The sequence below is a fragment of the Canis lupus genome, chromosome 10, assembly GCF_048164855.1.
Source record: "Canis lupus baileyi chromosome 10, mCanLup2.hap1, whole genome shotgun sequence".
Classification (NCBI taxonomy): domain Eukaryota; kingdom Metazoa; phylum Chordata; class Mammalia; order Carnivora; family Canidae; genus Canis; species Canis lupus.
The window spans coordinates 7452149-7524237 of record NC_132847.1 but is presented as its reverse complement, the minus strand read 5'-3'; positions in this window follow the sequence as shown (position 1 = coordinate 7524237).

The following is a 72089-nucleotide window of genomic DNA, read 5'->3' as shown; positions in this document are numbered from 1 at the left end:
AAGTTGATAAATCACGAGGCCCGCTGCTGAGAGACGGTGGTGACTCGGTGCTGGCTCGGAAAGGACTGTCGCCAGGGATGGCAGAGCTTGAGGATGGGGAGCTGCCTGGCATCCGGGGACCATGGAAGAGGAAGCGCTAGGGGGTTATGATTTGATTCGAACTATCCGGGACCCAGAGAAGCCCAATACTTTAGGAGACCTGGAAGTGGTAACAGAAAGTAATGTGAAGATTCAGGAAATAAATGAAGACTATCTGGTTATTATCAGGTTCAGGCCAACAGTACCTCACTGCTCTTTGGCAACCCTTATTGGGCTGTGTTTATGAGAAAAACTTCACTGGTGTTTACCATTAAAACATAAGTTGGAAATCTACATTCCTGAAGGAACCCACTCAAAGGGGAAGACATCAACAAGCAGATAAATGACAAAGAGCGAGTGGCAGCTGCAATGGAAAACCCCAACCAACCTAAGGGAAATTGTGGAACAGTGTGTCCTTGAACCTGACTAATGGCTGTTTTAAGAGCCACTTAATTTTAATTGTTTGATATATTTGTTTAAATTCTTTGTAGAAAGTAAAAGACTCATTTGTAATACGTAGGTGACTTGTACCTCAAAGCATTTTTTAACGGATGATTTGTAAGCAAGATTTAATTATAAGTAGCACCTAGTTTGTTCAGTGTATAACATTCTCAGGATTTGTAACGCTTAAGTGAGGAGACAGAAAAATATTTTCTAGTTATTATGTGTCAGATGGGTTGCTATTTTTCTGACGCCTCTTCTGATGCAACTACTTCTCATGTCAAATATTTACTGTGCCCAAATGTATTCAATTTAAACATTACTCTGTAGAATAAATAAAACAGAGATGATTCTTTAAAAAAAAAAAAGGTATTCTACAAAGCTAGAGTAATCAAAACAATACAGTACAGGCATAAAAATAGACAAAAAGAGCAAAAGAATAAAATCAAAATGCCAAGGTAGACCTAAGCAGATAAAGTCAACTATTATCTGACAAGAAAGTCAAGAATATTTTATGGAGAAAAAAACAGTATTTAATAATTGGTGCTGAAAATATTGAGTAGTCACATGTAAAAAGAACAAACTAGACACCTTATACCAAAATCACAAAAATTAACCCAAAATCTAAGACCTAAAACCAAGAAACTCCTTGAAAAAACATAGGGATATACTGACACAGCTCTTGGCAATGATTTTTTTTTGGATATGATACCTAAAGCACAAACACTGCAATAAAAAAATAAATAAATGGGACTCCATCAAAGTAAAAAGCTTCTGCACAGCAAAGCAATCAACCAGTGGAAAGACAACCTATGGAATGGGAAAATAGATTTTCAAATCTTAAGTCTGATAAGGAGTTTATATTGAAATAGATAAAGAACCTCAACATCTCACTAGTAAACACACACGCAAAAAAAACCCCACAAATAACCCTATTATAAAAATAGGCAAAATGCCTGAATAGCATCTTTTTTCCCAAGAAAATATATGAAAGGCAAACAGGTATGTGACAAGATGCTCAACTAGCCATTAGCAACAAGAAAATGCTAATGAAATGGGATTCATTTGCCCAGGCAAGAACAATGAGACCAAAAATAAACAACTACATCAAACTAAAATGCTTTTGCTCATTGAGGACAATTGTCAATGAAATGAAAAGGCAACTTATTAAATGGGAGAAGGTGTTTGTAAATAATTCATCTGATAAGAGGTTTATATCCAAAGCTGTAAGAACTCTACAACTCAACACCAAAAAAACAAAAACAAAAACAAAACAAAACAAAAAAAACTATCCAATCCAAAAATCAAACCAAACCAAACAAAGCAAAAAACAAAAACAGGCAGAGGATATGAATAGACATTTTCTAAAGAAGATATACATATGGCCAAAAGACACATGAAAAGGTGTTCAGTATCACTCATCAGTGAAATGCAAATCATAGCCATGGTGAGATATCACCTAATGCTTGTTTGAATGATTGTCATCAAAAAGACAAGAGGTAATAAGTCCTGGTGAGGATGTCAAGAAGAGGGAGACTTTGTGTACTGTTGGTAAGATTGTAAACCAGTTCTGCCACTATAGGATATGGAGTATGGAGGATCCTCAGAAAACTAGAAATTAAACTACCACATGACCCAGCAATTCCACTCCTAGGAACACATCCAAAACAAACAAAACCACACACTTGAAAAATTATCTTCACTCCCATATTCATAGCAACATTATTTAAAAGAGCCAAAACATGGATACATTCTATGCATCCATCAACAGATGCATGGATAAAGAAGGTACAATACCTAAGTATATATCTCATATATATATACATACCTGAGAGCATATTATTTGGCCATAAAAACAATAAAAAATAAAACAAGGAAACCCTACCACTTTCATCAACATGAATGGATCTTAAAGGCATTATACTCACTGAGATAAGAAGTCAGAGAAAGGGAGATATTGTACACTCTCATTTACATGTATTATCAAAAACTAACAAACTGGGGCACCTGGGTGATTCAGTCAGTGAAGCATCCCACTTGATTTCAGCTCAGGTCATGATCTCACCCTCCTGGGATAGAGCCCCACTGCAGGTTCCCTGCTCAGCATGGAGTCTGCACAACTCTCTCCCTCTCAAATAAATAAATAAAATCTTTAAAAAAAAAAAAAAAGACACACAAAAACTAACAAACCAACAGAAAAACCTCAAAAAAATAGATCAATAGGTGGTTCCAGAGGTGAGAGCTAGGGCAAGAGGAAATTGGAATAAAGTGAGCAAAACAGACATACTCCTAGTTACCGGGTAGTAAGTACTAGGGATGTAATGTACATCATAACAACTAAGGTTAACAATGCTGTGTGATAAACAGGCAAGTTCCTCAAAGAGTTAATCCCAACAGTTCTCATCACAAGGAAAAAAAATTTTCTTTCTTTTTGGCATTCTCTTTTTATTTTTATCTCTAGGAGATGGTGGATTTAACTATATTACAGCAGTTATTCCATAATATATGTAAGTCAACCATTATGCTTTCTGCTTTGTACTCTTAAAGCGATGCCTATCAATTATATCTCAATACAACTGGAAAATTATAAAAGCACCTGTTTTAAAGGTATTTATGAAAATGTGACACAGGATACACTAAGGAAAGTGTTTGTTCAAGTAATGTAAGAGACAGCTCTTCTATACTCCCTTGAAAGAAGTATAAAAAGGAAAGCACATGCAAAAAAAGATGCACATGTGAAATGATGTGGAGGTGGGTGAGGTGATGGGGTAACTGGGTGATGGGCATTAAGGAGGGCATTTGATGGAATGAGCACTGGGTGTTATATGCAACATATGAATCACAAAATTCTACCTCTGATAAAACACTCTATGTTAACTAAATTGGATTTAAATAACTTTTTTAAAAAGACACTTACGAGTGTAAAACACATAAAGTATTACCCTATAGAATGTAATTTTAATACTGGTTAACTCAAGAAATGGAGGAGGAATGTTAGAAAAGTTGAGTGAGGAAGTGAAGGCTTCAGGAAAGGGACAGCAAGAGGAGAATGATAACGTAATGGGACAAAGGTGACGCGAGTATCAGGACAAGTTGGAGCCAAGTTCAAAACCTGTGGAGTCTACTTCAAGACCTATCAACTGAGAAGACGAAACATCCTAATGAAAGGTCCACAGTGTCCTGAGAAGAACATGACATAAATATATGCATACATCCAATATACATAAACACCATGATGGAAGAAAAATTAGAACATGGAGGCTGTATGGTGTCTTGCCACAGGAAACCAATCAATTTGTGGGCTTGACATTTTTCTATCTATGTCATCAATTATTAAAGAGAATTATTAAATCAGTTCACCAAATTCAGCCTTTCGGTTTCATTGGGTTGCTAGGTGGGAGGGGAAGGATGACTGCCTTCCCTTTTTATTTTAGCCCATTTTGTCTGTAGATTCCTATCCCTTGGGATTTGAGTATTTACATGAGTGAAGATACACAGAGCAGAAGTACATGGATCCACATATAGAACCACATAAGAACGGCCAACATATACTTCAGGAGAATGAGCAGATCTCTCAAAGCTTCCAGAGTAAGGACAGAAAGCTTCTGAGACAAACTCTGAAAGTATTGGTAGGATTGAATACTAAGTGTAAACGGACATGCAGAGAGAGATGTGCCATTGAGACAATCATTTCATAATCCTATCTGCTTCACTGACTAGAGCAGAAGGCCCAAGTAGAATAATAATGTGAACATGATAGTACACATCTGTTGTTTGTGACTGTCCAGAACTCCCTTTTTCTTTTTTCTAATAGCATTATGATTTTCCTATGGACAAACAACCCTCCCGCCCCCCACCTTCTACTTCTAGTTGATATGGTCTGGGTGAAGTTAAGACTCCAATTGTGAGCACAGGCCTTGGTCCTGGCCAGTAAGAACAACATGACACCATAATCCCAGAGATTGAGTTAGGGATGAGAATGTAACTGAAACCAGCCAATCAGAATAATGCAAGAACTATTAACAAAGTTTAGGGAGAGATACTCTTTTTTCATCTGGTTTTACTAAGCTGATACAACATAAACCTAGAGCTTGGGGTGGTAACCTTTCTGCCACCACATGGGAACAGACTGCTTGGAGAAAGTTGCCAATACAAGAAAGAGTAATGGCCATATGTACAAAGAGACAGATTTCCGATAACCCTGAACATCCTAGATCCAGGTAGGCCTGAATTCCAATAGTCCTGAGCACTTTCAATTATGTGAGCCAATCAACTGCCTTTTCTGCTAAGGCCAAATTCAGTTGAGTTTCTGTTACTAGTAACCTAAAGAATCTTGACAGATCCAATGAAATACATGAGATAGGGAAAAGACAGAAGACAGTAAGCTCTAATCTGAGCCACTGGGCCATGAAACCTAGGAATGTAGGTATAGCTACATTCTTGTTGATAGAAAGAGGATCCAGAGTTCAGGGAGAGCAGAATTTTGCCCAATTTTTCATTCAAAGCAGGTAGTTTAACTAGCAATAAAACCTGGGGCAATTAATTCATGCTTTTGGGGCCTTAATATTCTCATCTGTAAATAGGGCTAACAGGAACTACCCTAGAGGATATTTGTCACTATAAAGCATGATAATACTTATACAAAATATGGAAGGTGCTCAGTAGAAACTACATCCCTTCCCAATCCTGACTGGAACTACCATGGCCAGTATCCTTACACAGCCTCCACCAACTCAAGTTATTATATGCAAGTCCCAGTGTAGCCCATCTTTCCATGCTCATGCTCAAGCTCAGAAGCTATATTTTTCCCATTACGATCCGTCCTACCTCTTCTCATGTCAGTTTTATTCATGACAAGATTTTGTATCAATCACACAAGTTTGTATTTTCAGAGGGTCACATAAAATGGAAACATGTAAGAATGACTTCCTCAAGTGACATTTTTAAGTACGTGAGGGCAAGTTTGTTGAGACAGGGGATTAAGTTCCACCTAGATTTTAAGATGGCATGTTTAAAAAAAGAATAGCTCACAATTTAAATCACATACACCTAATAGCTTCAGGTTTAGAGAAAATTGACTAGCAGGAAGCAATCCAGCTGCATGAAATAATTAAAGCTGCAGGTCTCAGAATTATAGAATAAAGTATGCTTTACATTTAGACTTGAAAAGAATATCAATGAAGTGGAAGCATGCTCCAACACTGAGGTCAGTACTGAAAACAACTAAATCATTTAGAAAGTGCTTCTCCATCTCTCTTTTCCCCCTCACACTTTCAACCCAAGACCAACCTCCCATAGTGGACATAACTCTCTGTTGCACACACTCTGGAAAAAGTACCAAGGGTCTCTTAATGCCCAGTGGAACAGACTCTACTGATCTACCTTGCACGGACTCTCCTGAACCTTTACACCATTTGCTGTTGACATCTTGTATCTCTCTTCATCCTCATTTCCCTGTTTCACTCTTACCTGGTTTTCTCCCCTGCTCTGGATTTTTTGTCACTTGATCTCCTTTACTATCTTCACTTCCCTACAGGAGCTAATTGAGCTCATGCATTCAGTTGCTACCTAAATGCTGTTAAGTGTCAATTTTTTTATGTCCAAATCCTTGACTGAAATCAAGGGCATCTCCACTTGGATTTCCCAATGATGTTTCATACAGAGACTCTTCTAGCCCTGCTATTTCCACTAATTTCCTTCATTTGCTAATAGCATCTCCATTTACCCTGTTCCCCAGCCAGATATTTAGGAGTCATTCTAAATTTCCTTCTCTTTCTCAGACTGTTCATCATCCATGAACAAGTCTCATAAATGCAATCTTCTCCACCTTTTTCATATCTGACCTCACATTCTCGTGCATGTTTTATCTTCAATATAGGTCATTGTCTCTTACCAAGAAATAGATCATAATATGATCTGTGGCCTCTCATCTCCTGTTCCTCCAATTTATTCTCTATAATAACAGCCATGGTATTTTGTTTTTCTAAAATCAAAAGCTGTTCATGTCTCCTATGTCCATCTGCTTTATGTCACCATGGCTTCTCTCCCCCTATCTCAAATACCCCACCACACTGCGACCCTGGGATGAGTCTCATTTATTTCCAAGTCTCATTTTATGTCATCTACACTATTAATCTTTTGGAAACTACTCTTCTTCCCTTTCGGTGCCAACCCGCCCTGCCAAGACTATATATATATTTCACTTATATTGTATAATATATATTATACTGTATATATTTATATACATAAATATATTCCATTTATACAAATGTATACGTGATACAGAGGAAGAAAGTGTAGAGAAACTTAAGAACAGTCCAACAACAGAGTTAACAATCAGTGCTGATTGATGCTGTAGCCATAATACAATTGGGTGACATAGGTGGCATTTTGTGAGAGGGCAGGGTATAAATTTCACTCCAAAAAGGCAACATGTCACATACTATGGCAGGTAGTATCTTCCAAAAATGTCATTAGAGTATCTCTCATCCCACATGGTCTTCCACATGGATCATGCTACTCCTCCATTAAGCATTATAGGCTTCACCTTTTTAAACCCTGGGCAGACTTGGTCATACACAGCTCTGACCAAAACAAGATGGCACACATAATACTGTTCCAGTTCTGGGAATAGCCCTTAACTGGCCTAGCAATTTTTGTCTCCCACTTCTTAGAAGCTAGCTAACACGCATGAAGCATGACCACCAGGCCACCATTCTTTAAGAAGTCTAATACCCATGAAGAGAAAATGAATAGTGTGAGATCAATTAGCACTGAGGCACCTGACATGTGAATGAAGACTTCAGCTTACCCAGAAACCCAGTGGAGCCTTCAGATGACTGCAGTCCCACACACCATCTGCCTACACAGCCTGACAGTCCCAAGTTAGAACCACCCACAGCACCTAGACCACCCACAGATCTAGAGAAAGAAGCAAGTTGTTTTCCAGCTCTAAACTTTGGGGTGATGTGTTACACCACAACAGATAACTGGAACACATCATCAGGTTTTCCATTTTCTCTAACACTGTTAGAATTTCTAAATTGATTAGTAACAGTACAGGCTACCTTTCAATCTCTAAGTCATCTATCAACTTCATAAATAAAAATCAAGAATGCAGGGGCACTTGGGTGATGCAGTCAGTCGATTAAGTAACCAACTCTGGGTTTTGGCTCAGGGAGTGATCTCAGGATCATGAGATCGAGCTCCATCATGGGCTCATGGCCCTACCTTTCCCTACATTAGGGTCTAAGGTCAGTGTGGAGTCTGCTTGAGATTGTCTCTCCCTCTCCCTCTGTCCCTCCCAACCATGCTCACTCTCTCTCCCTCTCTCTCAAATCAATCAATCTTTAAGGAAAAAAATGCAAAGGCAATAGCAGTACAATAAAGTAATACCTGAAAATCTTTTTAATTCAAAACATGGTCTCTAAACAACAAAGACATAGGATAAAAATTAAATACCCACTTATGCTGAACTAGTAGAAATAATTATGTCCCCCAATGGAACATCATACACTATAAAAGGACTACTTTAGCCCTGTATAAATTGTTACCATGTCATGTCAGTGTAGTAAGTTAAGTTACATAAGAGTATGTACATAATATGGATCTCATTTTTTAAGGGAATATGTACTTTTAAATTTAGAGGAAAATAATACTGAAATATATACCTAAAAGGACATAATTACCTCTGAGAAATTGATCAAAGAGGAGGATTTAGCTTTATTATATTTGTGTCATAATGAATACTTTTATAAAGAATATGGGCCACAACTTATTTAAGAGAAATGCAAATCCTTAAGAAAAAAATACATGTTTATCAAATATCTGATCGTCTCTCTCTCCTCACTCTCCCCTTATTCTGGCCTCATCTAGCTTTATCTTTAGAATTTATATATACTTTTGTTCATCTTTAGTTTAACAATACCACAGAATTTCAGAGCAGAGGACATGTTATTCTTATGAGGAGTCAAGTTATTTGACAAATTCAGATCCAAACTCCTTCACCTTAGAGTATGAGGCATCCACAATTTTTCTCTCAACTATCAACACATTTTTCTCCCCATTTTTATACGCATGGTTCCCAAACTACATCTGTTCCTCAAACTCTAGCCTGGTTTTGGTTTTTTTTGCTTTGTTTTCCCTGCATCTGGATAGTTTGTGCTGTTCTCTTTATGAAATCCACATGTTCAGTGTCACCCCCATGTCCACACACACCGCCCATACTTTGAGGCTAATGCTGCCGCCATATTTTCCTCCAGTAGGAGTCATCTAACACTTTATCTCCTTTATCTTTGCCTTTGTCACTTTTTACCTATTATCTTTCTGAAACTATTATTACTGGGTATTTTGAATAGATAATTAAAACAGCTCACAGTTCAAATGTATTTAAAAACACAGTGAATGATCCCTCTCTCCAGTCACCCTTTTCCTCATCCTTCTGTTAACCACCCATTTATTTTCTTATGATCCTTTTCAGGGATGTTTGAACATATGTAAAAGCACATGTGTGCCTATTACTTTCCTTGTCTTTCACATAAATCATGGAGTACTATACAAACTGCTTTGGACTTTGCACTTCATACATCTAGCCATTCAACCACAAAGATTTATAGAGCTACTATATTCGGGGTACTCTTCTAGGCAGTGAAGAGACAAGAATAAACAAAAAAAGTCCCACCCTCATGGAGCTAACATTTGTAGAGAAAAGAGAAAGGAGCAAAAAAATCACTACAGTATATAGTATGTCAGACAATAAGAACTATAAAATAATAGTAACGATAAAGAAGGACAGGAAAATATTATGGAGGTTAACATTTTAGATGGGGTAAGCTATAAAGTCCTCACTGAAAAGATGCTTTTAAAATAAATGCTGAAGACAACTAAGGTATTAACCATGCAGTTCTCAGGGTAATAGCATTTCAGACAGAGGGAGCAAATGCAAAGGCCTAAGTGGGATTCTATCTGGTGGGTTCTAAAGATAGCAAATAGCAAAATGTCTGCTGTGGTTGTAGCAGAGTAAACAAGTAACCTACTAGTATTTTAAATATTTGCATTCATCTCTTGCTTATGTAAGACTAAAAGATCCAGAACTTAGTAAGATTAGTATGCATGGTTAACCTTAGTTTCTTCTAGTACTTAACTCAAAGCTTTATGAATAGGGGCGCCTGGGTGGCTCAGGTCATGATCTTGGGGTCCTGAGATCACTGAGCACTGTGGCAGGCCCCCTGCTCAGCAGGGAGTCTGCTTCTCCATCTCCCTCAGTGCCCCCTCCCTGCTCATATTCTGTCTCTCAAATAAATAAAATGTTAAAAAAAAAAGCTTTATGAATAATAAGTGCTCAAGAGTTGCTAAATGATAAACAGATCCATAAATGAATAAACAAACAAACAAATGGTTCATCATCTAAGGTCAATTGTATTTACTGATTTGGAGCCTTTCATGGGCCACTTCCTTGGTGGAGGACACTGTTCTCATGCATACCCATGCTACCAGAGCCCCCAGTTCTTCCATCCTACGTCACTGCTCAGTGGGGCCTCTGACTGTCTAATTGATTAATCCAACAACAAAAGTTAGCAAAGAAAGAACTGCAAGGCTGATTAGTGACTCTCCTTCTGTTTCTGAGCCAGAGAACCTTGGTATTGCTGCTCTTTTCCTATTGCGGATCTGGAGAAAGAAGGTACAGGTGAAAACTGACAGGGTTCAAATTCCCATCCTTCCACTCCAAAGGTCATGTAGATGTGTTTCATCAGTTATTGGCAACTATAGAATATTTATTAGGTGGTGGGTTTCTCTCTGTAATATACTGACAGGCATGATCCAATTTTCTCGAATACAGACCTGTCATCTCAGGACAAATAAATGGGCTTGGAGGTATTTCTCAGCATGGCTGAAGGAGACATATACATTCAAACTTTCCATTTTGTCTCTTACTTGCCACATGCACACGTTTCCAGCCCCTCTAATGAGCCTTGTACCTATTAAACAGAGTTAAGCTCAGTCTCTTCCCTAGAAAAATTTGCAGAAGAAGGAACAATTACTCTATTTAAAAACCAAAAAGGTGAGAGGTAAAGAATATAAAAGTCTTAATAAAACCTTAATCCCAACATCCCTGTGCTAGATCTCCTCCAAAAGCAAAGTCAGCTCTCATGTGCTGAATCGTTGCCAAATTGGACTCTGTTTTTATCTTATTGAAATGGATGCTTCATGAAACAAAGATCTACATTCTAAAAATTGTCTTCCATGCAAAGTGCATTTTTTAAAAGATTTTATTTATTTATTCATGAGAGACACGGGGAGAGAGAGAGGCAGAGAGAGAAGTAGTTCCCTGCAGGGAGCCTGATGCAGGACTTGATCCCAGGACCCTGGGATCATGACCTGAGCCAAAGGAAGACACTCAACCACTGAGCCACCCAGGTGCCCCGATGCAACGTGTATTAAAGAAACTTCTTCCATAAGTACATCTAGTTCCATCCCAGTGCCCTGTGAGGAAAATCTACACACTACCTCAATGCCCCAACATAAAAACTTGCAGGAAGATTTTTGCTTCACTGAACACATTCAAGGACAGCTCAGGTCACTATTTCCAAACTCTTTAAGCCATCAGGTTATCCCAGCCTGCATATTCTATTGTTCTTGTTGTCTCTCATCAAGGCATAGACGGGTTCTGAAAACTCCCATTTCTTCAAGATGTCTCGAGCACAGCGCATTTTTCAACCGATGCTACAAAGGCATTCATTGACTTCCTAGGCATTTAGTATCCAGAAGAAAGCCCAACCTGTGCCCATCGTCATCATCATACATTTTTAAATCACTAGTTTACATGGCTGTTTACTGGCTCCTCCATTTTACTGCCCTAAAAATTTTCTATCTCAATTGTAAAACCATGTACAAGGAAAATTATGGACGCAAATTTGAGGTGAAGGTCCTGTATATGCTAAATACTGTACCCTGCTTCAACCCTTCTGAGATCTATTTTGTGACTTCAAGTTATTTCTAGTGTCCTCTGTGTTTACATGGAAGAGAGATACATAGCATGTGCTAACAATACACATCTTTTTAAATTTTTTTTTCTTTTTAAAATTTTTATTCATTGCAAGTACTTAGATCTCAAAGACTGAAGTGAATCTTGTACATGTGCAAGAAATGTGCGCATCTACAGGAGTACAAGTTATTTGCAACAAGAAAATAGTTTCATGTGGAAAGAACATTGAAATGATCACACAGAAGGAAATGAAATCTGTGACTTTAATATTTTTTATTTATTCATGTATTTGATAAAGAGAGTGAGAGAGAGAGAGAGTGCACAAACAGGGGGAAGGGAGAAGCAGGCTCCCCAATGTGGGGCTCAATCCCAGGACCCCAGGATCATGATGTGAGTCAAAGGCAGATCCTTATCCAACTGAGCTACCCAGGTGCCCCAAAATCTGACTTTATGGAGAGGTAAATTAGAAGTTCTAAGGAACTTTAGATTCAGTGGGTACATAAGTAAAATGTGTAATAGCAGGAAACATTTCAAGTTTTAAAATTTCGTCTACATTTTCAGCGTTTTCAATATTTCTACATCTTCTCTTACTATTCTTTCAACTCTAAAAGTTTCAGAAACAAAATTAATTGTGTCCAATATTAATTATGCAACTGACAAATATTCACTCAGAAGGCCGAAATAGTCATTAAATCAAGTGGAAGTCTTCCTAAAGGTTCAAATACATCCAATTACAGATATAGTTTTCAGATTACTTATTTTCATAAAGTTGTCATTAAAATGTGAATTATTACATGAAATAAAACTAGGTAAATGAAGGATAAATGTTCTAGGTTCAATTTCTTTAAAATAAGGTAAGCACATTTTCCCAATAGCCTATATACCAAGGTATCTAATAATCTCACAAAAATTCAGAGTTCCATAATGCAAACCTACTTTAGGTGAGCTGCCCATAGCACATCAGCCAATATCATTTGTTAGGGACCCAGCAAATTCCTTACATCTTCGTCCATTTTACTACTAACCTGGAAGCACCTTTCAGTGCCAGTCACCAGGCTAGCTCTGGGAGTAGAGCAATGAACAAGAGTGAGACAGTCATAGCTTTCAAGGAGTTCACATTCTAGTCCATAAGGGAGACAGTGAACAAGTATAGGAATAAGACAACAAGGTAATTTCAGGGAGTAACAAAAGCCATGAAGAAAATCTAACAGGGCACTTAACTACAGACATAATAAAGAGGCTTGTGGTACTTCGATCCAAAGATCAGAGAAGGCGACATATGAGCAAACTCCCGAGTAAGAAGGAGCCAGCCAAGGAAAAATACAGAGACCAGGACATCCTAGAATTAATAAGTATTAGTGAAAAGGACTTGATGCAAATTTAGCATATTCAAAGAAAATAATTTAGCAATCTCCAATGTTTACTATAATGGTATAATGAGAATCAGACTCAAAACTCGCCTTTGTAGTTAAGTTGAAAAGTGGGTGATACTGTAGTTAAGTCTGAAAAGTGTCTGGGTGACTCTTGATTTGGCTCAGGTCATGATTGCAGGGTAGTGTGATCAGGCCCCACATCGGGCTCTATGCTGGGCATGGAGCCTGCCTGGACTTCTCCAACCCCCTCTCTCCCTCTCTTTCTCCCAAAAAGAAAAATAGTAATAAGAAAAATAAAACATGAATGACACTGTAATGGTTTTCACAGTAATTGCACAATGGGTAGCACCTGTCTGGGATCCCGGAGAGCTGAAGCCATGAGCACTGTGCTCCATATTCATTGGGAGGCATGCTCCAGATCCTCACTCCAAGGAGCATTCCTTCTCCAACAGGTAAGAATGATCTGGCTAGGCAGAGAACATACAGTCAAGGTCCAAGACTACTGAAAAGATTGGAATTTGTGAAACAGGAAACTGAAGAGAAAGAAATCACACAGAAATGCACACAAAGGCCACCACCACCACCCAAAGTCTCAGGCTAAATACTAAGCTATGCATACACATGCAGGAAATACTCCATATGGCATGGCACAAAACAGCTATGGGGGTAGAGGAGCTTTAAAGAGATTCTGGACAGTTCATAGTGCTGTAAGATGTGGAAGTACTGATCAGCCACAGTGGAAAAACCTTACTCAACACACCCCACATTTCATTGAGATCTTGGTAAGGATGTAGCTTGTGAGAAGAGCTTCTCTCAACCTAGAATAAGACCCAACCACGATTAAGTCAAGAAAACACAATCAAGATTTTCAATAATGTAGTACCCACAACAGCGTATGGTAAGAATGAAATTATGAGACAAAGAGGCAGAAATGTGATCTCAAACTGGAAGGAAAATATCCGTCCATGAAGACACCTGTAAAGATGACACAGATGTTGAAATGAGTAGGTAAAGGCATTTTTAAAAATGAAGCATCTTCAGGGGGTTGCCTGAAGGTTTCCACTCAGGTCATGATCTCAGAGTCATGAGATCATGCTCAGTGGGGAGTCTGCTTGGGATTCTTTCCCTCTTCCTGTCCTACCCTCCTGTCCCTCCCTCCTTTGCCGTCCCCTCCATGTGCTCCCTCTCTCAAATAAGAAAAGAAAAAAAAAAAGGAAAACTAATTATGTTCAAGGAGTTAAAGAAAAAAATGGACACACTAAGGGAACAGCTAAAGGATCTCAAAGATGAACCAGAACTTATCTTTAAAAATTAACACAAATGCAAATTCTAAATCTGAAGATTAAGAGAACTTTCCCTCTAGGTATTTTATTTTATTTTTTGTGGTTTTTTAAAGATTTTTTTATTTACTCATGAGAGACACAGAGAGATTGAAAGAGAGAGGCAGAGACACAGGCAGAAGGAGACACAGGCAGAAGGCAGAGACTCCAGGATCAGGCCCTGGGCTGAAGGTGGCACTAAACCGCTGAGCCACCTGGGCTGCCCAACCCTCTAGGTATTTTAAATGTGAATGAAAAACACCAGAAAAAAACATCAGTGAATCTGGAGGCAGATCAGCAAAAACTCTCTAAACCTAACTGCAGAATGTTAAAACTTTCTGGGGGAAAAAAAAATCAACAGAGCTTTAGTCACATGAAGCGTCATTTCCAATTGTCGAACATACGCACAATGGGAATACAGCAGGAGAGAAACAAGAAGGAAGAAAAAAAATGGAAAAATTCTCAAATGCAATTTTTAAAAATATCAATACAGAGGTACTAGAAGCCCAATAATCCAGAAGCCAAGTAACTCCAAAGAAGACCACATGGAAATCCTCCATTGGATGCTGCACAGCTTCCATCCTGTGGTTTTGGCTGATTTTATTGTATCACTTTGAACAGTGTTAGAATTTTTCTGGCATGCAAATAAGTTACTTAAAGCATTGGCTCCTTGGTAAGCCTTTTATTCTTTAAGAGGGTCTGGAGCAGCCTTTAGTCTAGAGCTAATATATTCCTACTTCTTAGAATTAGTCTCTGGCAGATGTTTAACTAACACATGGTAACTGTTATTATATCATTACTTGTTCTTTTGCAATCGCATGTGCTCCAACATTCCCTATTCAAATTTAAATAAAGTTCGTTATCAGCCTCTCACACAGTAACAGATAATAAACTACATAGTTACCTCTATTTTGGAGATGACAAAGATGTAAGTCCTAAAGAGAATGTACAAAGACCTTGAAAGCACATTCTGATTATGGCTGAAATTTTTAAACCTGGCTTCAGATCATATTGTCCTTCTAGTATTTTGCTTGTGCTTTGTAAAGTACTGGCAATTTATAATATGAACCCCCCCCCATTAATTCCAAAATGCAAAGCTCATTATGCCCAAATGCACAATAAACAGCACAGCCAGAGCAAAAGGTTTATGAATAGAACTAAAATCTGTAGACTTTTATAAAAGTGACTGAAGACACATTGTCATAGTTTTAGTTTATTTTTTGGTAATTAGAAAATAAATTATAATTGCATTGAATGTAACATATATGCTGACTGCATTTGGAAAAATCAAAACAGAATTTAGCCATCTATCCTAGTGTTCTTCTATCTCTCCTCCTCTTCCTCCTTCATTCTCTCTCTTCTACTATGTATCTGCTTTCAAAAATTGGGTTATGCTGCACAGAATTTTTCTTTTTTTAAATTCAGCAACCCCACACAGAATAAAGCTTCAAAAACAAAACTCTGCCATAAGCAGATGAATTATTTTGTGCATATGGACGCATACACACACACACACACACACACACGATTTACCTATAAAAAGGAATAAAGTACATGCTACAACTTGGATGAACCTCTATAGCATTAGACTGAGTGAAGTAAGCCAAATACAAAGATCCCACACTGTATGATTCTTTTTATATGAAATATCCACAAAGGGCAAATTCATAGACACAGAAGGTGCCTTGCCTAGATATGGGACAATAGGATGTGGGGATTGATTACTGAAAGGGCACCAGGTGTTCTTCTGGGTGACAGAAAAGTTTTGAAATTAGAGAGGGTGTTACACAGTCCTGAGAATGTCCTACATGCCACTGAGTATTACACTTTAAAATAGTTAATTGCAATTAATGTGAATTTCACTTCCATTTCAAAAGTCAGTATCACAGTGGTTCCTGTTATCTTTGCCACTACATCCCCCAACAGTGAGTAAAGATACGTATCTAAGTATTGTATTTATTTGAGAGAGGGAGCATTCAAGCAAGGGGAGAAGAGGGAGGGGGAGAGTGAGAGAGAGAGACTCAAGCAGACTCCCCGCTGAGCACGGAGTCAGAAGTGGCCTGATCCCACAACCCTGAGATCATGACCTGAGCAGATATCAAGAATCAGACGCTCAACCAACTGAGCCACCCAGGCACCCCAAGCAAAGATACATCTGTAAAAAGTCATAAGAGGGCTCTGCACTCTGGTCACTGAGGATAAAAATGCATAACCCTAAGTCATCTCACTAGACACTGGCTGTTCTGCTGACCAAGAAATATCCCATATCACCTAGAGCAGCTTCTTACAAACTAAAATAGTACCAAATGGAATGCTATTCCTCAAGAGCATTGGTCTCCAGACCAGTTTGAAATTTGTAATGTGACATAAGCAAATGTCTCAAACATTTACCACAAAATGTTTACTCTTAATGATGGAGCTTGTTTTTATTGTCAAGATATTTTTGAAAAAAATTACTTTTGATATGTGGATTTTGGTGTACTGCTGTTTGACCCTTGAGAAACTTTAATTCAATCCCATAGTGTCACATCTTTTTTGCCTCATTAAGATTCTGGTGCCAGACCTTCCAAAGCTGGCAGATTGCAGTCACATACCTGTGAATCTTAATACTCCTCACCCTCTGTAATAGGAGTTCAGTGGGAATGTTGGTTTGTTCAATCTGAAACAAATACTCATGCTAGGCTTGTCCATGAAATCACTTTGTATTTTTGGTTTCCCTCTTGCATAGTTCTCCAATATTCTGACTTATTCTCAGGGATTTTCAAAGTACGGGATGAGCCTCTCTATTTCTAAGAGCCTTGGACAGTGCTGAGCTCTTAACTCTTTCTCAATAAAAATAATAATTATTATTGGCAGAATAACTTCAACTGCAACAAAAATGGAGTTCCTGTTACAATCAAATATCCAGTTTCTTCAAATTCCTAAGTGCGATTCCACAGGGATTTCTCAGAGAAAACATCCACAGATGCATCAAAACATGCTATGATAATAAACCATAAAAACAGCCATCTTAGGGATCCCTGGGTGGCGCAGCGGTTTAGCGCCTGCCTTTGGCCCAGGGTGCGATCCTGGAGACCCGGGATCGAATCCCGCATCGGGCTCCCTGCATGGAGCCTGCTTCTCCCTCTGCCTGTGTCTCTGCCTCTCTCTCTCTCTCTCTCTCTCTGTGACTATCATGAATAAATAAAATCTTTAAAAAAAAAAAAAAACAGCCTTCTTGGATTTAACCTATTTGGGGTATTTTTTTATCTAGATGTAAAATTAGATCACAATCCCAAAAAGAGTAAGGTAAATTTCCAAGAGAAATCTTTGGCTTGTGCCAGAGTTAAAACATGGAAAAAATCCATTTCACTTTCTACTAGATACAGGCATCTGCAAGAAGTCACTTCTAGAAGCATGGCTGGGATTTTTTTGTCTTTTGTTTTTTTAAGGAAAAATTCAAAGAACTTTAGCAAGACCACTATCTCCACCTTCCATTTTAGCAGCATTATGTGTATGACACGTAGTTGGACTCCATTTCCCAGCCTCTTCTTCAGGGACACAGGTCACGTGACCCAGTTTTCTCCAGAGGAATTCCTGTTTAAACAGTGTGCACCATTTCTGGGTGGGGGCTTTTAGGAGTGATTGTACTTCTCAGCTAGTTGCAAATTCTAAGCAAGCTCTAGCAGGTGGCAGTGACACAAGTTAGAAGGAACTCAAGATTCCTAAACTACTATGGTGACAAAAACCACCTAACTGTCAACACCATCCTTGGACATGAGCAAGAATTAAACTCTTGTGCAGAATTAAGCTTCTATTCATTTTGAAATTTGTTATAGCAGTTTAGCCTGTAAGAATTTTTTAAGAGCTAAGAAAGAGTAACGTAGGAATGAGAGAATTAGAACAATCACACCTCAGCACATGGGTCAAAATATAAGCCATTACAAAATAACATCCAAAAATAAATATTACAACACTATGGTTTAACTCGAGGACTAACAATGAACAATTCAGAAACATAGATTCATCATTCTATTGGCAACAATGTGGAAGACCTGATTTCCAGAGAGCTGAGTGATTTATTTATTTATTTATTTATTTATTTATTTATTTATTATGTTTTTCTATGTTTGTTTTCTACACAAGTTACAGGTCTTTTAGTTGTACTTTGGGGATAGGATAGGGAAAATACATTTACTCAGTCATCCCAGAATTCAAAGTCCCTTATCCATTTCTAACACATGGATGGGTTCAACTTTCTAGGAGATTCTTGGGTAATTCACTTGCTTCCTTCAAGATGCCAATTAACAAACATTCATTGAGTTTCAGACCTGTATCAGGTACTAGGCTCAGTGAGAGGATCTAAGAGTAAATGAGATGCAAGTCAGGGGTCCTGGAGCTCCCAGTCTAGAGAGAGAACATGAAACACTCAAACAAAACAAAATGTATGAACTGTAGTAATAGTAGAGCGACCAGGCATTCTTCTGAGTGAGCTGTCCTTTCAAAATCTCTACACTTTCCCTCTACACGTGCTATGTCCACGCAGTCCTGTGACAATCAAGTACACAGAGCCGACAAGATCTATTGAATATAAAAATAACATGTAGTTTTAAGTCAGGTGATGGCCTATGGAAGCTAAAAATGCCCCTTTCTGGAAATGTTCCAATCTCTGAAACAAGCTTCAGGTCACTCAGGGTAGCTAACAAGTGCTTCTGTGGTAACTTCCTCCCACTTTCTATTTAACACAATTTTCCTGGATTTGCTGTCATCCCCGAATGGCAGATGTGGGCATCATTACTGGGCCCCCATGATCCTCAAGGATATACTCAGGCTGTGGACTCTATATTCTAGATGACTCTGAAAAGGAATGCTTAGATATTCTTACAAGGTGTGAAACCAATAATAAACTTTGAAATGTTTATGGTCGCTACACTGGCTTTTTCTCTGAAGATAGTCCCTGAAGGATTTTAACCCCACCCTCTCCTTCAAGACTTTCCCTCAAACTAAGATAGTTTCCTGGTGACAACGACTCTTCCTCTAGTTAGCCAGCTCTTTCCTCTCTACTAATATGTGTTTCCTATTCTTAACACTGCACATTCTCCTTTTGGGGTTTCTACAAATCGGTACCTACCCCAGAAGAGGCTGATTTTTTTAAGTCCATGTTTTCTTCTTAATTCCAGGGTCTCCAACACTATTTCCTTTCTTTAAATTCTGAAAAAAATTATTTATTTATTTTTTTACAACTTGAGAACTCTTTTTCCTTCATGGAAACAGGAGTTCTGCCTCCCAGAGTTCATTAGGGAGCCAGGAAGTTAGAGCTGGGAGCAGGTTAATGGGTTTCCTGCTCATTATTCTACCATCCGTCCCCTCCCCACTGCTTTGGTCCATATTCAACAGTCTTGACAACTGGCATAGAATAGTATAGAAACAATGCTTTCTCTCTGCCTTTCTCCTGTTTTGGCACGTTATAGTTTTAGTGTCTTTATGCTTATACTCTGGAGGATTTATGAGGGCTGAGTATTTTTCTCTCTCCTAGTACTTAACATTTGCACCCAATTAAGTGCTCAACAAGCAAACACAAGAAGCAGGGAGAAAGGAGAATGCGAGAGCTACAAGGAGAGACAAGAGAGAGAAAAGGGCAAAAAATGAAATTCTGGTGCATAAATGGATATGGAACATCGCTTCACTAAAGTGGCACCACTTGAAAGGAAGCTTCGGCTACTCAGAAGGGTCTTCCTAGAATTTTCTCTTTTCGTGAAGATCACTTCAGATAAACGTAGATTTCATCAGAACAAATAACTGTCTCTGGATGAGCACTTGCTGAAAACCAATTTGTTTTGCAGATCTCCCATTAGATGAACCTAAAATAACTTTAGGTGTTTTTGCAGAGTGTTTTGGAAAGAGAAGTATTTAAGATAACCAGAACAACATGCTGTCTATTTTACAATGTTCATTTAGTCAAGGTCATAAATACTGTGGCTCAGTTGGTTAAGTGTCTGCTTTTGGCTCAGGTCATGATCCCAGGGTCCTGGGATCCAGCCCCAGGTCATAGATCCCTGCTCAGCAGGGAGTCTGTTTCTCTCTGCCTCTGACACTCCCTCCTGCTTGTTTTCACTCTCTCAAAAAAATAAACTTTAAGAAAAAATTTATTAAAAATTTATTGAAAAAAATACTGGAAGTAGAGAGAAGATAGATGATATAGAAACCTCAGGAATCCAAGGAAAATTATAGTGGAAATGTCTAGATTTTTCTCTTTGAGAGTCTCATTTATTCTAGACTTGTTGCTGAAGAAACCTAGTACCTAGTAACCTCAACATGTACAGATGAAGTCCCAAGAAAATTCACTCTTTCCAACCAAAGGACCAGGAAGGGTCAGCCTAGAAATACAGAAGCTTCTGGACATTAACTGTTCTACTATAGTCAAACACCACAGAACACTCTGTCCCAATCTATACCCATGCCAGAAAAGGCCACATAGGACTGAGATTCCACCCTCACCAGACTCTAACAGAGCACACTACTCTCCCCACTAGGGTGGTATATGAGAAGGTTGAGTAGAGAGCTTGGACTTCCACCCCGCCCAAAAGAAATGAGATAGATCTTTCCTTCCGCTTGGGTGGTATTGAGAAAGTCTCTTGAGGAATAAGGACTTTCATCACTGCTTGGTGGCAAGGAGGTCACCCCACCCCCATGCCTGTTGTAGTCAGTGGAGGCCATAAAGGAAACAGTAACAAGGCACTCCTATCCCAACCTGCAAGGGATTTATCAGTGGAGAATCTGCACTCCTAACCCCACCCAGAAGTAAAGAGGAAGTGGATCACTCATGTATTCCTCATGAGACTGTTAAATAACACAACCGTTATGGACAGAAGTTTGAGTTTTTTCAACAGCTGAACACGCTACAACCATAAGATGAAGCCACTGAATTCCTGCTCATGAAGCCCATTAAAGTGAAAACTTCTGTTCATGCAAAAACACACACATCAATGTTTTAGGTGCTTTATATACAGTGGCCAAACAACTTCAAATAATCCCAACACCATTCAACAGAAGATTCAAACTTTTTGGTTTACATAGCATTTAATTTCATGCCATTGAACACTATTCAATAACAAAAGACAATGAACTACTGATACACAAAACCACCCGAGCGCATTTCCAAAAAAACATATGCCCAATTTAAAAAGTCTATACCAGAAGTTACATACCATGTGATTCCATTTACATCTCATTCTTGAAATGACAGCATTAAAGAAATGAGATGAGTTTAGTGATTTCCAGTGGTTAAGGAAGGGGCAAGGTCAAGGGGGAAACTGTTTCATGTATAAAAGGGCAATATGGGGGATCCTGGTGATGGAAATGTTTATCTTCAATTACTAAAGTCAGCATCTGGTAATGACACTGTGCTATAGGTTTACAAGATGCTACGTGTGCAAAACTCGGAACACAGTATGTAGGGTTTCTCTGTATTATTCCTTAGGCCTATGAGTCACGATCTCAATATGAAAATTTAATGATAAAATTGTGTTTTCTTACATAGTAGAACGGATCCATGAGGCCACCTTAACTAGAACTGTCACGGTCAATCGTGCATGGAGCCACATATTCTTTCACATTCAGTGTGCCTTTCACAAACCTGGGTATTTCTTTCAATATCTTTTTGTCCTTCACCACACAGGTTCTGTGTTATTACTTGAGATATTTTTGCTTTACAAAAACTTTACATGTACCAAGTCTGTATTAACTGGAAATGGAGCTATAATTGAGATTTACAGCCAAGTCTATACAGAAGAGTGACAAACGGGATATAAAATGCCAAGATTCTTTTGCTGGGAGCATTAAAATCTACTGTAAATCAATTTTTCAATACAAGATACAACAGTTTTCAACTATTAAAATCTCTAGTCTCTATCTCTGTTAAATGGTTTTCTGAATGAGAACTAGAGTTTCTATTGAATTCTCTCATTGAGTTCATAGGGTCATATGAATTTTTTGACAGCTGGAGTCCCAGTTTGGGAAATAAAAGTTTTTGAACTTTTTACTCCAAGATCTGACACAAACTTGATGAGTAACTTTGAATAAGATGAAGGGTATCTTTCAGATTCGCATTTCCTGTCAGATATTTAAGAATTAAATAGGACGAGTTTTCTCATTTTCTCTTTTTGCCATTTTAATCCTCTCCTTGGCCAAGCTTGGAAAGAAACAATGGGAAAACCCAGGCAGAGCCATGGCCTTGGCTAACGAACACAACACAACACCCATCTATTGGGAGAATCCAACCACAGTCATCATTCAAATGATAGACATGAGCTTCCTGCCTGTACAATCAATTTCATTTTCTGTCCTCTTCTCTGCCTTCAGCTTCCCTCGTTTGACATAAGCTCCTTAAAAATGCAAGGTCCCACAGAATCTGCAAAAAGTGGGGAACACTCTGCAGCTCATTTCCTCCGGGGCTTTGGAGGGACACACAAGATTGATTCCTAGACTTTTTATCCATTCACTATTTTTTTCTACAGGGTAAAAACAGAAAGAGGTAGGGGAAGAATGGGTCTGTAAAATGTTTTATTCTTTTTAACCTACTGTTAGCACTCTGAGAACATCTTTGAATCAGCCAAACACGAGTGGCCTCCTCAGTGAAGACACACTTTGCTTGACAAATACCCTAAGAGAAGTCTCAGATGACTGCCTAACTAGGACTGGTGAGGAACAGTTTAGCAGATCCCTGGAGTCTACGTATGGGTATTTAGGACCTTTGATGTTCACACCACATCTGGCTGAAGGAAGGGCCAAAGTATTGCCAGCTGTGAATGACCCAAGGCTCCTGCTCTTGGGCCCCTGCTCTGCTTTCCTTGGGCAGAGCAAGTAAGCACAACTTTGCAAACCTAATATCTCTAGGTATTAAGGGAGGTCTATAAAGAGGAGTCCTTTCTAGAAGGACTTAGAATCATTATTTCACAGAATACAACTAGATTCACTGAAAAATAAAGCTTGTGATGAAATATATCCTATCCACTATCTACCAGTGTTACTATCTATTCCCGAAGGTAACTTATGCATCAATGTATCAGTAATAGGAGTAATTCTACCTCATTTGATCTATTCTAGTGATGGAGACCAAGGGAACATTACCAAAGCTATAAAGATAGCTAACCTTCTTTCCTGATTTGATCCTCAATAAGTAATTAAATATACTTATGGGACACCTGGATGGTTCAGGGGTTGAGTGTCTGCCTTCAGCTTGGGGTGACAGGATCGAGTCCCACATCAGGCTCCCTGCATGTATCTCCTCCCTCTGCCTGTGTCTATACCTCTCTCTCTCTGTGTCTCTCATGAATAAATAAGTAAACTCTTTAAAAAAATAAACTTATGTATATGCATGTCTATATGTATACATGTGTATACGTGTATGTGTTTGTTTACACACACATATATATACGGATATATCTGTGTGTATATGTCTGTAAGTGTTTCCACCATATTTAGTCAGAAAAATTCTAGCACAAAATTATCCTAGGTCAATGTTCCCAAGTAAAAGTCTAGGAGTCATCTAATCAGAATCACCTGGGGCACTAATTAACATTTCAAGCCTTCAAGTTACTGGGCCCTAGTTCAGACCTACAAAGTCAAAGCCTATATTTGAAAGTAAATATAGTCTTTAGCTTCCAGAGCGACAGATCTCTTGATTGATCTTCTCCTACTAATACGGATCTCCAGAATATATACATTAGGTAGAACCATATGAAAATGTATTAAATTATGGCTTTCACTCTCCCATTTCCCAAAATCCTCTATCATCTATGAGTTTCCATAAAAATCTAGCAGGAAGTTCCACTTTTGAATGAGACATTTGTCTATAAACATTTTTTCAAGAAACTTTTGCTTTTCCTTAGTCTTAGCTGTGGGCACTATCCTAATTGAGTTGTCTAGTTCAAGTTGAAAAGTGATATACCGATTGTCTTCCTCGAGTCACAGGATTTCTCTAACAACCTATGCATAGCTAACCAAAAATCTTCTAAAATAGGATGAGATTTATTTGCATCAGGATGTATTTCTTTTGAGGACCCAGGTTTGGAAAAATATATATATCAGTTGTTTTGTGCATTTCAGGCTATTTTTTCCCCAGTTCATAGTCAGACAGGTAAGAATGCCTTATAAACACAATTTGTCTCTAAATAAAGGGGATTTCAAATTAAAAAACAGACCATGTGGCTGTCACTGATGATCATGTGTCTTAAACCAGCAGTAGTTTAAGTCATTTTGTATTTATACCTTACATTGCAGTGGCACAACAAAATGGAAATTTTAAAAATTCAGTCTGAATTATTTAACTTCAGTGTGTCTTTGGGGACCGAAGAGGGACTCTGGAATATTTCTCACCAGTGATCAAGGTTTAGGAGAGACCACACTCCCTTAACTTATATGAGAAAAATTCCCAAGAAATAAATCATCCGTGCAATTTTGAGAATTTGCATCCAAAAGGATTTGAACCCAGGTGATTGTAGCTTTGAGGATTTTCTCATCTCAAGTGTGAGCAAGGGTATAGTAGGTTCTGGTAAAGGAAAATATGTAATTCCACAATAAACATACACAATCAACAAGCCTAGGTGGGAAAATAGTTAAGATGTACTTTGTCACATGAAGATTCTTTCTCTGCCTCCGGAATGTAAAGGCACACAGGCACTAGTCACCTTTTGGATAAATTATGCACAAGTAAAATCTTCTCCTGAACAACCTGTTTGTCATAAAAAGTAAACAGCTATGAGTATTGAAAACAAGTGAAGTTCTAGCCCAGCCAAGTTTGTCCCTAGGAGTTTGAGAAGGTTCAAGTTCAAGAAATTAGTAATACCCTAAAATAGAGCTTCTCAAAGCTCTAGGCTGCCTTTTTGAGGAGTGATGCTGCAAATGCATTTGTTATCTTCGTATGAGATGGTTGGACTGACCCATGTATTACTTTACAAAGGCATTTTGTAGATTTTTTTTTTTCCTTTTGGCTTCATCAATTGGGAACAGAGCAACAGAAGCTCAGTTACTTAGTCCTGAATAAATGAGAATTTCTCCCATGGATACTAAAAATTCTTTCAGTAATTATAGTCAGACAAGAAAAGACATGAACTTCAACATCACAAATAGAAATTATTAACCACATCTAATAAAATGCAAGAAATTATATGGAAGGATTGGCAGCTCTATCTCATCACTTAAAATGGAGACTAGAGGATGGTATTGTTTTTATAAACAAATGATACCAAGGGAAGGATCCTTGTCACTCCTGGGTCCTAGGTAGCAATCAAGCCTTCCATGGACGAGCGTTTTCCAGCTGGCCACAGGCTGAGTCCAGTCTGACCCACTTACTACTGGGGTAATTTCCATGTTTCTGTACAACACTTACTAAGAAAGCAATTGTAATACTTTCAGTAGCCAAGTGCACTGCACCATCAGGTCTTAACTTTGAGCATTTGTTAGTTTTTCCAATATGCCACAACTTACTCTCATTGGTTTCTGATTTCACTTCTCCCTGGGGGGACAGAAAAGCTTCTAAGATGAGCAATATTTATGCAGAAGAATTCAGGAGTGAAGCTTTCAGGGAATGAAATATGTATGTTGGCCAGTGAAAAGGAAACTGTTCATCTTCCCAAGACTCATGAATAATCCTTGTTTACCCTGTAATAGCTATGAATTTGTCTAATGCATGTACGTGCACACACGTATACACACACACACAAACACGCAGTATTTGTAGGGATCATGATTGAGGAACCCAGTGCTACATCTTGCTAGAAAAATTAACTAATATGATTTGTGTTTCCAAACACTGTTTGATAGCCTAGAATTATCAAAATTAAGGATGGTAATAATCTGGTAATTAACAGCAATTTCTTTTATCACCACAGAAATGGCATGATACAAACAGCAGTGACCTATAATTTCCTGTACATAGATTTGCATATATTATCACTGTGTTTGTGATTACCCCTGCCATCAACCAAAATATCACTTATCATTTGCTCTTAAGATGTCAGGGATATTAAAGTAGGCTTGATCGCCTTATTTTCCAGAGCCACTGAACAAAAGGTCACTGCCAAAGGGAAAGCTAAACATGATGTGACAAGAAGAGCAAAAAAGGTAATTAGTGCCATTATCTCTTTCCAGCCAACTCTTTGGTCACAGAAAACTGTGTGTGTGAATGTCTAATTTTTTAAAACCGAATTTATTTCACTTTTTGTTATTTCCACTGTAATTAAAACTATTATTAAGTAGTAAAGGTTTAAGAAGTTAAAATCAACAGTTACTGACTTTTAATGGTGTTTGCCTCCTCCCTGGATCTGTGCCTGGATCTTCTGTCAGTGGAGAGGTGATCTGTGAATGAACCCCTCACTGCTGGAATTTTATATGTGAGCCTCCAGAAGTCAGATTTCTAAGTTCTCTGAAGACTCTACAATTCCCTGGTTTTTATTAGGTACCCGGTTCCATCTCTCTTTCTATGGAGTAACAGAATACAGGACTACCAGATTTTGAGACACAACTCACAGCCTAATTTTTAATCATCTGCACACATCTCTAGAACCCCACCCTACTGCCATTAGAAGAGGATCAGTAGTACCTCCTCCTTATGTTGAAATAGAACATCAGTTTGTAAAGCCCCTTCATGTAGGTTTCTATCCCATTTAACAAATAGGGCACATGCATCCAGCAAGGCAGTGGAGGTATTACCTGACTGCATCAGAGGCGAGGAAGCCGAAACAACCTGATTTGCCTATGGTCACAGAGCGCGCAAGGTGGGGGAGGGTGGGGGGGTGCCTTGGATGCCAAGAAACACTCAGCCTCTGTCTGAACAGCTACTCATACCATTTCATGGTTATTTGTTCATGTTATTTATCAGATAATGAACTTTAAAGGAAAAACTCTGAATAAGATTTTGTCATGATGAAGATAATGACAATAAAAACATAGTTAACTATCACCATTTATGGAAAGTTTATCAAAGGCAAGATTTCAAAACCTGACGTGCAATTACCTTAATTTTGTTTGTTCATATGCCTCCAGTAATAAACACAGAATACAATGTGTTTGATGGACTCTTTGGTCCACTGTTTTAAAAGCAAATATTTCACACGCCAAAAAAAAAAAAAAAAAAAAAAAAAAGCAAACAGTATTTAAAGCAAAACAAAGTACGTCTCTTCTATCTTCATTCCACTCACATCAGAGTAATGCCTGGTTACCCATGACCTATATATTCCCACAGAGTAAGGCTACACACACACACACACACACACACAAACACACACACACCACTGCCTGCATGCATGGAGGGCATAATTCTATTTTAAACAAAAGGCAGCACACTACATACTGTTTTCTTCAACTTGCTTTTTTTCCCCCACCAAGCAATATAACCTTGATATTTTTCATTTAAGTACATATACACGCTTCATTCTCCTAAGCTCTGCAACATTTCCATCTTAGGGCTATATTAGGTTTTATTTCACCTGTGCTCAACAAAGAACACCTGTGGTATTTCTGTCATTGAATTACTGCAAATAATGCATCAGTAAATACCTTAAAACATAGACCTCTTTGTATATGTATATAGGTACCTGGGAATTACCCTGCTAAATTAGATATTTAAAAAATCAGTGTTAATAAAGATATAAATCCAAGGAACTTTGATCTTGAAAAGTTCATTTATTGAGACTCCTTGAAATTGACAGAAAATAAAGTGTTTTTTTTTTTAAGTCATGTTCATAAAAACAAGAGAGTTGAATAGTGTTACCAGGGCCTGGAGTTGGGGGCAAAATGTTAGATGTTGATCCAAGGGCATAAGTTTGCAATTCTAAGAGGATATTTCAGGAATTGAATGTACGGCATGGCAACTCTAGGTAACAATCCTGTATTATACATCTGAAATTTGCTGAGAACAGGGGTGCCTGGCTGGTTCAGTTGGTAGAGCATGCAACTCCTGATTTGGGGGTTGTGGGTTTGAACCCCATGTTGGGTATAGAGATTATTTAAAAATAAAAAATATTAAAAAAAACAAACACTCTGACTGAAATTTGCTGAGAACAGAGCTTATGCATTGTCACCACGCACACCAAAAAATGTTAACCCTGTGTGATGGTGAGTATGTTAATTAACATGACCATGGTCATCATTTCCCCATGTTTATGTGCGGATTAGCATGATGTACACTCTAACTATGTGTAAGATTCTATCAATGTCATCTAATTAAAGCTGGAAAAGAAACAAAAAATATTCAGGGAGACATGAGATTCAGGATTGGGAGGCTGAATCCATCTACAGGCAACTTGTCAGTTTCTAATTTGACCTCTTTCTGTTTCTCTTTCATATTTGAAAAATAATGTGGGGGGAAAAAGTTTATATTGGTTGTTTCATATGAATACATAGGAAAGTTGTGTTTGTTAAATAAGAAATACAAAACAAATCAATAAAAGTTACCACATAAACTTCAGTGTGACATAAAAAAATTAGTTCAAGTATATAATTAGTAAAGTCAATTTAAAAGAAGGAAAATTGGTGTGCCTGGGTGGCTCAGGGGTTGAGCGTCTGCCTTTCGCTCAGGTTATGATCCAGGGGTCCTGGGATGGAGTACTGCATCGGGCTTCTCACAGGGAGCCTGCTTCTCTTTCTGCCTCTCTCTGTGTGTCTCTCATGAATAAATAAAATCTTTTAAATAAAGGAAGGAAGGAAGGAAGGAAGGAAGGAAGGAAGGAAGGAAGGAAGGAAGGAAGGAAGGAAGGAAGGAAGGAAGGAAAAATCTCCATTGCCCACAGAAACATCCCTTATGACCTTCTCCAAAATAATCACCACTACTAAGATTCTTTTAATTCTAAGTAAAAGGGTAGGAAAATATACAGAGATAAGTAATTCACCTATAGATGTAAATATATTCACACATAATCAAAATAATATTCCTAGTTTTCTGTACCTTGGGTTTCCATGTAATAATGTCATTGTAAGATATTTATATACCAGCATATACAGATCTACTTCCTTAACATTTTTAAAAGAACTCTGTGGTACACCTATACATGAATAGTAAAGCATATTTCATTCATCCAATTCTCTCTGAGGGACACTTTATCACTTTTGTTGAAACCATGGACAATTTTTCAATGAGCACTGGTCACTGGGGTATTTCTTACAAATATGTCCACAGAGTAAATTCCTAACAGTTATATCAATACACACATTTTCATTTCTTGTAAAAAACAAGCAAGCAAAAAAAAGTGTTTAAGATTTTATTTATTTATTCATGAGAGACAGAGAGGCAGGCAGAGACATAGGCAGTTGAAGAAGCAGGCTCTCTGTGGGTAGCCCAATGGGGAACTCCATGCCAGGATCATGCCCTGAGCCAAAGGCAGACACTCAACCACTGAGCCATTGAAGTGCTTCAAAAATAAATATGTTTTTACCAATGTATACACCTTACATTGATAAGTGAATGTATACATTTCTAAAAATACTCACTAGTACTTGGTATCAAATTTTCCTTTTAAAAAAAAAAGAAAGTATTTTATTCTTTTTTATTTGCAATTAATTACGAATGAGTTTGAGGTTGGTCATTTTAGGTATTTGTTTTCCAATTTGCCAGTTGAAACCTCTGGCCATTTTCTCTTATGTAGTTTGTTTTTCTTTATGAATTTGGTGTCCTGTTTACAAAGTACTTGGTCCTCCGAAGATTAAACCTGTTCCATCTCCCTTCTAGAAATTCCTTTCTTTTCTATTTTTCCCCCATTTGCAATTTTGGCTGGTACAGGAGGAAGGAATTTTGCTTGCTCGTCCTCCAGCACTTCATGCTTTCCCACCAAAACCATTGAGCAATATCCCTTTTCCCTATAGATTTGAATGGCACCTGTATTGTAAACTACATTCCCACATATATTTGGAAGTAGGCCTCACACCCCTACCATAGACTTTCCTACTATCTCCTAGATGCATAGAAATCAGAGCTTCTCAGCCTCCTTGTGAGGCAAAGCCATGTCTGACCTATGTGCTCCATTTCCAGGACAAGAGAGGGGGAGTAACTATGTCTTTCCCCCACACTCTTTCACCCTGCTGCTAGGACCTATGGGAGCCAAGCCAGGACTGGATCCCTGACAGACTACCTAGCATTCCACTGACCCAAAATAAACACTGAGCATGAGCCACAAAGAAAAGTCTTTGTGTTAATTCCTTAGGATTTCAGGGTCCTTTGTTATTCCCAACTCTATCCCAGTTCCCAGTTCTTACATTCTCTATTTTATTTCTTTGAGCTTTTTACTTCTTCCATATTGTCAAATATAGTCATCATCATTACTCTCTAAAATATCTTTTAGGGCTTTTCTCCTGTATTTTTTCTCAGAATTTCTCTAACTGGTGTTGCCCATTTTTCTTTTCAAGATTAATTTTAGCTTTTTTTTTTTTTCCAGGTTCTTGGGGGAAAATAACTACCTATTTTTATAGGGACTAGATGAACCTATAAATTCATTTAAACCAAAATAATCCCCTAAGTTTAAAGCAGGTTTTTCATAGCTCGTCATAAGTTTTGTCAAGTTTACATCCAAGTATTTCACCTTTTTGGTGCTTTTAGAAATAAGACCTTTCCTTCTTATCTTCTAACTAATTATTGTTTGTATAGATGACATCTATTGATTTTTATAGATTGATTTTTAGAACCTGCTAATTTACTAAATCCTCCTGATCCTGTACATAGTTTCCCAGTCAATTATTTGGAGTGTTCTTACGAATATTATGCATATTAGTCAATTTTTTCCCCTCATTTCAACTATTTCTACACCTTCTCCCTTTCTCTTATCAAACAGTAGTAGCTCCTCTTTTCTTTAACAGTAGGGAGAAAACGATAGTAATGGAAACCAGCTCTATGGGAAGACCTAGGAAATTGGCAAACAGGAAAAGACACAAATGAAATCCACATATGAAACCAAAAATATGGGACACCTGGGTGGCTCAGTGGTTGAGCGCCTGTCTTCGGCCCAGGATATGATCCTGAGTCCCAAGATTGAGTCCTACATCAGGCTCCCTGGATGAAGCCTGCTTCTCTCTCTGCCTATGCTCTGCCTCTCTCTGTGTTTGTCATGAATAAATAAATAAAATCTTAAAAAAGTAATAAACCAAAAATATTAGCACAGCAAACTGTAGAAGAGGACTTGATTTAAAGTTGAAGAAAACAGCCTTCAAAATCATGAATTCTTCAGAAATACATTTTTTAATTGATATACACTGAGAAAGAGATAAAGAGGCACGATTACCTCAAATCTATGCAAAACAGAAGACAAAAACCAGAGCCATTACTGTTAAAACATCTCTAAGAAAACCCATTTTAAAAAAATTCTGTTCAACTCATGTTATGCCAATTATTTAATAATGTCTCTAACTTCTTTCTTCCCTATCTCCTTAATCTCCTGCTGTGTCTGTCCCCTGTTCTCAGTCCAACCCCCTTGCTTTTCGTTTTCTCTATGAATTTTAATGCTATTTCTACTTGCTTGCAATTAGCTGCCTTTTCCGTAACATTATGCCTTTTGGGGGCAAGAAGAGTCCTTGCTTTTATTTTATTATTATTTCTAATGCTTCCATTTTGAAACTTCCAAAATTGTGGTTTAAGGCAGACTCTACTCCGAGATATGCAGTTGCGTCCTGATAGAGAGCATTTCAGCCCTAGCCAGTGGTGTGCCCATGGTAACTAGGAGTCATTGTATCCTAGGAAACTATGGCAACCAACAGAGACAAACTAAAAACAGGCCCATTGTCATCATTTATAACAAGTAAAAGATGTGAGTATCCTCTACAATGACTCCAACTGCCATTTGCCAAAGAGAATATGCAATTCAGGTTGGCTTCAATAATTAGAATAAGTAAGTATTTGAAAGCATCCATATAGGATCCATTTTATCCCTATGACTTTTTAACAATGAACTCTTATTAAGTTGGTTCCTAAAATAACTAAGAAAATTAACAGACATAATCAGCTGTTAGGAGCAACTTCTTACACAGTATTATTATGTATGTTGCACCCTCTAATGTTCTAGTAAGTTCTCCATGTACACAGATAAGTGGTTGTTATCATAGCACAAAGAGGCCCAAAGATAATTGATTTCTTCTGTACCTCTAGACATCTGAAATTATTTGAATAAATTTAGATTCTTAACACTCACTTTTGCTTTCTCCACAGGCATACAACATTTAGCCCCCAATTTTATTTACAATCTTCTTCAGTCTACAAAACAGTTTAGCTGTCTAATCAAACCAAGTTAATGACAGACCATATAGGTCATCTGTGCAGACACACCATCTATTATTTTGACAAATGAGTTTACAGCATGAAGGCAGAACTCCCACTGCATTGCACCTTGAGTTCCTTCATTTTCTGTGACACATAAAGTTTGCCTCCCTAACTTCTCTCCTCAAGAAAACCTGGGTCATACCTTTCATTTTTCCTTACAAAGTGATAGCTGGGAAAAATGATGCTAAGAAGTCTTCCTGCATATGTGTGTTTCTATAAGCAAGAACATGTGTGTGTTTATCATCTTAACCTACACTTTTTTTCTTTACACTATGTCATGTGACTTTTATTAAGCTCTCCCAACTCCCAGAAAATGCAAGGTAAAGAACACAGTGGCTTATCAGTGGTGGGGCTTTGCAATCTTAAGGTTAAACACACTAACAAAATGCTATACAAGGGAAAAGACAAAGAGCTTCTTAGTAGAAGTCAATGACTGCCAACAGCTACTATGTGCAGAAGCTCATGCATTTGGTAAAATCTGGTCTATTCTTGGTTAAAGCAGAAAAGCGAAGCATTTATTATCACATTTTAACTTAAATATAAAGAAGTATTTTGCAAATATTTTGATACAGTACATAAAGGCCTTTCCTTTGGCAGTAAACCCATTGACTAGAGTTCACTCTCAGAATAATTGCATTAACTATAATCTCAAGTTTTAGTTTTTTAAGGAATATTTTAAAACTCAATGTTCTCATAAAAATAATGTAAGAGTAAAATCTTGATAGAGTTTTACATGTTACCATCTTTCACAGTTTTCTTGTTGAAATCTATTTGGCAGTATTATTCATTAGCAATTTACCTTTCCAAACATCCATCTCATAGGAAATGTTCTTTATTTCTTGACATATTTATCACTTTATAGGCTATCAATTAGATTACATGATTTTAATCAGAGAATTGGAAAAAGTTTTGAAGTAAGCACTACTTATTAAATACTAAGCAAAATCAGCAGGTGGGAGAATTATGTAGGCCAGCTCAAGAGTAGCCTATTATCCATTAACACTTAAAGCAGCATGAGCAATAGTGTGTATATTTAACAGAGGAAATCAAAAGTTGGAGGTGGTTATAATGACACTGGTTGAAAAAAATTTCTTCTCTATGCTCTGAGTGTTTAGGAGGGAGACAGAAGGCTGTACAGCATACCTCATTGTACACAGGCTCCCATATGAAATAGGCACTGAATCAGAAGTTGTGGCCATCAACCTGTCTTCTAGCAGTATGCTTTGCTAGTTTAGAACATCGCAACCAAGAATTTCATTGGCCAGACACCAAAATCTGCATTTTGTTCAACCATAGATAAAGGACAGAAGAAAGCATCAGGCCCCTTTAAATATAGTACAAACCAAAAAAGAAGAAATAATGGCAAGATTGAGATGAGAAAAGTGCTTTGACAAATAGTCTGCAGCTTGGAGATGAAAATTTCAACAAATTGGCATGCTCCCAATAATGTTAAGAAAAAGTAATAAAGCTGAGGAGAAAATTTTTTAACAGATTTAACAAATTAATGAAAAACAATGATTTCCTAAATAACTCTTGTCTTTAAAATATCAAGATTCATTTTGGAATCTACAAATAGAGAAACATTACGTGAAAAATCAAATCCAAGACCTATAGGAAACATTCCAAGTTGATTTCCCAAAATGCTTAAAAATAATGACAGAAGTTCACAGATATGAAGACAGAAAAATAAAATTGGACATATGGATAATATGGGTTCCTGAAGAGAATAAAGCAAGTGCAACAAAACAATATTCACAGATACAATAGAAGAAAATTTCCTAAGGTGATTGAAAGACCTGACTTGTAAAGTAAAAAGCTCACTACACCTTTAAAAAAAAATATTTTGAAATTATTTTTGCCTCCTCTATGTTATCCTAATCGATTTATAAATCTAGGCTTAGTTCCATGGATTTTCTTTTTAACTATTATTGCATACCCTACTTCAGCCAGAATTATTTTTTCAGCTATCAGCATTTGAAATCTTTTCCTTAGCTTTAGAGAAGAAATTAATCATTAGGTTTAATTAATGGTGTTTATCAGTATATCTTATACTTGGTATCATTCAAACAGAGAATCGCAACTTTTTCCAACTATTTTAAGAAATAAGTAAAAAAAAAAAACTCACAAAATAAAATCTCAACCAATCCCTCATGGTATAAATAGAATAGTCTATATCCCTTACTAAAAAAATGTAATAAATAGAATAGTCTATATCCCTTAATTAAAAATGTAGTACAGGGGCACATGGGTGGCTCAGCGGTTGAGCGTCTGTCTTTGGCTCAGATGGACTTTGGATCCTAGGACCTCGAGATCAAGTCCTGCATCAGGCTCTCCACAGAGAGCCTGCTTCTCCCTCTGCCTATGTCTCTGCCTCTCTGTGTCTCTCATGAATAAAATCTTTTTTAAAAATGTAGTACAATTAGAAATAACTCAAAAAAATCCTACTAACTGAATTGGAAATTAAAACAAAACACCAGTCTTTCAAGTGTTATTTTAAGTAATTATTAAGCCAAAAATGAAATTCAAGCTTTGGTTACAGACTGTTCATAAACCTTAATGTCAACTCTCAAAAATAAACTTGTAGCGTATGGGTGAATGCAAACACATAGAAAAAGCAAATAGCCTTTAATTAGCATAAGCCTTAAAAAAGCCATAATATTGGGACACCTGGATGGCTCAGGTCATGATTTCAGGGTCCCAGGCTCAGGCTCCCTGCTCAGTGGAGAGTCTGCTTCACCCTCTGCCTCTGCCTCTGCCTCTGCCTCTGCCTCTCTCTCTCTCTCTCCCTCCCTCAAATAAGTTAAATCCTTAAAAAAAAAAAAAAAAAAAAAAAAGTTATATCATTAACCTAAAGAGGAATAGAGCAATTAATTTGTTTAAAACAAGACCCAGTAATAATGGCTGGGTTTTTTTTAAGAGCTAATCCCACAACCACTACTGTGCAAAACAGTATTTACAGTCTCATCAAAGCCTTACGACAGTACTGAGGGCCAATACTATTACCTTCTGCCTATGTCTAAGAAAGTCTTAAGTTACAACAGTAGAATACATTAATAAAGCTCAGAGTCACATATTTGAAAATATGTATTTAAAAAAGACAAAGTAGCAAGATTTATCTAGGTAAAATAAGAAAGAGAAATGAAATGTAACCAGAGAAGTATGGATTTTGTATTCTCTAGAGAATATTACATAAAATGGAAAATTATACATCAATATACTTGAAAACTTTAATAGGATACTCTAGGAAGTACAAATTATCATATCTAGTCCAAGACGAATTATAGTATCTGAATGTACCTCTCTACTGATTAAATTAAAAATGCTGACCAAGAGATATACCTCCAATGGACTCCTGGTCTTCAGTTGTTTTGTTTGTTTATTTGTTTTGGTTTGGTTTTTGACAGATAATTCCTACATTAATTAATTGGTTCTCAAATCTAATAAATTGTGTACACCTTCTCAATGTATTAAAAAATGCAGAAAAATTCTGGTATTAAACCTATCAAATTAGCACCAAAAAATGCAACAATGAAATTCACTTATGAAAATTGAGTGGAAAACAAAACTCAGAATAATTATCGAATCTAGTTATTTTTTTTAATTACTGATAATCAAATGGAATTCCGGTAGAAATTCCACAGTTTTTACATCATAGGAAATATAGTAAAACATCATAAAAACAGTAAGTCACAAAAGAGAAAATTTGACTATCTAACACACAGGATAAGCAATTAAAGACCCATTCTTGATTTACTAAAAATCATGAAGAATAAAGAAACTAATATTTTAATATCTTCTTAGGGGTGCCTGGGTGGCTCAGTTAGGCATTCCCCTCTGGATGTAAGTTCAGATCTTAATTTCAGTGTGTTTAGATCAAGTCCTGTGTCAAGCTCCATGCTCAGCTGGGAGTGTGCTTGAGGATTCTCTCCCTCCCCACCACTCATTCACACTTTCTCTCTAAAATAAAAAGATCTGCGTCTAGGCTCAGATCATGATCCTGGGGTCCTGAGATCATCAAGCCCCACATCAGGGAGAGAGAGTCTGCTTCATCCTCTCCCCCTCTCTCTCCCCATGCTCGCTTGCACTCAAAATCTTGTAAAAAAATAAATCTTTAAAAAAACTATTTTAAACAAATATAAAATAAACTCCACTTAAGATCTATAGCTAATATCAGACCTGATGGTGAGCATCTAAGGACATTGAAAATAAATAAAAAGAAAATGAGAATGCTATTACCACCATGATTTCACATAATGCTTCAACTATAACAAATGAAAATAGAGATAAAAAGACATGTAACATTTATAATAAGGATATAAAATTAGTATTTTCAGATATGACTGCCCTCAAAAAGCTCAGAAAATTACTCAGAAAACCTTATAACCAGAGACTGACTGCTTTTTCAACTCCTAATTCTGACATATACTTGTATGTAACATCACAGTTTACTTGTTCCTCAGTTTAGTTTCTTTCTATGAATAGACCTAAATTCATACCGAATTCAGAAGAACATTGCCAGAATTAAATGACAGCATCCAAAATTCCTTGCCCTAGAACTTGGTGTGTAAGTATCATTAAATATGTTAGCTCTTATTCATATTAAAAATTTCTTATATACCAGTAGTAGTCAGAAAATATGAGAGGAATCTCATTCAGTAAGAAGAAATTATAGCAAGATAAATATTAACAAAATTTTGTTGGAAGACCTACAGGTTGAATTAAAAGCACTATACATTCCTGAAGAGAAATAAGTTCTTTTAAATGTGTCATGTCCTCAATAAACTGCTATGATATTTAACCGGATCACCATCAAAATTCCAAGAGGAACTTCTAAAAAACTTCAAAGACAATGACAGAGGGTGAAAAGAAAAGGCAAAAATCAACCCTATCTTTTTTCCTTTAAAGATGAGTAATGATAGTAGAATTATCCCATCAGTTAAAACACATTATAAAGCTACAATAGTTAAAACTTAGTGGCACTGTGGAAAAAAAAAAAAAAAAAAAACAGAAGACAGGTCGATCCATCACAACAGAAAATGCATAAATAGAAAAAAATATTAAGTATGTTATAAAGGTACTATTTCAAGTAAAAAGGGTGGATTATTTAATAAATTGTGTTTAAAAACTCTTCTTTTAGAGGACAAAGATGATTATCTACTTTAAATTTCACCCTAGAGTAAATTCCACATTGATTAAAGATCTAAATACAAAAAGCAGTAAAATAAGTTTAAAACATCGAGATGAATATTCATATAGTTTTTGGGGAGTAAAGTTTTTTCATTCCTAAAAATGTAACCATAAGCAGAACCCATAAAAGGAAAAAAAGATGGATTCATTTGCCTGTGCACAAACTAAAAATATAGAGACTGTTCCGTCTACACTTGCAATACAGAAATCTGTAAGTGAACAACCTAACAGTAAGAAAAAGATTATCTACAAAATCCTAACTTTACTGGAGCTGAGCATGCTAGGCAACCACGAGAACAGGATTGCCAAGAGCCACAAGCCCTTCCAAGCAGGGATGAGAAGTATTAACTCTTTCGCTCTGGACAGAACTTGGCAGGAAGAAGTAGCCACCAAACCAGCATGTAAGAAGCAATCAGCTCATGTTCTAAGAAATTCATAAAGGCCAAGTATGGGCTACAGTGGGCTACACTCATGCGAAGCATGCAGTCCCTGACAAGACCCTTTCCCACAAGCAAGCCTGGAGAAAGAGCAGGAGACCCCACAACTCCCACCACCACCATGGGGAGGCTGGCCTGCAGAAGCCTATCAGCAGCTGCTGGGGGAGAGACACAAAACATCCCTCCTCCCCTTCCCCAGACTCCTCTCACAACGAAAACAAATAGCAGCAGAGGACACAAATCCACCTACCCTACCTGGGGACCAGGTGTTCATCTCTGGCTCTCGAGGAGAAGAAGTGAAACATGGCTGTTCTGGAGAAGGGGTAGGAAGCCCCCTTGCCACAGCATACAGGCAAGGATCCACTGCTTCTCAACAAGGGAGACAAATGAGAATACTCTGCCCTGAGGGAGGCACAAGAAACTCAAACCTCTCTCTACCACTCTCACATATACTCACCCCCACCCTCCTGTTACACACAGCAAGCTGATCTCACCTTAGCGTGTTTTTATTGATCTTGTGTTCACAGAACATAAAATTAACATAATAAAATGTCAACGTATACAATTCAGTAACTGAGTACATTTACAATGTTCTGTGTCATCCTTATCCAGCTCCACAATACTTCTATCACCCCCGGATAAAGCTCAGGACCCATGAAACAGTCACTCCAACCCCCTGGCCCCTGACAATCACTCATGTGCTTCCTGTCACCATGGATTTATCTGTTCTAGCTTATTTCCTATAAATGTTACCGCACAGGATGTCGCCTTTGCTGTATGGCTTCTTTCACTTAGCCAAATATTTTCAAGGTTCATCCGTGGTATAGCATGTACTGGCACCTCTTGCTTCTTAAATGAGTGAGCAGCACTTCATAGTATGGGATATCACCCCATGTGCTTATCCATCCACCAGCTGACAGACACTTGGGTGGTTGCCACCTTCTGGCTATTGTGAAGAGAGCCACCCTGAACCTTGACCTTAGCACTTTTGTACCAGCAGCTCACTCCAGGATGGCTTCAAGGCTTCCTCCTGGCCACTCAGGTCTTAGCACCAATGTTAACTCTTTAAACTGGTCTTTCATGACCCTTTTCCAATACAGCTTGTCAGACACTTGATTCGTCAGTCTCAGCATAAAATTTCTGTCTAGAATTATTCTGCCTATCAGTCCCCCCTTTTAACCTTTAACTCCTCAGATAAGGACACTTCAGTCTTGATTTTTCTCTGTGCCTCCCACACCTTGAACAGTTCCTGACACATAGTAGGTATAACTATCTCCTCAATGAATAAACCCATTTAAATAAATAGGAAGACAGGACACCATGTGTTGTACCTGACACCTTAACAAAGATTTAAAAGAAGTCCATTCATCACAGTAACTCCAGTGAGATACAAAGACAAGAGCAGCTCCACACAGTGCTGGATGGAAGATAAAATGACACCAACTTTCTTCAGGGCTCTTTAGCAATAAGAATCTAAAAGCCAACAATGCTGTGTTCTTTGTCCAGCTATCTAGTTCTATATATTTATACCAAGGAACACTCAAAGATGTAGGCTGAAGGATATTTTTGCAGCTTCTTAAAAATAGCAAAAAGACGAGTCCCTACAGTATGTAATCCCAGGAGATCAAGTAAAGAACTCTATGTCCATTAGAAGGGAGGATATAGATACCTATTTCTTGGGATGACAATATGTTCATGGACTTGTCAGTAAAAAGAAGCTAGTTACAAAAAGGGTGTGAACAAGGATACAATTTTGGTAAAACTGATTTATAGGGTGTTATATAGGGAACACAAGAGTGAAATGATCAAAATTACTCTTGGGTGATGTTATTACAGGTCAGCTTTTTTCACTTTTTGCTCAGAGCTTTTGTTCCAAAGTTTTCTGAAACATACATTTTTATGATAATATAAAAACAAATGTGAATAGAAATAATCTCAGGTGCATCATACAATTCTTTTCAAAACATGAAGCAGACAGAAGTCAGGCATTTATCTGGGTCATGTATGTCATTTCAGCAAATACCAAATTTATGGGCATTTTCTGAATTTCAGAAGAGAATCTATTAACTCGGTCTGGCCAATAACTTTTTTTTTCTCTAAAAATTTCCAGGGCTATTAATAGCTTATTTTCCCATATTTTCCCTATTCCCAATTGTCAAAGACTTTTAGCTCTTATAAAGCATGCTAATATTTTCACAACTGGGGGATTCTTTTGGATTCAGTCACCAAATTCTAGAAACAGCACATGTCCATGGTGCTCTGACTATGCTATGTCCAGGCCAAACAGATTTTGAGACTTTCTTTTGCAGACCACAGTCTGCTAAATACTGCACAGGTGGAAAGCAGATAAATCCCCCCGGAAAAACAAAACTCTAGAAGCCTCAGAGAGTAAGGTAGCTTGTGAAGACACCCGTCTGCAGATCACAACATATTCTCAAAGGAACCAGAGCAGCTTTAGTCATGGTGTCCCGCTGGCCAGGATAAGGCGGGTCCTGGTGTTTACAGGTTAAGTATGGAGGGGCGGGGGGGGGGGGGGGGGGGGGGCGGGGGGGAGGGGGCGTACAGCATCCAGGTAAGGTAAGTAAGGAGCATGGGGACTCCAGAGCCAGCAGGTGATTCATTAAGACATTAGGAAAGCAGTCACAACAGAAGCCCGGGTACAAAGTAGGAATCAACACCACAGGACAGGCTAAGTCCTTGACCTGGAAACAACTATCTGGCTGCGTCTCCTCCCGGGCACACCACACGTACCTGACTTAGGACAGTCTAACTTGCAGCCCTAACTCAGGCAGTCCTGAGGCAGCTGCCCCGATCTAGACTAGCCAGGCAAGAGAATGGGCTAATGTTTGGTCAGCGCGGGGAGGGTGGCTAGTCTTTTCTCCTGGGAGGGGCCAAGGCAGGCAATGATCCCGTCCAGGATGTAAGGGTAGATAAAGCAGTTACCTGGCAGTAAGGTGATCAGGATCTTCCCTGGGAAACAGAAACAAACATGGCAGAAATAAAGAGCCTCTCATGTGGTCAACAGGGTGAGATGGATTTTGATTTAGGGAGCAAGATTAGCTGGGGTCGAATTCTAGAGGCCTGAATACAGTGTACAGACTTTATTCTTTAGACCCAGGGAAGCCCATTGCAGGTTTTGTTTTGTTTTGTTTTGTTTTTCTGTTGCAGTTTTTGATCAAGGGAGTGACTCTGTAATTGGAATGTTTCAGATCAACGGATCTCGCGGTAGCAGACTGGGAAACAGGTTCTCTCCAAGATAGGTTTTTCAAGTCTAATTTCTCTTCACCTCTTTGGGGGTCTTTCTCTCTTTCCTTGGTGTCCTCTTAGAGATTCCAGAAGCCCCCATCACATGCACATGCATTGTAGCATCCCAGGGCCATAATGTTCCAGAAAGGAATACAAGCACCAATGACAGCCATATGAGGGTAGCGGTTACAGTCTTCTGTAGCTAAGAACAGCTGTGCTCAAAAACAAACCTCAAATCCCCTCAATTTCAATTACCTTATTTAGGGATTTTGCTAGAGGTATACAGCAATTCTGGAGGCCAACTGTCATTCTTCACACCGTAATTTCTAAGTTCAGATATCCTACCTGTTAATGAGTCAATGCCCAAAAGTAACTTTAAAATCTTGTTGCTATTTTGTTTTTTGCTCCAAGAATAAGTAAAGAGAACCACAAGAAATACTCAGGTTATCTTCACAGCATAGAATGAGTCAACCACCTCTAATTAGGATAATTCTTTAAAGAATTCAGAATAGACTCATGAAATGTAACATCAGGGCCACACTGTCTCCCAGCTGACTCTGAGAATTCTTTGACATTTGCAACATCTAAAAACTCATCTCTGAACAGCACATCACATCTGATGATCACCTGTAAGAATACTACTATCCGGACCCCAAATTCTTTCTCTCCCTTTGGGATTATGTCCATCCTCCCCTTTATTTGAATTATCTTGCAGATTCCTGGTCTCCCTGGTCTCAAGTGTCCTGCCCTAAGCCCAGGACCCTTGAGAGTCTCCGTGTTCTCAGAAGCCTAATAGTATCATCAGGATGACAAGAGAAACAGTCATCGGTAATGACAACATTCTATACACATTCTATCAGTAGATCACTAATGGCCACATGCCCACAAAGCTCTGGGGGCTTCAAGGAGAAAAGAGATGATGAGGTCATCGAGAGAATTACTCAGTCTCCCTAATTGCTAGCATATAGTTCTAAAGTTTCCAATAGAAACCCTTATTTTCAGGATTTTATAACTTGGCACTTGCAATCCACTGTCAACTTAAACTTGACATGAAAGGCCCCAGGCGTAGAAACATAATCAGCTCATTCTGAGTTATATTTAAAAAAAAAAAAAAAAAAAAAGGACAACAAACAAACTCCAATCATTCACCAACGACTCTGCTTAAAAATGACATTTTACAAGCAACCATTCCTCAGGTGACCATTCTGCCATCAATGCCATTGGCCATCACCATCCATCAACCACAGAGAATTCTAGAAGGCAGAAGCCACACATACCATCGAATAACCTCCTGAGCTCCTGCAGGGGGTGGGGTAGGGGGGCATTGAGGGGGAGAAATGTGTTGTTTTAAGCCAGATTTCCACATCCATGGTTTCCAGCACGTGAAAATGCTCTGCCTATTAAGGATTTTATCACCAGTTAATTTTTTTCAGGGCATATTTATACCAAAAAACGTGATTTAAGATGCATTTTGTAGTGGTTTCAGCTCTTTTCTTTCCTCATCAGCACTGGTCTCCTGGTGATGACTGGAGGCCACAATTAACCAAGCAGCTGCCCTTGGCTAGCCTCTGCTTGGGGTGTTCAAAGCCCATCAGACAATTCTCACCATGTCATTATTATTGCTAAGCAACAACTGGCTAGCACTGACCCTGAGTGAGTGAAGCAAATGCTGTTTCAGAAACTCGACAGTTTTAAAAGGATCACTGTACAAAGACCTAGCTGACCACCTGGGGAAAGCAAACGGGAATAATAAAACAACACTGATGAAAATTATAAGGACAGAGCAGCTTAGGATATTCTTATGAATAAGAATGTCTCCAACTCCCCACTACCATGTGCCGGGCAGGCTGACATAGGCAGATTTTCTTTGCTCTATGTATTTATCAGTTGTTTTACACATATTGGGAGTTACTCAAAGTCAGGAATCAATTCCCATCTAGAGAGGTGTATATTCTGGTCCTATGGATACTAAAATACATCAAGTAATCAAGGGAAAGATCAACACTGTCTTAAAAGTGAGTTATGTGAGGGGGCACTTGGCTGGCTCAGTAGTTGAGCATCTACCTTCAGCTCAGGTCATGATCCCAGGGTCCTCGGATCCAGTCCCACATCAAGCTCCCCACAGGAGCCTGCTTCTCCCTCTGCCTATGTCTCTGCCTCTCTCTGTGTGTCCCTCAAGAATGAATGAATGAAGAAATAAATAAATAAATAATCTTTAAAAAATAATTAAAAAGAAAAGTGAATTTTCTGAGAGGGGAATGAGAAGAAAATGAAGGAGTCTGGTGGGGAGGTGGCCTGCAAACAGTGAGACTGTGATTCATGTTGATGAGAAGCAACATGCTCCAAATGACAGCCTGCATGTTACTGCATGTTACCAAAGGGAAGCCACTGAACACGTATGAGGTGCATGTCAGTCTTCAAGTCTGCACGGCACCTAAGAGAAGCACCTAGAAGTCACTGCCACATAGATAAAGGGCTGTTGAATTCTGACATGAGAGCTGGCTAGAAATGCAGACTTTCAGGCCCCAAACCTACCCACTTAGATTCTGCATTTCCACAAAATTCTCAGGGGGGCTGACATAGATCGAAGTCTGAGAAGCCCCACTATAGTCAATGGAGGTAAAGGGCAGTGGGGGTGGGAAGGCAGTGGGGTGGGAATGGACCTGGGATAAGAGAGCCAAGTTCACCGCACACTCTGGTTACCTCTTGGCAGGAACAACTTGACCAATCATTTAATTTTATAGCGCCTCATTTTCCTTTTCTATAGAGGAGGAATTGAAACATTTCACAAAATTCTGCAATAGTACATGGTTTTTTGTCTCTTAAACTCTCACAGGAAACCTGAACGTGTAAGCCAAATACAAGCACAGTGCCCCAGTGAGAGAGAGCCATGTGTGATGCTGATAAACACCATTCTTATTTCTGAAGGGTGATCTTAGCATTCTTCTGTTAACTAATGCGAAGCAGATAGAGAATACACTGTGGGGGTAAATGCCAGGCAGCATCCCACTGGGTTGGGGTCCCTCCAGCCCCAGTTTCCACCTACAAGTGGGCACTGATCTTATTATCCACTTTAGATCAACAAGTAGGTGTTGAGTTTTCCTTTGGCCAAGAGCATAACCCATGCCCCAGGACGGGTTAATTTAATTACGTGTTCCACATGAGTTTGAATGCATGGGCCCACTTATATGCAGATCTTCTTCAATACAGTACAGTGAATGCATTTTCTCTTCTTGTGGATATTCCCAACATTTGGGGGGCTTACCTTATCGTCCAAATTTAGTATATAATACGTATAATTTACGAAATACACGTTGATCAACTGTTACTGTTTATGTTACTGATAAAGCTGCCAGTACGTAGTAAGTTATGAGTCGTTGAGTTCTGGGGAAGTCCAAAATTCTGCTTTCAGATTTTTTACTTCAATGGGGGAAAGGGATGGCATCCCGAACTGCCACTTTGTCCAAGGGTCAACACATGTGTTATACATATGCAGATATACATATCTACACACACACACATCTATCTATACACACATACACACAAGTACACACAAATGTTTTAGAATATGGCTGACCTCAACAGAATGACAGGGGAGAGGGGATTGGGAAAACCCACATTCACTGAGCACATACTAAGTGGCAGGTTTGGTGCCTAACACTTTGCATAAATGATCTCAATTTTTTATCCGTGACCCTACAGGGAGGTGCTATTATCCCTTGTAAAGTAGGACACCGAAATAGCGAAGTTAAATCCTTTCCCCAAAGTCACACAGATCACTAAGTGATGGGCATAGCTTTGGATCCCAGTTTCTTTTTCTCTGGAAGCTTTCTACCTTGCTCCAAATTCATGCTGATGTCAACAAACCTAACCATCAAAAGGCAGTGTTACACATCACCCCACCAACAGAGCATCATGATTGCCTCCAAGAATTCTTTCTAAACCAATGATTCTGCAACTTGTTTGTACATTAGAGCCACTTGGGGAATCTTTTAATATCCAGATGGCTAGGCTAAACCCCAGACCAATTAAATGGGATGCTCTCCTGCCTCTCCTGTTTGAAGAGATTCCAGGTTTAGTCCAAGTTCTAGTTGAAATTCCATAGAGGCTGAGATCTCTAAGATTAATTTACTTTCTCACTAGGTAAATTTTTCCAGGAAAAGGTCTACCAGGATCAGCGGCTACAGAGACCGTTACATATGCCTCAGGGATCAGGCATGCTGGGAAACCTCCCTTTTAAATCTAGGTCTTCAGATTAGAATATTAGTTTCTCAACATTTTCTAAGACTTCCTAATTCAAGTACAACATTTTTGTATTTTTAACTAAGCCAGGACCACCACAATGAACAGGTCCATGAGCTGTGTGGCTAAGCCTCATTTGAAAAGCAATTTCAAAATGAACTCTACTTACTCCAGCTGTTGCCACATCTGCTCTGTCCTGTTCATTCCCCTGCCAGCTGCCACCAATACACATGCTCAGGGTCTGAGATCAAGAGGGACCCACTGGATTCTGAAAGGCCAAGAGGAGGAATGAGAGAAGGATGGAGAGCAGAGGTTAAATACTTTCAAACCTGAGCAGTTACAAAGGATGAGCTCTTTTTATCCATTAATGCCAAGTGAGGCTTTAATTGGGACAAAGCAAATCTCAGACTGGAATTGTGGGAAATCCTGAAAAGGAGGCATTTATCCCATTACTTTACCTTCTGTTAGGAGCATGGATTCCACCTCCACCGCAGTTAGGCACAGGGTTGTCCATTTGGCCTGTGGTTTCTCCTGGCCTGTTCTGATCACTACTACATCAGCAGCCCCCTCTCTTTTCCCCCTTTTATAAGTTTTGTTTGTTTGTTTCTTTTTAATTTGGAGTTCTAGATCAAGTTTCTGTTTTGTTTTGTTTTTTATCACTTGGATCTACTTTTTCAACAAGAGTTCCAAGATGTCTCATTTAATTCTGTGATTATATTTAGAGACTTCAACTACTGTAAATTATACACTGGTTTCAATAACTACCTCCAGGCTTTTAAAACATGAGGTTGTGTTCTTGGGTTTTTCTTTTCATCAGCAAGATCCACTCTCAAGTACTATTGCTGGGAAGGACACATGATATTACATCCTTCATCTTTGCCTCACCTGAGTCTTGACACAGGCATACCATCCATCCTGATTTTAAGCAGCCTACTCTGTATGTTCATCCAGCCCCACTTAGATTTATTCAAGTATCACCAACAGTGACTACAAGTAGAGTTCCCAAGTGTCCCCAAGAGCCCCCAAAGAGTAAGATTAAAATGCATCTAAGGTCACCTAGCAGTGTGGCATTGCCAAATTCAAAGAGAATGAATTTTCTATCTATGTCTCAAATAAGAAAACGAGCAAGTAGATCTCACTCTGATGGGCATTTCACCCTATGAGTCACAGATTCCTTCCTCCAGAAACCCACCAGTTCAAGCCCTGGCCCCAACACTTAGCAGTTATGCAGTACCTCCAAGTTTCCATTTCTGAACCCATTGTCTCATTTTAAAACGGAGTCGTAGTAGTTTCTACATCATGCAGTTGCTATGGGACAATGCTTACAACAGGGCCTGGCATATAGTGTGTGTGTGTGTGTGTGTGTGTGTGTGTGTGTGTATCCCCTCCATAAAGGATAACTTCTATTATTTCTAAGAATGCTCCAAACAATTCATCTCTCTGGGGTGTGGTCTAGGTCAGTATCAGAAAGTACTGGTGGTCTACTTATTCCCAGTTGTCCTTGGAAGCCAATGAGGCAATGATTCCCATAAGAAACAAGAACTACTCTGAATATGCCTCTTGCTGGGTTTCCCAGATGGCTCAGTGGTTGCACATCTGCTTTCAGCTCAGGGTATGATCCCGGGGTTCTGGGATCAAGTCCCACATCAGGATCCCCGCAGGGAGCCTGCTTCTCCCTCTGCCTGTGTCTCTGCCTCTCTCTCAGTGTCTCTCATGAATAAATAAAATCCTAAAAAAAAAAAAAAAAAAGAACAAAAAAAGAATATCCCTCTTGCACAGGTATATGTTCTGCCTTCGCCTTCCACACTCCTCACTGCAAGCTGCACCTTTTGGCCAAATCCATGGCCATCTTCAAACAAGAGCATCGAGGTTAAAAACATGGCATAGATATGCTTTCAACCAGCAGTATTCATGCATTTGAGCCTCCTTGCTTAACCAAATAGTTACTTTTTCACAAATGTTTGATGAAGCAATGAACATACATGCTGGGTCAAATATTGGGTTACTGGCCCCCAGTGGTGAACAAAATAGAATCAGGACTTTGTTGTATTAAAGTATTCATTGCAATAATTAAAACAACAGCAACAACAACAACTTAGTCCTACATTCAAGTATGAGACAGGAATGGTGTAAAACAGCTGAACAATAGACTGACGGATGTTTTGACCAGGTAATATCGGTATTGTTTTTCAAGAGTTTCCGCAGGTGATATACAAAGAAAGCAAAAGGATGTCACCAAACTGTCATTTAAAAGTAACCTTTTTGTGAAACACTTCCAAATCAAAGTCATAGCTTGTTAATGAGAGGCACTGTGTACTGGTTAGAAATGGTGACCTGAAGATCCCACCTCTGCCATTTATCCCTGTGTGACTTTAGGCAATGTCATGACTCCTCTAAAGCTTCTCTCAAAAATGGGGACAATACTAGTATTACCACATTAGCTGTTTTAAAAGTTAATAAATTTAAAGCACTTAAACTGGTGCTTAGCACATGATTCATGCTATTTAAGTACTCACTTTTACTGTTACTAACATTTCATAAAATACCCAACAGCATCTTTTTTGAAAGCAAGTATTACTATGGTATCAGATTGGGATTGTGGTCGTAGTTCCTTTGCAAGATGTCAACAGACACACAACTACATAAAGAATTCCCTCTTGTGTCGGGGTCCATGTTCATATGTTCTTGTGTCAACTCTTGGAACCTTTCAAAGGTTTATTTATCTATCTAACGTTCACTGCTTGTGTATGTCTTTACTTCAACATTTAGATATAAGCGACACTCCCAACTTCAAAGAAGCTTTTTGGTATTGTAATTACCTTAACGTCTAGCACCTAATAAGTGCTCAGTAAGTCTCTGGATAACTAAATGTATGAGTCAGCCATATTCACTGCTAATTAATGTATTTATTATCAATATGAATGAGCCCATGGGTTTACTAGTACCCAATTAATTAATGATCTAAGACTGTTAGCTTCCTGAGAGCAGTTAGGACAAATACGAGGACACAGGTCCTTGACAGGTACATAGGAGTCTCCATCACTAATCAACTTACTATCCTTGTTTTAATCTTACTAAAACTGGAGTACTGGGTGGCTCAGTTGGTTAAGTAACTGCCTTTGGCTCAGGTCATGATCTCAGGGTCCTGGGATCAAGCCCTGTGTCAGGCTTCCAGCTCAGTGGGGAGCCTGCTGCTCCCTCATCTTCCCACTTCTCTCTCTCTCTCTCTCAAATAGATGAATATTTAAATAAAAACATCTTACTAAAACTAAATTACTTCTATTTTTCCAAACATCAGACTGCATACACCTCTGTACTTTTGCTCCCATCGTTTCCTTTGACTTTCTTACATGGAAAATTGAAAGTCAATCTCTAGCTCAAAGTAAGCGACCTCCTTATAAATAAGTATTAGTAACATTTTTGTAACTCTAAAAAACCTTCTAAGAAAACTCAAATAGGTGGTACGGTTACCAGTTTCAGCCTAACAAACCCCCTGAAAAACTTAGTGGTTTAAAACGAGATTGTTTCGCTATTTCTCATGGGTCTGTAGGTTGACTGGTCGAGTTGTTTAGTTCACATGTGGGGTGTCCCATAAGGTTGCAGTGAGAGGCCATCTGGAACAGCACTCACACAAGGCTTGGCTAGAATGGACACCCAAAATAACACCCAAAATAACACCCAAAATAACTCCTTCTCATGGCTCACAGCTGATGCTGGCTGTCTGCTGGGAATTCAGCTGGGGCTATTGATGCATCTACAGAGGGCCACACCAGGTTATCTGAGAAATTCTCATGTCAGAAGATGAGTTAATGAGAGGGACCATTGCAAATGTTAGCATTAGCAAGGACAGGAAATGGAAGCTGCCAGTAACTTAGTCACAGAGCCAAACCAAAACAAAGGGCCCAGAACACAGACCCCATCTTGATGCAAGAAGCATCACAGAATTTCAAACTGTCTTTTATCTATTACAATGATTATTTGTTCCTTTAGCAATTCAAATATACTCATTTTAAAAATTACGTTGCAGGGATCCCTGGGTGGCGCAGCGGTTTGGCGCCTGCCTTTGGCCCAGGGCGCGATCCTGGAGACCCGGGATCGAATCCCACGTCGGGCTCCTGGTGCATGGAGCCTGCTTCTCCCTCTGCCTGTGTCTCTGCCTCTCTCTCTCTCTCTCTCTATCATAAATAAATAAAAATTAAAAAAAATAAAAAATAAAAAAAAATAAAAAAATAAAAATTACGTTGCAGTTAGAAAACTTAGAGTATAATGCATATGAGCTTATACTGAAAGTCTAGCCCTGAGCTGGACACAAATTAGATAGCAAGTCCATGTAAATTGGAACCCAACTAACAAGCCTGGAAGCCACAATGATTTTGGAAGAGAGATACAGGATTCAAAAATTTTCAGAGATTATTATGGACCAAAACCCATTTTAGTGTCTAATTCTATAAAATTGTGTGCAGTTCTCACAACAATAAATAGTTTAACCTCTGAAGACATGTAGTGGACAAACTCAGTAATAATCAATAAAATAATTCAATTTATGTTCATCTCTCATGGGAAATACATTGAACTCAACCTACCCCCTCAGATACTACATTTATTGTATTCAGTATGTTCCCCCTGACTTCTCTCAAGTACACCATTTCCATGTGTGCCTAACCAGACTTCCCACAGCCAAACCCTGCATCCCTAAGGAAGGTGTGTATGCGAGGGCTGCCAGGAGAAGTCTTCAGCCACTGAATGAAAGCTATGGGGACAGAGATACCTCAGATCCTTTGCTCCTTGGCAGGTAATTCTACGGCCTCTGTTTTGAATTAACCTTCCAGTCATTTTGTGTGCAGATCAACTATCCCACTATGGGAGGCGATTTAAGAGGGCACACTCATGGGCAGCCCAGTGGCTCATCGGTTTAGCGCCGCCTTCAGCCCAGGGCGTAATCCTGGAGACCCAGAATCGAGTCCCACGTCAGGCTTCCTGCATGGAGCCTGCTTCTCCCTCTGCCTGTTTCTCTGCCTCTGTGTGTGTGTGTCTCTCATGAATAAATAAATTTAAAAAAATAATAATGAAAATGAGGGACACTCACTTGCTGTCTCTCCTCCATCAGCTAGCTCACTTTCCTACACTGGTGCTCCCTGACCTCTTAGTAACTTCCTGGCCTCACAACATTGACTTAGGTAGGTTTCTGGGAGAATCCAAGTGAAGATAACCAATTACAGTCTTGAGAAAGCAACGTGAATTATCTGTGACTAAAACTTAAGATATAGGTCCAACCTGATCCCAGTCTGTCCCTGTGACAAACTTAAAAAGAATATTCCATAAATAGGTCACAACCCATTAGTCACCTATGACTGTCAGTATTTGCAAGTAACAAACAGGATTTTTATCTGGTTGCTGAATGCTTACAGGTTCATAGGCTGGAGTAATCCCTGAAAAATCAACATAAATGCAACTAGAAAGGGTTTTTTTTTTAATAATAATATAAAATAAAGTATAGAAAATGCTCCCTTAGGAGCTCCAAGCTTTCTTATTATGGTCTCTAGTAAAACAGCTCCATGGTGAGCATGTGCTTAAGTGAGATGGTCAGAAAGTATCTAAAGACAGATTGTGAGGAGTTGTGTTTAACATAATTGGCTATGTGCACCTAATAGTCAGATCTTCCGGTCTGTAAGGGGATCAGGAACAAACAAAATGGAATAGTCAGTATGTCAGACACAAGCCCTGTCTTTAATCAGCTCAAAGAGACAGCCATATAAATAAATATACATAGTTTTCTTCACCTACTCTTTAGGGGAAAAAGCCTGTTATGTTCTAAAGTTTTGGAGAGGCAGGATCAAGAGGATCAGGATGGGGACTTTTACACCTATTAGCTTCCACTGCATTAAAAGCCTGGGCAGCCAGGCCACTGAGCCTCTTCAAAGAACAGTCCTCCCCCTGATGCTTTACCTCCTATATTCAGGATGCTCCTTGGTAAAGATGTGGAGCTATGCCAACAGTCAAAGAAACCCATCCTATCTGGGTTTTCTCAGCCCGTGGCACCAAGTGATCTGGATAGCAATGTCCCCTCTACCATCACCACCACTAACTCCAGCTCTCACCTACACTCAGCCTATCAGCCTAAGAACAACTGATCCTTAGATTCCAAGAGCCACCATTCTTGTTGTCAAGCTCTTGTTCTATAAGGGCTATATGTGCTAGTTCAGAGAGCTGTATCAAGAGGCAGTTTAGCTCAAGGGCCAAAGGATTTAGTGTGCCATCTCCTTGCCTCCTTGCTCCTGGCAATCACCTTGGTCAGATCACTTAATCACTTTAAGCCTCAAGTTCTTATGAATTTTATCAATAATTGAGTTCATACTTAGCCCAATGCCAAGCATTGAAGAACCATTTGATAAATGATCAAAATTACCTTCTTCTAAAATGCTGAATAAGCTTTCTCAAGACTCAGCTAGATGTGTCTTCAATCCTCCTGGGATTGAATCCTCCTGGGCCCCAGGTAATTTTGGTAGAAAGGGCCCTACCTCTCCTTCACTAATACTTTAGACAATATTGATGCCCAGATATCATCCCCTATCAGCTAAAACTTAGTATCTGCAAATTAAACAAAATCCTTCAAAGTTTCCTAGGTGCTTCAAATCCATCAGTAGGGCTAAAGACCACATGATTCACAGGGATTCTATCTAGCTAAAACTAAGCAGTACATTAGAGACAACAGAAACGGAGGGTGAGGGGGGCTTGTCATTTAGTCTGCTCAAATCCTGAAAATATTTGTCCTATGAGACATGGTTGGAGGAAACAAATAGCTTGAACCCTGGAGGGGAGGCTAAGGGTGAGACTTCTTTGAAGACGAAACTTTATTCCAATTTTTTAAGAGGCCAGGAATAACCTGTATTTTGTATGAAATAATTACTCATCTCTCTGTATCACTCTGGCTTGTAGAAATTACAGGTGTGCAGATTTAATCTCAAGACTAGAAAGAACTTCCAGTAATTTCCCCAAAGAGACAGACCCTCTAAAACATAATGACTTTCTCATCACTGCAAATGTGCAAGTGAGGCCAAATGATTATCTTGAGGAAGAGATTGAACTAGTTATCTCTAAGATTGCTACCAGCCTAAGTTTTCATGAATGAGGATCAAATACTTTAAATGTATTCCCTTTCGGAATAGGACTATTCCTTCCCATGCACCCTGGTCAAAGGAATACTTTCAAATGAGGCAAAGCGTTTTCAAAAGCCATTTGAAGTAACCTAGAAATAGAACCAAAGAAGTATTTTTTTCATTTAACTTGACCTTTGTACTCCTAGATTTCCAGGAGATTTGACAAAAGAACAGGACTTTTTTTCTTTAAAAAAAAAAAAAAAAAAAAGTCAACTTTATCACCATGCTTGGTCATTGTAATTTTTAATTTTATAGAAACACAGGGCTATACAAATCCAGCGGCAACCTTGTCTTTGTGAGCTCATTCCCTTATCACATTTACCTGATAGCATCTTTCTATTGAGAAGCTCATACAAAAGCAGACAAGCATAGAGACAAGGCTCTGAATTCACAAAAAGTTACTTAGACGGAAGGAATTAGGGAGTTTCTGTCAGATGTCATTCAACTCTCAAACAAAACCAACAAGCAACAGCAACAACAACAACAAAACCCTTCAGTTCTAGATCATCTTTGTAAACACATCAAATGGTTATCATTTACTAACTTACTGCAAAAAACATTAAATATCCCAAATAGTCCCCGCCAAACTAGCCCTCCAATGTGGTATGTTTATATGCCCCAGTGAGATGTTTTTAGTTCCCTTTGAGGTCCTGTTTTTATTCAGGAGCATTTTGGTACAGTTATCTCTAAGAAGGAGCAGTGGCTCTTATCATCTGCCTATCGGGATTTACTCCCCTTGGACCAGAGAATACAAAACATTTCCAAGAATAATTAAGAATCACTTCCCGTGCTTGATGCCAAGATGTAAAGTGTTCATGTGTAAGAAAAGACTTTAGAACATCCAAAATCAAATGCACGGAGTTTCTTCCCATGCATTGGATTTCAAACTCAGAAAAAGACAAACACGAAATGTATTTTCTCTCTTCTTTATGTATCACTTTACTTATTCATGTGGCTTAATTTTGGTAAATGGATGAAATTTCTCTTCTGAGTTATCCCTGGTCTCTTGTTCTTGGAGTTCAGAGTTCGGGATTCTGAGAGTCCTCACAGTACTGCAACCATTTATATTAGATCCTTATGAATAGTCAAGGTAAACAAAAAACCTGCCTTTTGGAGACAGAACATGAGAGACTCCTAATTCTGGAAAATGAACTAGGGGTGGTGGAAGGGGAGGTGGGAGGGGGTGGGGGTGACTGGGTGACGGGCACTGAGGGGGCCACTTGATGGGATGAGCACTGGGTGTTATTCTATATGTTGGCAAATTGAACACCAATAAAAAATAAATTTAGGGGGATCCCTGGGTGGCGCAGCAGTTTGGCGCCTGCCTTTGGCCCAGGGCACGATCCTGGAGACCCGGGATCGAATCCCACGTCGGGCTCCCGGTGCATGGAGCCTGCTTCTCCCTCTGCCTATGTCTCTGCCTCTCTCTCTCTCTGTGTGTGTGTGTGACTATCATAAATAAAAATAAATAAATAAAAATTAAAAAAATAAAAAAATAAAAATAAATAAATTTATAAAAAATAAAATAAAATAAAGTTGTCAAAATATAGAAAAAAAACCCTGCCTTTTTGCTTTGTTCCTATGCTGGGCCCTCTTCCATCCTGGTTTGAGTGTACTACTCTGGTGTTTGCCCTCCTTATGGCAGTTTCCTAAGAAGCCTCACATAGAGTGATAACCCTCTATGGAAACTTATTTTTATAAGAATATATATTAAAAAAAAAAAAACCACCAGCCTCAGATTTCTATTATTAGATGGAACAGACTTAAATACCATCGCAAGGAAGACCATGGCACAAACACACCATTTGATTGAGGTAATTGTAGGCCTGAACCTAAAATAAACCCTTATTCTTGTAAAAATAAATCTTTCTCCCAAATTGGAGTCCAGTGTCTTGTTATAGATGGCTGGCGTTCATGCCTCCAGGAGAGCAGATAACAGACCTGAGGATAAGTGGTGAATAAGCGATTGAAGGCACTGTCCCAGGAAGCAATAGGCACACGCCCAATGATGCCCATATAGAAATCTTTTAGTTTCCAGCCTTCCTCTGCAATCCGGAAGTTATCTCTAATTGGCACAGAAAATAAATGAGACTCTTCATGCACCTGTTTCATTATAGCACCTATTTTAATATATAGAATCTGTGCTAATTGCATCTTCAGCTTAAAATGTGTTATTGATGGTCCTCCAATTTTTTGATATACATATGAAATTATTTTAAGAGCTAAAACTCCTGACACTGAGAGGAAAAGTAAGAAATTAGAAGAAAGAATGACAAAATTTATGGAGTATATTTGTTTAAATTACTCACAATGGACACAGGCTTTGGTAGCAAAGAGCCAATGGACTCACCAGCTTGAAATAAACCAGGGAGACTCATGATTAGGCTTCTCTTTTGCCTGGCCCCTCAAACTCAGTAACCTGGCTCTGTACCAGTCCAAAGGTGAGCCCCAGTCCTATTGCTACAAGATGGCTGGATGAATACATCCTGATAGAAATCTTTCCTCTCCTTACTTGACAGTTTCATCAAGGTGTAAGGGTAAAACAGGGAGCCAAAGGAGGAAGAAGTCCTGTTCCCTTCCATCTGGTAAGTTAAATTCCATTATGTCAGTCAAAAAACTGAAAAGGGAGATTTTTTCAAAGCCTCATAGCAGTACACTCTTGAGAAGGTATGTTTTCATATACTCCGCTAGATTAGACGGTCAAAGAAATGGGATTAACACAGGAGAGAAAGTTGTTTACTGTGTTCACCAGTGAATGCTCAGTGTGCAGAGATCATCTCTCAAGTTAGGATGAGTAAGAAAACAGGAAAACTACAAAGCAAAATAGTTATGAAAGTTCACATCAGAACAATGAGACAATTAACATCCTGAAAACTCCAAAGAATATTATAATGGGTATTGGTTGGCTTTGACTACCAAAGCTTTATTCCCCTTCTTAGCTTCCGTGTGTGTTTCAGAAATTAATACCTCCCTAGGAGAGACTATATTTGAGGGTTTTGCAGTTTCCTAGTAAAGAGACAGTTCTCTTACTCTATGGAGATAAATTAGATACTCCTGCCTGTTATTTTATTCTTGAAGGGGATTGGAGTTTCCATACCTGCCATCAGTGGATGGCTCCTGCTATCAGCCTGTTATTGTAACTTCTTCTTGTCCAACTGCTTCTGTGAGCCTCTTGTAACACTGATATGTTCCCTTTTCCATAATTCATCAAGAATCTATTTCTTTTGTGTATAACCAAAACAACCCCAACTGATAACATTCTGATGATTATTTCTGAAGGTAACCAGAATCAAATGTCATTATTCTTGTATCTACTAATATGTAGAGTATCTCTCATACATTGCTAGTGGAGATTTTAAATTGCTGCAACAACTTGCAAACCATCCTTGGCAATTTCTTATAAAGGTAACAGTTTTCTGTGACTCTTAATTCCATTCCTAGGTATGGACCAAGAGTAATCAAAACTCATGTCCATAAAAAGGTTGCTATTGGAATTTTTATAGCAGATTTTTTGTATTTGTTTTGTTTGGTTTTGAGGGGGTCTTGTGTTTTTTTGGAGATGGCAGAAAACTGGAAGTAACCCAAATGTCAATAAAAGACAAGATAAATGCTTTGTGGTACATTCACATAAAGGAGTACTACTCAGCAATAAAAATAAGTAGTTTATTTTTATATACACCACAATATGGATCATGCTTTTAAATATTATGCTGACCAGAGGAAGCCATACAATATGTAATACGTGTGATTCTATTTATATTAAGTTCTCCCCCCCCCCAAAAAAAGACAAAATTAATTTACAGAAGTAGTTGACTATTAAGTTGAATATGAACTGGTAGGAAAGAAAGATGGCAACCTCCAGGATGATTAAAATGCTCCACTTCTAAGAGCATCTGGATGGTTTAGTCGGTTGAACATCCAACTCCTGATTTTTGCTCAGGTTATGAACTCAGGGTCATGAGATTGAGCCCCATGCTCAGCAGGGAGTTGGCTTGAGGTTCTCTCTCTCCATCTCCTCCCACCCCCCTCTATAATAAAAAAATCTTAAAATGATATGCTCTACATCTCCATTGAGGTGATAGCTACACAGCATATACCTTTACGGAAACTTGTGAGAAATATAGGAGCCATGAAACTTCCTATTCTGAATAATTCAGCCCCAAAACCAAATAAAGTTAGAGAAAAGCTAGATATAGAAAGTAAAACAATTGTTATGGATGTCTTTAGTATAACCCTAGGGATAATTTGATAAACCTAGTAGGTAATCATCTTAGTAATTTAAGAGCTTTAATTTTTGTATTACATGCTTAGTTTATCCAAAGAACAAGCAAATCAAATTTTCTATCAATATGAATCAGCTTTAAATATGTGTTTTTTAAAAAAAAAAGTTAAACAGTGGTAGTGACATGACATCAGAGGCACATTCTAGGAAAGGATAGATAAATCAGACTTCAATGAAACTGCCAACTTGTGCTCTGTGAAAGATTGTGCCAAGAGAATGGAAAGACAAGTTACATACGCTTGCAGGAAAGAATTGCTTATCACCTACCTGATAAAATACTTCTGTCAGATAAAAGGGCTGTTTGAATTCAACACCAACTGTGTGTTGGGGGCGCGGGGTGCAGGTGCCTGCGTGCTCACTTGGTTGAGTGACTAACTCTTGGTTTCATGGGCATGGTCTGGGGGGTCATGGAATCTCCCTCATCAGCTCTGAGCTCAGTGGGGAGTCTGCTTATGATTCTTTCCCTCTTCTTCTCCCACCTCCAACCCCAGCCTCTCTAAAATATATATACACTCTCTAAAATATTTTTTAAAAACCAATAGAGGTGCCTGGGAGGCTCAGTTGGTTAAGCATCAAACTCTTGGTTTCAGCTCAGGTCATGATCTCAAGGTCATGGCAAGCAGCTTGCTTCAGATTCTTTCTCCCTCCCCCTCTGCACCTCCCTGCTTATGTTCTCTCTAAAATAAAATATTTTTAAAATAAAAATAAGAAAATAAATCCAACAGCAAGGGGGGTAAAGTACAATTAGAATATGGACACAAAATGTGAAGGAACATTTCACTGAAGCAGAAAACATGAATGGTAATCAAGCCTTTGGAGAAATATTTAACACCGTTAGCCACTAGGGATGTGCATATTAAAGCTAAGATACCACTGCACACCTATCAGATGAGCTCAAGGGAAAAATACTGGTAATACCAGGAGCTTTCAAGGATGTGGATCAAGCTGACCTCTAGTACATTCCTGGTGGGAATTTAAAATGGTCCAGTTACTCTGGAAAACTAGTTAAGCAGCTTCTTATAAAAGTAAACAGGCACTTTCCATGTATGGCCAATGCTTTCCTGGGTATTTATTCTACAGAAATGGAAACTTAAGTTCACACAAAGTTGTATATGAATATTTATAGTAGCTTTATTTGTAAATAGGCAGAAACTGGGGTGGGGAGGATGTCCTTCAAGGGTAAATGGATAAACAAACTGTAGTGCATTTATGTAATGGCATAATATTCTGCAGCAGTTAAAAAAAAAAAAAAAAAAAAACAACTCTTTATATACTCAACAAGTTGCATGAAACCCAAAGAACTATGCTCAGAGAAAAAAAGCCACTCTCAAGGCTTACTCTAAGACATACTTGCTCTAAGACATTCTCAAGACATATGTACTCTAAGAGTCTATTTAAAGTAACATTCTCAAAATAACAGAATTTTACTGATGGAGAACCTGCCACAGATTGCCAAGGGTCAAGGATAAGGTTAGCCTATCTACTGAAGAGCTAGATGAGGGAACTTACTTGTCAAAGTGGACGAGTATGGGTTTCTGATGGTGGTGATGTTACACAAATGTATACGTGTTCAAAATTTCACAGATCTAACAAATCAATCAGAAGATGGTGACATGTGCAGATACAAACATACCTCTTCCCACACTCCTACATATGTAACAAGTCTCCTGGGATCCCTGGGTGGCGCAGCGGTTTGGCGCCTGCCTTTGGCCCAGGGCGCGATCCTGGAGACCCGGGATCGAATCCCACGTCGGGCTCCCGGTGCATGGAGCCTGCTTCTCGCTCTGCTTCTCTCTCTCTCTCTCTCTCTCTCTCTGTGACTATCATGAATAAACAAATAAAATCTTTAAAAAAAAAAAAAAAAAAAAAAAACAAGTCTCCTGAGATAAATCCCAAAACTGTGCAACTCCTATTAGGTGAACAGGGAAAAACCCACATCGAAAGGCTCAAACATCATCTTGCCATAAACCCCACTCCTGGCACAGTGACCCAGATCTGGGAGCCAATTCAAAATTCTGAGTTTCTCTCTGTAAAACAAAGGATTTGAACTTGACATCTGGCACCTCAATTTTTAAGACTCACACCTGAGAGACGAGCTGCCAAAATATCTAGCTTTGAATGCCAAGAGAGCTCACACTCGTGACACCCCTAACCCCTACAGTGAACTGAAAAATAGTTATTAAAGGGCCTGCCTAGACTCACACCCCTCCCCACCAGGGTCCACCACAGAGGCGGCCAATTGAAATCCATGCAGTTTTTCTGGGGAAAAGGCCTATTTGCTTACCTTAAAACTTCAGCCTGAGCAGCAGGCAACCAATTTAACACACATGTAGGGCCCTACTGAAATACTCTCCAAAAACCACTGAGGCTCACACCTCCTCTTCTTCTGCCCCATGGGAAGCTACTGGTATCTCCATTAGAGAAGCCTGTGGGGATATCTGACACCCAAGCTTTTGTACAGCCACCCACAGGTTACATCCCTTTATAGCCTGGCTCTGGTGGCCACTCGATATGTGTTCACAAGTTTGAGGAGATGGCAGGAAACCAACAGATCTTAATTAGTCAGGGATCATCCTGAGATCAGTGTAGGGGTAGCAGGCAGAAACACCTACGTCCCAGTCTTCCCCTGAAAGAGATTTGCATACTTGAAAAGCTACTGCTTGAATGTTCAGTACCCAATCAGACTAATTCTAGGCTGACTGAGATCCTTCCCTGTGGGTAACCGACAAGTCCTGGCACATCCTCAACTACTGGGAGCCACCGAGGACAAAGTAGGCTGCTTGGACAATCACAAAGTTTTGGAGGAATAACAAGAGCTAGGCAAGATTAAATATCTCAATTTCTCAATTGTTGAATCATCAAGTCAACAATATATTAAAAGGATTACACACTAATCAAGTGGGATTTATTCCAGGGATGGAAGGATGGTTTAAAATCTGCAAATGGGTGAGATATACCACATAACAAATAAAGGACAGAAACCATTGATAAAGTACAGAAACCACTGGATCATTTCACAGATGCAGATTTCAACAGAACTCAACAGTTCTTCATTACAAAAATTCTCAACAAGGAGCATATATATAGAGAATGTCCCTCAACTTAATCAAGGCCATATATAACAAGCCCACAGTTATTCCCATACCCACCAGTGAAAAGCTCAAAGCTTTTCCAGTAGCATCAACAAGAAGAAAAGGGTGCCCCACTCATGTCACTTTTATACAACAAAGCACTCCAAGTTCTAGCCAGAGCACTTAGGCAATAAAAATAAATAGAAATACCAAATTGGAAAGGAACAAGTAAAGCTTCATTTGCAGATGACATAATATTATATATAGATAACCCTAAAGATTTTATAAACAAAACTGTTAGAATAAATGAATTTTAAAGATGAAAGATATAAAAGCCAATCTGTAAAAAATGAGTTCCATTTCTCTTCATGAACAGCAAACCATACAAAACATTATGAAAATAATCCCTTTTGTAATAGCATTAAAAAATAAAGTACTTAGAAGTAAAGTTAACCAAAGAGAGGAGAGATCACTGCAGTCAGATCTTTAAGTCATTGATGAAAGAAATTAAACGATTTCTTAATTATTTAATAAATACCAATAAATTCAAGATTTCCAATGTTTATGGATTTTAACACTATTGTTAAAATCTCCATATTACCTAAGTCATCTATTGATTCTATTCAATCCCTATCAAGATTCCAATGCAGCTTTCACAAAGGTAGGAAAAGAAAATCCTAAAATACAGATGGAAACACAAAAGACTGCAAATAACCAAAGCAATCTTGAACAAAAAGTACAAAGTTGGAGGCATCACACAACCTCATTTCAAAATACCTATTAAGCTATAATAAATCACAGCAGCAAGGTACTAGTGTAAAAACCGACATATAAACCAATGGAACTAAATTGAGAGCCTCGAAATAAGCAGACACATTTAAGGTAAATTAGTTTATAACAAAAAGGTCCAGATATATACAATAGGGAAAGGACAAGATCTTCAACAAACAGTGTCAGGAAAACTAGACAACCATATGGAAAAGAAGAAGAAGAAGAAGAAGGAGGAGGAGGAGGAGGAGGAGGAGGAGGAGGATGAGGAGGAGGAGGAAGAAGAAGAAGAAAGAAGAAGAAAAAGAAGAAGAAGAAGAAGAAGAAGAAGAAGAAGAAGAAGAAGAGGAGGAGGAGGAGGAGGAGGAAGGTCATCTCTTATACCATATATAAAAATAAATCCAAAGTGGATTAAAGACTGAAACATAAGACCTGAATTCATTAAATTTCCTAGAAGAATGGGGCACCTGGTTGGCTCAATCAATTAGGTGTCTGCTTTCAGCTCAGGTCATGATCCCACGTCCTGGGATCCAGCTTTGTGTGTTCCCTGCTTAGCAGAAAGTCTGCTTCTTCTTCTCTCTGCCCCTCCCCCTGCTTATGCTCTCTCTCAACTAAATAAAAATAAAATCTTTAAAAAAAAAATTCTTATAAGAAAACACAGGAAGTAAGATCCTTGATGACCTGTCATGGCAATCCTGTTTGGATTTGCCAGTAAAAGCAAAAACTCAGCAAGTTCAACTACATCTAACTAAAATCTGCACAGAAGAAGAAACCATCAACCAAAGAAAAACGCAAATTAACAAATGGAAGATATTTTCAAATCACGTACCTAATCATGAGTTGTTATCTAAAACCCAAAAAGGACTCCCAGTATCTAAGAGCTTAAATAATAAAAGCAACTAAAAAATAGATGATTTGAATCATCAACATTTTTCCAAAGACATACAGAAAGCCAAGTGTAGGTGAAAAAGCAGTAAACATCACGAAAACGCAAATCAAAACCCCAGGCGGTATGATCCCACACCTCCTAGAATGGCTAGCATCACAGAGACAAGAATAACAAAGGTTGGGGAGGCTGTGGAGAGAAAGGACCCCTATTCACCACTGGGGAAGGGTGGAGGGGGTTAACCTGGTATAGCCACCCTGGAAACCAGTACAGGGGTTCCTCAAAAAAAAAATTTAAAGTAGAACTACCATATGATCTATCAGTTCCACTCCTGGGTATTTATCCAAAAATACCCAAAAAACAAAAACACTAATTTGAAAAGATATCTGCTCCCCCCTCCATGTTTACTATAACATTATTTGTAATAGCCAGACACAGAAATGATTCAAGTATCCATCAAGGGACAAAGATGTTGTGGTACGCGTATATAAATGTATATATTTATATGTATGTATAATATATATAACAAATACGCATTTATAATATAATGGAGTATTATCCAGCCATGATAAAGAAAATTCTGCCATTTTCATCAGTGTCAATAGATCTTGAGGGCATTATGTTAAGTGAACTAAGTCCAACAGATATAAAAACAGGTATAACTACCACATATTCGGGCAGCCCCCGTGATTCAGCGGTTTAGCGCTGCCTTCAGTCTAGGACCTGATCCTGGAGTCCCATGTCGGGCTCCCTGCAAGGAGCCTGCTTCTCCCTCTGCCTCTCTCTCTCTGTCTCTCATGAATAAATAAATAAAATCTTAAAAAAAAACCATATTCTCCCTTCTATGTATTATCTAAATACAAAAAACTCATAGGATCAGAGTAGAAAACTGTCTGCCAGGGGCTAAGAGGTAGAGGGAATGCAGAGATGGTAATCAAAAGGTACAAATGTTCAATTACAATGTAACTAAAGTCCAGGAATCCAATATATCATATGGTGACTACAGTTAACTGTATTACATACATTACTGTACTATATATTTTCACTATATAGTACTGTATTATACATATTATTACTGTATTAAGTATTTTAAAGTTGTTAAGAGTACATTTTTTAGGTTTTCACTGCAAGCAAAAAAAAGTTTGTTTTTTTTTAAGATTTTATTTATTTAAAAAAATAAGATTTTATTTATTTATTCATGAGAGACACAAAGAGAGAGGCAGAGACATAGGCAGAGGGATAAGCAGGCTCCCTGCAGGGATACTGATGCGGGACTCAATCCCAGGACCCTGGGATCACAACCTGAGCAAAAGGCAGATGCTCAACCACAGAGCCACCCAGATGCCCCACAAAGAAAAACAAACTTAATTACGTACAGTCATAGATCTTAACTAGACATTGTGGTGATCATTTCACGATAGATACACACATGGAATCCTTATGTTTCAGATGTGCAATCTAACGTTCCATGCCAATTTTTTCTCCATTTTTAAGGATAACAAATAGAATTATCTATTTATTCTGATAAATAGAAGATTTAGAATGGCCATTGCCTCAGAGGGAAGGGAGAACAGGTTGTAATGAGGAAGGTCACACAAGAAACATTTAAAATAACAGTGTTCTTTCTCTTCAACAGAATGGTGGATATCATTTTTTTTAAGATTGTATTTATTTATTCATGAGAGAACAAAAGAGAGAGAGAGAGAGAGAGGCAGAGACACAGGCAGAGGGAAAAGCAGGCTCCATGCAGGGAGCCTGATGTGGGGCTTGATCCCTGGTCTCCAGGATCAGGACCTGGGCTGAAGGCAGGCGCTAAACCGCTGAGCCACCCAGGCTGCCCTTATTTTTAAATTTTCATGTGATAATTTTTTTATAATCTTTCACAGCTTTATAACAATATTTTAAAAAGCAAGAAAGGTGTTGTTTCTACTTCAAGAAATTTAATACCTAAAGGTATTCCACACCCAAGATTTTCTACAAGTCCCCAATTCAATATTCTTTCTCAGAGAACTTAAGGTCTACCCAGACTTTGAATACATTTATTATCCTCCCTTTATTATTTTGGTTGAGAAAATATGCTCGCCTATCTCACTGTGTATATACTTTAAATTTCATCTATGAAAGTAAACTTATTTTTGTCATGAAAATAACACCTAAAAAAAAAAAAGAAAATAACACCTGTTGAAAAGTTAAATTCAAAGCTGCATATCTGACATGCTTGTTCATTTTTAAACTCTAATTTTGAGTTCACTCTTTGCTAGTAGTAAATCATAATATATGAATTTTTTTTAATTTGAAATAGGCATTCAGAAACTGATTTACTTTGGCTGATTGGAGCACTTGAAACAAAAATTGTTCCCTTAACAATCACTTCAGTAAATGCAGAAAAACATTTTGCATACTATAATATGCATTGATGATACTCTCAACAAATAGGGTTAGAGAGAATACACCTCAAAATAATAAAGACCATATATGGAAAACCCAGAGCTAACCTCACAATCAATGAAGAAAAAGAGAGCTTTTCCTCTAATATCAGGAACAAGACAAGACCATATTGACTCTGACCACTTCTGGTCAATATAGTAACCACAGCAATCAGACAAGAAGAATAAAAGGCATCCAAATGGTAACAAAGTAATATTTTCACATTTTAGGGATGGTATAAAACTATACATAGAAAACCCTGAAGACTCCATCAGAAAACCACTAAAGCTGACGAATTCAGTAAAGCCATGGAATACAATTTATACAGAAGTCTGTTGCATTTCCATACACAAATAATGAAGTAGTAGAAAAATTAAGAAAACAATTCCATTAATAATGGCATCAAGAATAATGAAATACCTTGAAATAAATTTAACCAAGGAGGTGGAAGACCTTTACTGTGAAAACCATAAAACACTGGTAAAATTGTTCCCATCAAGTGTCCAGGAAGGGCACCACTATTTTCACTTATTGCGCACACACAGTACGTTACAAAAAATTTTAAAGGAAAACCTACAACTGTTTCTTTAACCTCTTAGCCATCCTACCTATTAAAGATGACAAACAAGCAACCAAATCAATCATGTCAGGAATACAAAGCAATATAGTTTTGCTTGTTCTAATTAACCAAACAAAAAGACTTACTTCAAATACTGTTTTTGCACCACTTAAATTGGGAAAATCCTGCTTTGTTCTGCTCATTTATTGAAAAAAATAAAGTATACGATAAATTTTTTGTAGGCTTAGTCATTTGTTAGAAAAATATCTCTAAATGACTCTAGGGGTGACTGGGTGGCTCAGGTCATGATACCGGGGTCCTAGGATTGAGCCCCACATTGGGCTCCCTGCTCAGAGGGGAGTCCACTTCTCCTTCTCCCTCTGCCCCTCCCCCTGCTCATGCTAGCACTCTCTCTCTCCCAAATAAATAGATCTTTTTTTAAAAGATCAAATAAATGATTCTAAACCAGCCATCGGGGAACTTTATCTGTAAAGAGTCACACAGTAAGTATTTGGGGGGTTGCAGGTCACAAGGAATCCACGTCAAGTACTTAACTCTGCATTTGTAGTGCCAAGTCAACATACATACCAGTGAACAAAAGGACCTGTGGTTATGTTTCAATACAATAAAAATTTACTTACAAAAACAGATTGTAGGCCAGACCTGGCCCAAGGGTCATCATTTGTCAATCTCTGCTCTAAATATTTTTTTTTCAACAGCTGCCTTGTGTGTACATGAGCACATATAGGTACATGGTGACCTATATGTATCTATTTCTGTACTCTTTCCCAGAATCAGAATGACTCAATATAAACTTAATTTCCTTTAGGGATTTTCTGTTTAGATACAAACGAGTATCTACTTCTATGGACATACAGTACATCCTGTAATGGGGACATACCCCTAAATATAAATAGATAGCAATCATGAACAAAACCATGGAAATTTGGAATCAAAAAAACTTAAGTGAACAATGACTATATCAGTTTTCCAAAATGCGAAGTCTTTTCCTCATCCTTCTTCCCTAATCCCCACCCCATTCAGCAGAACTAGATCTCAAAATCTGCTTTCCAGAATGTGAACATCCATATAAAGACCAAGGAAGCCAAGTTAAGCAGATTATAATTTAGTTATTATTGTACTTAATAAAGTATTGAAGTACTAAAGATTGTTTTAAGATGAATGATTTTGGGAAGGATTTCTTTTAATTACATATTTACATTATACAAAAAGAGTTTGTTTTCTCAATTTCATAGCTCCTGCAGATCCTTTGTTAGCTCTTTTTTTCCCCCTCAGTGGAAGCATGATTACAAAGTCTGTCTCATAAAATTAAGTCTGAAAAGAGCTACCATCTATTTGTATTGGTTTGGACTTTTCCTGTGAATTTTTTTTTTTAAGATTTTATTTATTCACGAGAAAGAGAGAGAGAGAGAGAGAGAGAGGGACAGGCAGAGGGAGAAGCAGGCTCCATGCAGGGAGCCTGATGTGGGACTTGATCCCGGGTCTCCAGGATCATGCCCTGGGCTGAAGGCGGTGCTAAACCGCTGAGCCGTCAGGGCTGCCCTCTTGTGAATTTTAAATCAAGTGAACACAGGACTCCAACCCAGGAGAAGGAAGAGACAAGGCCTGGCAAGGGCGGGCTCAGCAGTGCCCCAGGTTTGGTTTAATGTCCTACTCTCACCTTCAGCCTGAAATTCTTAGTAATTTTCAACACCGGGTTCCCAGTATTCATTTTGCACCAGGCTTTGAAATTATGTAACCAGTCCTCTAGGTCAAGAAGAGAACTCAACAACAGGAGACAGATTTCCCCAATAACGCAGATTCAGAATGTTTAGATTCTATAATCTCAAGACTCCTTCGCTTGACTTCTTACCAAGTTCCCTTCTATTAACAACTCTTGAGAAGGTGGAGGAGGGAAGAAGGTGACTGAATAAATGGAAAATTCTGATTTCATTTCTGAAATTTAGTCAATTGAATTATTTGGTTCCAGCTACAAATATCAGAAATAGCAAGCTTTTTAAAATGCACTTTTCAGAGATCCCTGAGTGGTTCAGCGGTTGAGCGCCTGCCTTTGGCCCAGGGCGTGATCCTGGAGTCCTGGGATGGAGTCCCAGGTCGGGCCTCCTGCATGGAGCCTGCTTCTCTCTCTGCTTCTCTCTCTCTCTCTCTCTCTCTCTCTCTCTGTGTGTGTGTGTGTGTGTGTGTGTCTCATGAATAAATAAATAAAATCTTTTAAAAATAAAATAAAAATAAAATGCACTTTTCTTGGAGGCGCCTGGGTGGCTCAGTTAGTTAAGCATCTGCCTTCGGCTCAGGTCATGATCCCAGGGTCCTGGGATCGAATCCCACATTGGGCTGCCTGCTCAGTGGAGAGTCTGCTTCTACCTCTTCTTCTGTCCTTCCCCCTGCTCCTTCTCTCTCTCTCTCTCTCAATAACAGTCTTTAAAAAATAAAAATAAATAAAAATGGACTTTTCTTCATCCACTCTAAGTGGTTTGCCAAATAAGGTGAATGGAGAACAGGTGGACAACTTTAGAAATGTAAATCCTTATAGGATGAAGGAGTCATCCTCTGATTTGGCAAGGCTCTGGAATAGGCATGATGATACAGGTAAGTAACCCATAGACACACTGCTTTGTCATCTTCATAAATGATTATCTTTCATTGTGCTAAATATCCAAATCCTTGAGCTTATAGCAAATGTTCTATAGTTCTAATTGAGGTAGGAATCCTAAAATCAGGAGCATAGTGACCTAGTAAAACATTTGGGATTATAGAGGAGCAGATCAGAGGGCATATTACTAGAGATCTTACCTAGGATCAGCAGAGTGGGAATTTGGGGTGGGGAGAGTACTAGCCCCATCCTCTTGAAAACTGAAGCCCATTCTCCCAATCCCTTCTGCTCTATAGCACCTGCTCCTTTCAACATTCTTGATGACATGTAAGAACCTTTACTCCCGGATGTATCCTGTGCTCCTAGAACAATCCTTGCCCCATAGTCGCTGCTCAATAAAATACTGAATGAATGACCACACCGCTGGGAGGATTTTCAGTTGCACTTGGCCTGGCACACCACAAACCTCCTCCTGCAGAGACAAAGCAGCGACAAATCAAAAGCTTCCAAAGGGAAACGGGCTGTGGCAAAAAGGGTAATGATTGATAGTCATACCATTTTTAAAAAAAGAAAGAGTTGGAGCTAGTTCTGAAAATGGGGAAGTTGACAGGCATTGCAGGGGCCCTCCCTGGCATTCCTCATTTGTGCTCCTCGAGAGCTTTTAAAATGCAGAAACCTGAAATGTGTCCCCACTGAAGGCTGTGGTCCACTTGCAGTGAACTGGTATAGGTCAATGCAGGAGTTAAATTAAACCTAAAAGCCCGATGCTTTTGAGCTAACAGGTTAGCTATAATGGTGCTTAATCCTTGCTGGATGCCTCAGGCTTATGTCTGGCTTTGTTGGTTTATTTGTGACCGCTCCTCACATCAGGGGCCCAATTACCTCTTCAGGACTCCCTGTCATCTTTTCCCGGGGGTGGGGGCTCTTAGCAGTTCTCTGCCAGAGCCCTTCTCACTCTTCCTCCACCACTACCCCCACCCTTCTCCCTGCCTGGCCTGAATTTGGTCACAGAGCACGCTTTACCCATTATCCCTTCTATTCAAGAACCTGTGCTTAGGCTTTCATAACCTGGATCCTGCTGGATTGTTTAGTTTTGCTTTGGGTGTTTGTTTTTACACAACAGAAGAGCGCTGAGTACAATGCATCAGGAATCTAGAGCTTCCATCATGGTCTCTTGAATTCCGTGTCTTTGTAGGTCAACGCTTCCACCCTCAGGGCTACAAAGGTCATTATCCCATTGCCTTGAGATACTGCCTTATGGCCCCAAGTGCTAAACAGTGAGGACCTGGTGTGGGCCTCAGAGCCTCTAGGCATGACTGGCGAGTTGGGGTCAACCCTTGGGTTGGGTCTGCTATCACCTAGGACTCTTTCATGACAAATATTAGCAACCCACTCAAACCCACCGTAAGCAGAAAACTGAGAACTTGCCACATTCTTGATTGGCAACACAAAGCCAAAAGGCAGCCTCAGGACTGACCAGGCAGGAGACAGCCTTGGAGGCACAATTTCTTTCTGGCATTTTCGAGACCACTTTTTCTCTCTCTCTCTCTCTCTGCAAACATACTTCCTTTGTTCGACAGTGTACCCCCCATGACATAGGACCATACACACTTCTGATATTCCATCTGGCCTCGCCAAATGTCCACTGGTCTGGGTTCCAATACCACCAACTCCATCTGACAACAAAGTGTGAGGCAGCTGTCTACCTCAGAAGTTATCTATTAAAGTGGGGGTGGGGGAGCATGACTTCTAGGGACCCACCCCCAGCACAGACATCCAGAGTCTATGGCTAGTTTTAGGGAAGTCTGAGGAGATAAATCAACACAGGGAGAAAATCTGAATCTCAAGGAAGAGAAACAGACATATAATACGGTTCAAGGTTCAAGAGTTAACGTCTGCATCTGACAGACCATCAGTTCTCCTGAACCCAATCCTCAGGAATGCACAGGAGAATCTCAGAACAAAGAGGCTGAAATCAAGGAAGTCTATTTTCTTTTCCTAGGGCTGCCCTGACAATAAATTGCCACCAACTAAGTAGCTTCAAATAACAGAAATTGATTCAGCTCTGGAGGCCAGAAGCCGGAAATCAGGTGCCAGCAGGGTCACACATAACCCCCCCAAAAGCTCCAAAGAATCATCTTTCCCTGACTCTTCCTAATTTTGATGGCCTCCAGTGCTCCTTCATTTCTGGATGAACAAATTCTGGTTTCTGCCTCTAACTCCACAGGGCCTTCCTCTTTTTTATGCCTTTTCTTCTATTTTAAGGTCAGTTGTCACTGGATTTAGGGCCTATGTGGTTGTCAGAACTGTCTCAAGGTTCTTAACTTTTCCAAAATAAGGTCACATTCACAGGTTCCAGGATGAGGACAAAGAGCTATCTTTTGGAAAGGTCACCCTTTAACTCCCTAGAGCATCTGTTTCACGGAAGAGCCCTATCCCTAAGCTCGGAACCTACACACTGGTGTGAGCAAGAAGAGCACTGTTTTGCCTGAGGTCCGTGAAGCATGGCAAAATGTGCACTGAACATGGCCAGGTTGCAGAGGATACACAGGTTCTGGGCCCCAGAGAATCTCACTGGCTCTAAGAACATCATTTATAGCATGGGCGGCAACAGCTCCAATGGCCATGAGGACATATGGACAGCAAAGCTCCCCTGAGGAACCCCAATGTCATTGAGGACCAAGGTGACCAGGCCAAGTGCCTCCCTACTGGTCTGTCAATCTCCATGTGCTGGTGTGTTCTCAGGCATTTTTATTGTGAGTACATATGGATGAAATTCCTCTCTACGAAAGCTCCATTGCATTCTTTTCTCAAGAGCTTCACATCACAGGCAAAATCAGTTTTACAAAGGACAGAAAAGTTTTCTCCTAAGGGAGGCAACACGTGAGCCTGTAATATTTCCGTGTGTATTAGTTTCATTGTATGAATTTTTTTCCCCTCAATAGCAGCGAAAACAAAAAATCAATAGGCTAGGGATAAGCAGGCTTCAATGTGACCATCATTCATTGCTAGCATCCTGCTCTTTAAAATCCCTGTGCCAACAAATGCAGAGTATGAAAAAACCAAATCCATTAACTTTGATCTACAGCATCCCATCCCCTGGCAACAGCTCAACAATATCTCCATCTGAGGAAACATGAACCTGAAAGCATAGATAAAAAGCAGAAGAACTGGGAGACAGGAGGATATTTTTGTGTCTTTCATAAGCTTGCTCAGCATCAAGTTTTCCTTGATTAAACTGATCAAGATATAAAACAGAACCAGCAGTATTTCTTAGTAGGATGAATATAAGAAATCTTGACAAATCAGGGGCGCCCGGGTAGCTTAGCCAGTTAAGCATGCAACTCTTGATTTCAGCGCAGGTCATGATCTCAGGGTCAGCCCCTGTTGGGCTCTGGGCTGGGAGTAGAGCCTGCTTAAGATTCTCTCTCCCCTTCTGCCCCTCCCTCATCCCCACTGGCACATGCTCTTAAAAAAAAAAAAAAAAAAAAAGAGGAAAGAAAAGAAAAAAAAGATCTGGAAAAATTATATTGCCTTCTTCATGAAGGAAAAAAATCAGAAATATCAATTACTAATATTAAGTGAAAACATAACCTTTCAATTATTTTCTTTTGCATTATATTCACACCAGCAATTGTAGATTCTTCATTTTGTAATCTAAATCTAATTGTATGCAAACCCCTGTATATAAACCTCAGCTTGGAAACATTCAAAGCTATCTTTACCTTCTCACCGTTGTCAAGGGGTGTGTGAATATACTCCTAGTGGCTTTGGGTCTTGCTAAATGACCATGTATCCTTATTTTAGCCACAACACTGTCTGAGTGGCTCAGTCAGTTAACCATCTGCCTTCGGCTCAGGTCATGATCTCAGGGGTTCTGGGATCGGGCTCCCAGCTCAGCACTGTCTGCTTCTCCCTCTTCCTCTGCCTCTGTCCCTCCCCACCATTCACGCTAGCTCTTGTGCAATGAAAATGCCCTAAAATCACTGGTGATTGAAAGGAGCAGGTATCAAGCACACTTAATAAGTAGCTCTCTCAAAAATAACAACTATCTTTTAAAAAATGTAAAAAAATAAATAAACCATACTATTAAAAAACACACATTTCTCTCACGTCTGTTTTTTAAAGTATGTTCTCTCACTTGTAAAAATCTCATTGATATTGAGGAGGTCTTTTCTAACATTCCTTCTCGTTGGAATGCCTGGGCTTCTAACTTCCAAAAGACACGGTTCATTGTCTGGGATCACAGTCTGTAATCCCAGTGCAGCACTCAGAGTCCCACAGCTGCCCTATCTTGTCACATGGACAAGCAGGAAGGGGACTGTGCTGCTGAGCGGCCAGAATGTGGAGGGGAGGGCCAAGTATCAAGGGAACACTGTGAGGCAGGGTGGGGAGCCCAGGTGGGCGGACAGGGACACAGAGAGCATGATCCCAGTAGCTAGGGAGAGGCCATCAAGCAGTAATCACCTAAGAGCAAGCAGTAGTGCAAGATGCAGGCAGTTACTCAGCACTGCGTTTGACATGTGTCATCTGCTCATATACCTCCCTCTCAACTGGGCAATAATCATTTACCTAATCTTCTATTTTAGGTGCTTAACGTTTCTTCAAATAGATTTATCTCTAATTTGTAAAAACTATATCATTGCATATATAAATAGAAAAATAGGATGGCCTGCCGTCCATAGAAAGTAACCAAAACAATTAAAACAGTGCTATTGAAAGGTAGCCAATCCTGTTTCTC